Here is a 67,588-nt window from a genome sequence, read left to right on the forward strand (position 1 = left end):
TGTTCTTTTTGGCAGATGGTGTCAGCTCTGTGCACCGTCTGGGGACCACGATGCGACCCCACACGAGAATCCATTCGGATCTTAACTCTGGAAGCTAGTTCCCTTTCCCCACGTGCCCCTGGCCAGAGCTGGTCAGACAGACTCAGGAGCAGGGGGAGCCAGCAGCCCCTCAGCAGCCCAGGAAATTTGGGAGCTCCCCTGAGGTCCTGGACAGAGGACTCCAGGGCTCGCTGCCCCGGGCAGCCAGGACGGCTCGCCTCCTGTCCGCCTTGTCCAGTAGCCAGCATCCTGCAGAGAGGTGCCTCTGAGCCAGAAGCAGGGCCTGTTCCCCCCGGGGCGGGGGGGCAAGCTGCCACCTCTGCCCCAGCTCAGAGGGATGGGCAGCAGAGATGGTTAGTCCCAGGGGTCCCGGGAGATGGCACCCCACAGTCTGCCCTCTGACGACACTCCAGCACCTCCCCTTGGGCTGTGGATGTCCACCCAGAAAGACCAAGGCGCTCACGGGTCACTCGTTCCATTTCCCTGGCTCTTGTACAACCCCTCGTCCCCAGTCATTGTGTGGACAAGCCACTGCCTCGTGGCGGCACCCACAGCTCCTCTGCCAACCCGAGGAAGGAAGGTTTGGAAGCCCCGAGTCTTGCCAACAAGCCGTGGAAGCGTGGGGAGGCTTGGCGCTCTGTCCCCAGCACTTAGTTTCCAGTGTGATATTTATGAGTAATTTATTTTTTTATTTTCTTACTTTATTTATACCCCCAAATTATATTTATGTACACGAGGTTTTGTTTTTATACATTAAAGCAGAGCTGGTTTGTATGTGTGCACTCTTTTATCTGAATTGAATGCTGGTCCCCTGAGGGGCAAGGGGAGGGGCTGCCCGGGGCAGGAGACCCCACTGGGCTCCCCCACGCCTGAAACTCCCCAGAACCCCTTCTCTGCTGGGGCACTAAAGGGGCCCTAAGTCGGGGCCCTTGGCCTAGTTGGCCTTGGGGCCGAGTGACCCTGGAGGGAGGACGTTCTTGAATGGGACAGGAGGGATCGCAGCATCCCTGTCCTACCGATGAGGTGCCAGCAACAGCCCCCTGGTTATGACAATATCTCCAGGAGTGACGCTCTCCCCTGGGGGCAGAGTCACCCCATGGAGAATCAATGGCCCAAGCAGACAGGACTCCTGCAGGATTTCTCTCTGCCCAGGATCAAGTCCGGAGGAATGGATGTGTGCTGCTGGTGCTCTGTGCCCGGGGGACCTGCCCTCTGGGCTGCTCCTGCCAGCTCTGATGCTGTGGCCCAGTGTGGCTCAGGCCAGGGCGGGGCCATCGTGGATCTGCTCAGGGGAGCCAAAGCCACTGCACCCTGGCAACCCCCCTGCACCCCTGGTGCCAGGATCAGGTCGCACTCCAGCTGCAAGGCAGCCTGGGAAAGCAAGTCCTAAGGGTCCGTTGCCCCGCCCAGGTGCCCTGCGGGCTCTGTTGGCAAGGAGACCGCAGAGGAGGTGGGGAGCCACGGAACAGGCCCACCCCCTGGAGGAGAGTAAGGGGGGCGCTGGACTGAGCTGGGCATGGGAAGCCCCGATTCTGTTAGTGGTAGCCAGAGCTGCCAGGGATTTGGAATAGTGGGGCAGTGAGGGAGGGGTGGCTGAGAGGTCTTAGTGTCCTGGACCTGCCCTGCCCCTGCACCTGACCAACGTGAAAAAATAACAGAACTGTACCTGTGGCTAAGATGTCACCCCTGGGGGGTCAGAGTGAAGGGCACCCAGGACCTCTGTCCTGTCCTACAACTGCCTGAGAATCTGTCATTAATTCAAGGACACAGCGGTACAAACTGCCCTCCAGTAGGTCCTTAAGACAGGCTCAAGGATGGCCTGCGGCGGGACCATGAATGTGGGTGGGGCAGCCTGGGGGCTCCGCAGATCTCAGCTCCCAGCTGCTCCCAGAGCAAATCAGTGACCTCCTCCTTCCTGTCTTCATCTGTAATCAGGAGGCAGACTACAGTCCGGAGTCCCGTGCCACTTGACCACGTGGATTGGAGATTTAGGTCCACAGGCTGGAAAATGCTGACCCAGCGTTCTCCATCCCTGGTTTTGCAGAGGAGAAAGTGCAGGACCAGAGAGGGGAAGGCGCTCAGGCAAAGCTGCACAGCCTGGAGGCAGCGTGCCCGGGTGGGGTGTGCCCAGGCCGAAGCAGAGATGAATCCCAGAGTCTGTTAACTTGCTGTGTTGCCTTGAGTAAGTCATATAACCTCTCTGGGTCCGCACCCTACTTCACACAAGATGCACAAAGTCTGCCTTGCAGGACTTGCGCAAGAGTCGCAAGAGTCTGATGGAACTGTGCCTGCAAGATGCCCAGTCAAAAGGGGGCCACCAACCACCAGCAGCCCTCGCCAGGGACACAGATTACCGTGAGCTCTTAGCTGGCTCACAACTCTGACCGCAGGTGAAGACACCTGGGAGAAGTTTCCACGGTGGATCCTGCTCTGGAGACTCTGGTGTAAGTGGACGGGGTGTGCCCTGACACAGGGGCCATTCAGAGCCCCTCACAGTTCCAATGTGCGGTCCAGGGCGAGGACCATGAAGGACCCGTGTGAAGCTCTCCCTTTGTGCTGGAGACACCACCGGCTTCAGGGAGAAATGGAGGAGGAGGCGCTGGGTGCTGGGCTCTGTGTGGAGTCTCCTCCTTTCCACACGTTCACAAGAAGACACGGTGGCTTTGTGCACTAACTTGTGCCAGAGTGTTGATGGCTGATACATTGTTGCCTGTCCTGGCAGCCAGGTCGCAGGGACTCTGTGGATGATGCTAGCGGGGTGCATCTCAGCACCCTCCCCGCCCCCGCATCTCTCCCGTGCAGGTGCCTCACCCTCAGCTGCTCACCCTGCTTCGTGCAGTGCTGCCACAAGCCTGTAAGCAAGAACGCCGCGTGCCCCGCGTGCCCCGCGTGCCCCTCAGTCTGGATTGCAGATAAACGATGCCTTTTTTGCCCCGTGTAAGTGGACTTGTTAGCACAATTGGCACATATTTATACTAAAAAATTGTTCGTTGTTGATCTAAAATTCAGACTTATCCAGATGCCGTGGGTGTTTTGTCTGACCCTAGCTTTGGATCCCCTAGATCCCCACCATTGGTGTGGGGTTGAATCACGACACAGGACCAGGGACAGACAGTGGTTGGACTGGACCAGTCTGTCCAGTGGCGAGGACGGGAACAGAGCAGAGCACCCAAGCGCCAGGCTCCGCTGGTGGCGGTGGGGGGGTGGGCGAGCGGAGGAGCCTCCCCATCTCGGGCCGGGGACGCACCCTGTCATCCCAGAGGCTCGGGAGGCTGAGGCAGGAGGATCCAGAGTTAAAGCCAGCCTCAGCAACAGCAACTATGCAACTCAGTGAGACCCTGTCTCTAAATAAATAGAAAACAGGGCAGGGATACGGCTCAGTGGTCGAGTGCCCCTGAGTTCAATCCCCAGTACCAAAGTGCTCCCGAGCCAGCAGGGACCTATCCTGTGATACAGACCCCGAGAGCCTGGACGAGGGCTCCCGCAATTGCCAGGGACAGAAAACCTGCTCCAAGTAGGAATGGAACTGGGACTAATGGCTCACATTGGCCAGGGGCTGCCCGGCTTTGAACGTGTTGTGTCCCTCTGGGGACACAGAGGACCTCAGGTGTCTTGCCCTCATGACAGGGGCTCCCACAGCGTGGGCTTATCTGCTGTCCACCAGTGGTCTCAGCAGAGATGACAGACCTTCTCCTTACGAGGTCCCAGAGCAGAGCTTCACAGCCCCTTGCTCATCCCAGCCCGGGGACAGGACGCTCTGTCCCTCCTCCAGCCTCCAGGGACTCTGGGACTTTGAAAGGAGGAGGTAAGGGGCACCCAGGGACAGAGAGTCCCTCTGGGATCCTGCTTTCCCTCCTCACCAGCGCCTGGAGAGACGTCCCTCTTTTGATTAGGAGAGGAAAGCTGGGAATTCTTTAAAAGACCAGAAAGAAGGAGGAGCGGTCAGGATAGGCCCGCGGCCCAGAAGGCACTGTCCCTCGATGGAGGGCGGGAGAGGAGAGCGTGCTGCTGGCTGGGGCTCTGGCACTCGGAGCATGTATTTGGTCTTCACCCCCATTTCCCCGGCACACACTCCTGGAATCCTGGAATCCCGGAGTAAGCCTGTCTTCTGGGTGCTAACAAGTCCACTCTGCCGAAGCCCCTGGTGGCTTCAGGATGGGGCCTGTCACCCTGTCACCGAAAAGACCAGGGCAGGATTAGCCCACCCCACTCCCCAACTCCCTCTGGGGAGGGCCTGAAGGTCGATTCCATCACCAGGGCCCAGGAGGTGACCAATGACTCCTAAAGTAGCGGAGCCAGCCTTCCACCCGAAAGGACAGGGTCAGACATAAACTTCTGGAATGGGGGGCCGCCCACTCGCCCCATGTCCCTCTCCATCCATAGCCGGGGCAAAGTCTCTGACATAACATCAATGTGAGTGTCCCCCAAGCCCTGTGGCCTCTGGAGCGCAGGAATCAAACCCAAGGCGCTGTGGGACCCCGGCTGCAGGCGTCCAGCAAACCCTGCGGCTCCCACGGGAGAAGACTGGGGGCTGAGCCTACCCCATCTCCGCCACACCACGAGGGCAGGCTGCTGCGCACCTGCTGGCCTTCCTGGTGGGGGGAGTCCCCGCATTTTGGGACCACAGAAGTTGGGAGCGGCATCAGGAGACACAGGCTGAGACGGGGTCCTTACAGACACTCGGACTCCCCGGCCATGATCGAGGCCACCCCAAGGGAAGCCCAGGCTGAGGAGGGTGCTGGACGGAGGTGCCCGGCTCCACGGAGGGAAGGGCGCGCTGGAGCTCCAGATCCCAGTGCCCCACTCAGTGGTCTCAAGAGGACTCCCTGTGGCCTGCTGAGGCACCTTCACCACCGCTGCCTTAAAGTCCTTGTCAGATAAATCGGTCGCCCGTCTGATTCACTCGGGTGGCCTACCTGGATGGCATAGACCTGCGTTCTCTTCTCTTCTCTCTTCTCTTTCCCCTTCTTCCCTCAATTTCTCTATCTCTCTCTCTCTCTCTCCCCGCCACCCCCTTCCCCTCCCCTCCCCCTTCCCCTCCCCTCCCCTCCCTGGAATGGAACCCAGGGGCTCTCAACCATGGAGCCACATTCCCCGCCCTTTTTATTTTTATTTGGAGACAGGGTCTTGTTAAGTTGCTTAGGGCCTCACTAAATTGAGGAGGCCGGCTTTCAACCCCTGGTCCTCACGCGCCAGCCTCCCGAGGCGCTGGGATTACAGATGTGTACCACCATGGACACACGGATTTCTTTTCTTTCTTTTTTTAAAAAAATGATATTCTTCCTGGGGGCTGGGGTCGTGGTTCAGAGGTGGAGCGCTTGCTAGCACGCAGGAGGCCCTGGGTTCGATCCTCAGCACCACGTAAAAATAAAGATTTTGTGTCCAACTACAACTAAAAAACTAAATATTAAACAAAATAATAGTAACATTCTTCCTTCCCTTCTTCCTCCCTGCCTTCCCTCCCTGCCTTCCCCCTCTCCCGTCTCCCTTGCTAACTTGATGCTGGGCCACTTGGCTTTACCTTCTGTCATCGCTGGCTGAAGGGAGAATGTGGCTCCCCCTCCCCTGGTCCTGCAGCCCCTGGTCTGGGTGCCTCGGTCCTGCCCGCCCAAGCTTGGCCTCCGTGTCCCCACAGAGGGGTTGGAAAGCGTGACATCTAAGGGACACCGCAACGAAGCCACGAAGGCGCCGCCTTGGGTGTCTAGCTCAGCAAATCAGCTGTGAAAATGTAAGTGTTTTTAATTATCGCTGGTGCTGGGGAGGGAACCCAGACTTCGGGCATTTGGAAAACTAGCTTTACCGGCTTCACCAGCTTCACCGCTGAGTTACTCCCCAGCCAAAAGATTTTTTTTTTTTTTTAACCATCAAAATAAATGGAGGATGAGAGGGGGATCTGGCGTGGCGCCTGTCACCTGAGACCGTGTCCTGTGTCTCCTAATGCCGCTCACAATGTGACAGGGTCCATCGCCAGGGCTGATTCGGCTGACCTGGCTGGCTAGGTGGGGGTCCCTTTGCTCCCTCACCGCTCCAAGTGTGGCCCTCCCGAAGCTGCGTGCTCCATCCAAGAGGACGACCTTCCCGATAGAGGAGGTCCCAGTGGTTCCAGTGGTCGTGCAGGGCCCAGGCTGGCGGTCCACCAATCAGCACAAAATCACCCCAAATTTCCAGGCACTGGGTGGAGAGCAGGTCCCACTCCGGGATCCTGTTTTCTTCTCCGTATTCGTTACAGACAATTCAACACCGCGGCGCCTCCCGGCATCGCATCGACCGTGCCCTGCTGACGTTCAGTGGCCCTCCGCGGCGGCTGGATCATTTCACCTGTAAATATTTCACCAGGTTCGCGAGCAGATGAAGCTTTGATTTTTAAACATAACGAAACGTGGTTCCTCCCAGCAAACTCACATCAGTACCCGGTGCTCAGCGCCTCCCGTTTATGTTGAGAGCGCGTTTGGAGGTTCTAGCGGAGAACCCGGCTCCTCTGTACCCCTGACCGAAGGACCACTGGGAGTTGGCAACCGGGAGAACCCGGCAGCCAAGAAATATTTTTGCAAATTAATAAACATTCTAAATGGAATAAGTTCTGGATACACTGTCCACGTCAGGTCGTGGAAGGGAAGGAGGCCACGTGCCCAGGTCCAGGCACACAGTGGGGGCTTTGTGAACCGGACTAGTGTGCACTGGGTACTCTTTGCTTCCTGGGGGCTGGTCTGCAGCAGTGGGTGGGTCCGGGTCACCAGCAGACCAGGCTGGTGGATGCGCAGCAGCTGGGTTGGCGCCCGACATTTCCGTGGCTTCCCAGTCCCGACCTCACCCTGTAAGGGGCGCCTTCCTGAAGCTCAGGACCCGCGGGCTCGCGCGCCCGTTCCGTGAGCCTCCACCCGGTGGCGCCTTTGCAGTGTGGACAGGTCCTCTCGGGCCACCCCCCCACAGCGCTTTGGTGCTGGAACCTTCTTCTGAGCCTCCGTTGGCCCCAAGCAGACCCCAGGAATGACCCTCAGGACCTGTGTTGTGTCGGACCCTATTCTTGGATGATAATTCTCAAAACCACTGATTTGGAGATGGACATTGTTGGCATCACTCAGGGGAAGGTACTGAGACTCCAAGGGCCTCCTAAAGGGCACGTGTCCAAGCCAGCCCCATACCTGGCCACTGCACGCTGCTCTGCCAACCTCAGTTACAACCCCCTCCTCTCTACTGGCCCAGCTGGGACAGGCAGCGGGTCCCCACGTGGGCCTCCCGTTTCCCACCTGGTTGGATTTACAGGCACGTTGGCTAGGGCTGTCATGACCAGATGCCACAGGCTGGGCGCTCAGACCTCAGGGGTCACCCCCTCACAGAGGCCAGAAGGCCCAGGTGGAGGCCAGCTCCTCCCAGGTTCTCCTTGCTGCCGGGTGGCTTCTTCTCCGTGTCCTCACACGCCTGGTCTCTGTGTCTCAGAAAGCCGTCAGTCTTGCTGGTTACAGCGCGTGGCCTCCGTGGCCTCCCGTGGCCTCCCGTGGCCTTCATTACCTCCTAAAGTCCGTCTTCTGGCCGTTCTGAGGTGCAGGGGGCGGGGTTTCTGCTCTGCAGGAATGGGGGACATACTTCACTCACGCTGGGGCCGTACCCAGGACCTGGGTGTGCTGAGAACACTCCACACCACTCCTCCCCGAAGGCCCGGCACCCCAGCTCCCAGGTAGGGTTTTTATTTTGGGGGGTGTCGGGGGAGACAGAACCAGGAACTGAATGAAGCAAAGGGTCAGGCAAACGTCCTCTCAGGCCCCTCTGGGGTCCTCCCTCCCTTGTCCCCAGAGGCTCCAGTCACCTGCTTCCTGGACTCCCCTCCAGCCACGTTCCCCGTGTGTGGTCCAGAAGTGCTGGGGCGGGTGTGAGCATGTGTGCACGCGCGTAGCTGTGAATGCAGCTGTGAACTGCGCTGAGAACTGCGCTGGGAACTGCGCCGCAGGGTGGATGTGGGAGGCGGAGGCGCAGTGACAGCCAGCCCCAACCCTCCAGGACTTGAGATGACCTGACATTCTTCCTCGCCCTACGCCCACCCCTGCGTCCCGTGGTCCCAGCGGTCCTGCAGGGCCCAGGCTGGCGGTCCACCAATCAGCACAAAATCACCCGAAATTTCCAGGCACTGGGTGGAGAGCAGGTACCACACCGGGGTCTTGGTTTCTTCTCCGTATTCGTTAGAGACAATTCAACGCGCTGCCGTGGACCATCACCGTGGCGCCTCCGGGCCCGCATCGACCGTGCCCTGCTGACGTTCAGTGGCCCTCCGCGGCGGCTGGATCATTTCACCTGTAAATATTTCATCTGTAAATATTTCACCAGGTTCGCAAGCAGATGAAGCTTTGATTTTCAAACATAACGAAACGTGGTTCCTCCCAGCAAACTCGCATCAGTACCCGGTGCTCAGCGCCTCCCGTGTATCTTTTTTTTTTTAATTTTTTAATATTTATTTTTTAGTATTTGGCGGACACAACATCTTTGTTTGTATGTGGTGCTGAGGATCGAACCTAGGCCACACGCATGCCAGGCGAGCGCGCTACTGCTTGAGCCACATCCCCAGCCCCTCCCGTTTATCTTGAGAGCGCGTTTGGAGGTTTTAGCGGAGAACACGGCTCCTCTGTACCCCTGACCGAAGGACCACTGGGAATTTGCTGGGAGGAACCACGTTTCGTTATGTTTGAAAATCAAAACTTCATCTGCTTGCGAACCTGGTGAAATATTTACAGGTGAAATGATCCAGTCACCGCGGAGGGCCACTGAACGTCAGCAGGGCACGGTCGATGCGGGCCCGGAGGCGCCACGGTGATGGTCCACGGCAGCACGTTGAATTGTCTCTAACGAATACGGAGAAGAAACCAAGACCCCGGTGTGGTACCTGCTCTCCACCCAGTGCCTGGAAATTTCGGGTGATTTTGTGCTGATTGGTGGACCGCCAGCCTGGGCCCTGCAGGACCGCTGGGACCACGGGACGCAGGGGTGGGGCGTAGGGCGAGGAAGAATGTCAGGTCATCTCAAGTCCTGGAGGGTTGGGGCTGGCTGTCACTGCGCCTCCGCCTCCCACATCCACCCTGCGGCGCAGTTCCCAGCTGCATTCACAGCTACGCAAGTGCACACATGCTCACACCCGCCCCAGCACTTCTGGACCACACACGGGGAACGTGGCTGGAGGGGAGTCCAGGAAGCAGGTGACTGGAGCCTCTGGGGACAAGGGAGGGAGGACCCCAGAGGGGCCTGAGAGGACATTTGCCTGACCCTTTGCTTCATTCAGTTCCTGGTTCTGTCTCCCCCGACACCCCCCAAAATAAAAACCCTACCTGGGAGCTGGGGTGCCGGGCCTTGGGGAGGAGTGGTGTGGAGAGTTCTCAGCACACCCAGGTCCTGGGTACGGCCCCAGCGTGAGTGAAGTATGTCCCCCATTCCTGCAGAGCAGAAACCCCGCCCCCTGCACCTCAGAACGGCCAGAAGACGGACTTTAGGAGGTAATGAAGGCCACGGGAGGCCACGGGAGGCCACGGAGGCCACGCGCTGTAACCAGCAAGACTGACGGCTTTCTGAGACACAGAGACCAGGCGTGTGAGGACACGGAGAAGAAGCCACCTGGCAGCAAGGAGAACCTGGGAGGAGCTGGCCTCCACCTGGGCCTTCTGGCCTCTGTGAGGGGGTGACCCCTGAGGTCTGAGGGCCCAGCCTGTGGCATCTGGTCATGACAGCCCTAGCCAACGTGCCTGTAAATCCAACCAGGTGGGAAACGGGAGGCCCACGTGGGGACCCGCTGCCTGTCCCAGCTGGGCCAGTAGAGAGGAGGGGGTTGTAACTGAGGTTGGCAGAGCAGCGTGCAGTGGCCAGGTATGGGGCTGGCTTGGACACGTGCCCTTTAGGAGGCCCTTGGAGTCTCAGTACCTTCCCCTGAGTGATGCCAACAATGTCCATCTCCAAATCAGTGGTTTTGAGAATTATCATCCAAGAATAGGGTCCGACACAACACAGGTCCTGAGGGTCATTCCTGGGGTCTGCTTGGGGCCAACGGAGGCTCAGAAGAAGGTTCCAGCACCAAAGCGCTGTGGGGGGGTGGCCCGAGAGGACCTGTCCACACTGCAAAGGCGCCACCGGGTGGAGGCTCACGGAACGGGCGCGCGAGCCCGCGGGTCCTGAGCTTCAGGAAGGCGCCCCTTACAGGGTGAGGTCGGGACTGGGAAGCCACGGAAATGTCGGGCGCCAACCCAGCTGCTGCGCATCCACCAGCCTGGTCTGCTGGTGACCCGGACCCACCCACTGCTGCAGACCAGCCCCCAGGAAGCAAAGAGTACCCAGTGCACACTAGTCCGGTTCACAAAGCCCCCACTGTGTGCCTGGACCTGGGCACGTGGCCTCCTTCCCTTCCACGACCTGACGTGGACAGTGTATCCAGAACTTATTCCATTTAGAATGTTTATTAATTTGCAAAAATATTTCTTGGCTGCCGGGTTCTCCCGGTTGCCAACTCCCAGTGGTCCTTCGGTCAGGGGTACAGAGGAGCCGGGTTCTCCGCTAGAACCTCCAAACGCGCTCTCAACATAAACGGGAGGCGCTGAGCACCGGGTACTGATGTGAGTTTGCTGGGAGGAACCACGTTTCGTTATGTTTAAAAATCAAAGCTTCATCTGCTCGCGAACCTGGTGAAATATTTACAGGTGAAATGATCCAGCCGCCGCGGAGGGCCACTGAACGTCAGCAGGGCACGGTCGATGCGATGCCGGGAGGCGCCGCGGTGTTGAATTGTCTGTAACGAATACGGAGAAGAAAACAGGATCCCGGAGTGGGACCTGCTCTCCACCCAGTGCCTGGAAATTTGGGGTGATTTTGTGCTGATTGGTGGACCGCCAGCCTGGGCCCTGCACGACCACTGGAACCACTGGGACCTCCTCTATCGGGAAGGTCGTCCTCTTGGATGGAGCACGCAGCTTCGGGAGGGCCACACTTGGAGCGGTGAGGGAGCAAAGGGACCCCCACCTAGCCAGCCAGGTCAGCCGAATCAGCCCTGGCGATGGACCCTGTCACATTGTGAGCGGCATTAGGAGACACAGGACACGGTCTCAGGTGACAGGCGCCACGCCAGATCCCCCTCTCATCCTCCATTTATTTTGATGGTTAAAAAAAAAAAAAAATCTTTTGGCTGGGGAGTAACTCAGCGGTGAAGCTGGTGAAGCCGGTAAAGCTAGTTTTCCAAATGCCCGAAGTCTGGGTTCCCTCCCCAGCACCAGCGATAATTAAAAACACTTACATTTTCACAGCTGATTTGCTGAGCTAGACACCCAAGGCGGCGCCTTCGTGGCTTCGTTGCGGTGTCCCTTAGATGTCACGCTTTCCAACCCCTCTGTGGGGACACGGAGGCCAAGCTTGGGCGGGCAGGACCGAGGCACCCAGACCAGGGGCTGCAGGACCAGGGGAGGGGGAGCCACATTCTCCCTTCAGCCAGCGATGACAGAAGGTAAAGCCAAGTGGCCCAGCATCAAGTTAGCAAGGGAGACGGGAGAGGGGGAAGGCAGGGAGGGGGAAGGCAGGGAGGGGGAAGGCAGGGAGGAAGAATGTTACTATTATTTTGTTTAATATTTAGTTTTTTAGTTGTAGTTGGACACAAAATCTTTATTTTTACATGGTGCTGAGGATCGAACCCAGGGCCTCCGGTGTGCTAGCAAGCGCTCCACCTCTGAACCACGACCCCAGCCCCCAGGAAGAATATCATTTTTTTAAAAAAAGAAAGAAAAGAAATCCGTGTGTCCGCGGTGCTGCACGTCTGTAATCCCAGCGTGTGAGGACTGAGTTGAAAGCCGGCCTCCTCAACCGAGTGAGGATCTAATCAACTTAACAAGACCCTGTCTCCAAATAAAAATAAAAAGGGCGGGGAATGCAGCTCAGTGGTTGAGCGCCCCAGGGTTCCATTCCAGGGAGGGGAGGGGAGGGGAGGGGAAGGGGGAGGGGGACGGGGAGGGGAGGCAGTGCAGACTAGTCTGGTTCACAAAGCCCCCACTGTGTGCCTGGACTTGGGCACGTGGGCTCCTTCCCTTCCACGACCTGACGTGGACAGTGTATGCAGAACTCATTCCATTTAGAATGCTTATTAATTTGCAAAAATATTTCTTGGCTGCCGGGTTCTCCCGGTTGCCAGGGGAAGTGGGTACCAGCAACCTGGGTGGTGAGGCTGCCCTGCTCCCCGTCACCGCCTGGGCCCTGGGGCCTCAGACGCAGGCTGGGTCTGCCGGGGATCATGGGGCCTGGAAGGAGCCACTGCCTGGCTTCTGGAGGGGGACACTGGCGCGCCGGGAGGGGTGGGGAGGGGAGCAGCTCCCGGCTCCTCTCTGCAGGAAATCCTGCTCCACGGGGGTGGGGAGAGCGCAGCTGGCGCAGGTGTGGAGAGCTGTGAGGAGGCCCAGGCAGGGGGAGGCCACAGCCGGGGGAAAGTGGACACCAGAGGCCCAGAGCTGAGAGCCGTCTGCAGAGGGGGTGTCAGTCACGGGTCATGGGTGGGTCCTTGTCATGCCGCCCTCCCCCCATGCAGGATGAGGCCCCGCGGGCAGGATGCGGGCAGGATGAGGCCTCCGGATGGAACAGAGCCGACCCGCCCACTCCCCCCCTGGCTGGATGGCCCCGTCCACTCCGCCCACCATTTCTTCCTTTGTCTCTACTTCAGCTCTGAGTCTGGGGCTGGTTTGGGTAAAGAAAGGAAAGAAAGCAGCTGCTTACCTGGCTAGCCCGATGCTGTGGCCAGCGCTGGCGCTGGGCCTCTGGCCCGCTCACCTCCCAAGGCCCTGAGGTGACCCACACTGCCTTCCTATTTGATCATTCAACGACTGTTTGTCGAGTGCCCACTGCGTGCTAGATCCTGTGCAGAGTAAGTTCTGCTGACATTGAAATTGTTACGTATTATTTAAGTTTTTCAAAATTTAGCAAGTTAAAAAAAAATCGTCTTCCACTGTTTTTGGTAGGATGTGCTTAGGACACCTCTCTTGGGTGGATGGTGTTTTGCTGAGTTGGGCAGGGACAGGTGAGACACATCCCATCACTTTTATTCCAAGGGCAGATAACAACTCCCTCATCTTGTTTCTCTCTAAATTGGAGAAACTGTATGGTCCTAGAATTAAGGAAAATTTCAGATAGTGCAAAAGCACTTGGCCCAGCCAGAGGTGACCCGGAATTATATGGACTCCTCCATTCCCCCTGGGGTCTGGTGAGGGCCAGTGACTAGCCCCAGACCACAGGCAATTAGGAGAGTGTGACCCTTCTTTCTCTCTTTCTTTCCTCAGCCACTGGGGCCTTGCTTCTACAAGGTGAAGGACAGCTGCTCAACCTGTGGCTGATTTTGTGTGTGGGAAATGGCTCTTCCTGGTTCCCACTGGGATGCGAGGGCTCGTTTGTTTCTGCAGCACAACCAGCCTAACCTGACTGATACAAGGATGGACAGTGAACAGTCTGTCTCCCTCAGCCTTCCAGTCCCTCCCAGTGGAAGCTCCATTGACAGATCCTTGGGCCACTTTCCTAAAATCCCCTCTGCTTTTATGTTAGCATGGACACCCTGAGACAGCCCAGATGAGGAATTCTGGTGGAAGTTGCTGGGTTTTCCCCTTCGGCTTTTGGAACCAGGGCTCTATCCCTGTGGATACGGCAGAGAGGAAAACAGACCATGAGGAGCTGAAGGCTGGGGTCACACAGGCTGGCCAAACCTCAGGTCTTGTCCCCCATGGACGGCCAGGCCTATGCCATCCCTGCTGCCTGGGGGTGGGCAGGACCCTCCTGCAGCCAGGCAGGTGCTTATGCTCGCTGGCCACAGCCACAGACCCCCAAGCCCCATTCCCGGCCTCCTGCTCTGTGGCTGCCAGAGGTTCCCCAGTGGGCAGGTAGAAGGTGGCACTTCTGGGTACCTCCTTTTAGGGAAGGAACAGGGAGGAAGTTCAGCCAGAAAGCTCAAGCATGTCTTCTCCCTTGAATCCCCTTCCCACCGCCCCATGGGTCAAACCTGGGCCCCCAAATGGCCTCTTTTCCAGCTGTGTTGTCCTTGTTTATAATGAACATAGGAGATGTATGGCCCTAAGGTGAATTGTCATCTGACGACTTCCTTTTAAGAATTTAAACAGGCCTGGCGCACGCCTGTCATCCCAGTGGCTTGGGAGGCTGAGGCAGGAGGATCATGAGTTTAAACTAGCCTCAGCAACTTAGCCAGGCCCTAAGCAACTCAGTGAAACCCTGTCTCTAAATAAAACATAAAAAGGGCTGAGGACACGGCTCAGCTCAGTGGTTAAGTGCCCCTGAGTTCAATCCCCCATACCCCCCCCCAAAAAAAAGAGAGAATTTAAAATGGCTTCCCCCTTGAAGAAAGGTCTGCGAGCTTCATGCAAAAGTAACAGACAAAAAGAGCCGGGGCAGAAACAGGTAAGGGAAAAACAGACCCCTGCCCAGGCCACCTCCCACACAGGCTGCTGTGGCTCAGGACCCCTCCTTGAAGGTTGCTTCTCTACATCTGTGAACACCTGTGGGCGTGCCCAGGTCCCTCTGGAAGCAGATCAGGAGTGGATGCATTTAGTTCAGCGCTTGCTCCTCCGCCCCCATCCAGGGCACTGCTGCTGCAGTCTGCCTCTGGGTCAGCTGACTCACTCTTGCAAGCCTCTGCTGTTTTGCTCCAGAGCTCGGCTTCTAACAAGTCAGTACCTGTTCCTGGACCCTTTTCAAGATTGAACTTGGGATGGATTTGGTTTTTTCACTTCAGGTATGTTGACCTGGTTTGTCTCTTGAATTTTTTCCCTTTGGAAAAAAAAAATGTGTTTTATCTTAGTGTGGTGGGTTTCTGGGAATCCATTACGCCATCCCCTTTATACCTTTGGTTAAAAAACTAAATATTTTATGATGGTGTTCCTTTTCTGCGGTGCCGGGGATTGAACCCAGCACCTCGTGCATACCAGGCAAAATGCTCTGCCACTGAGCCACAGCCCAGACTGCTGCCAGGCAGACACAGAATCAGTGTAACTTCCAGGGAAATGAAAACCAGCCTAGAAAAGTCCACGCTCTCAGAAGCTCTCCAGAGTTTTCCCTGCACCAATACTAGATCATTGATACCACAAATCTATCACATTCTCAGGTGAAAATCCAGCTTGTAAGATACACACAGGCAAACATCGCGTGTGTTTCCCAAAACCTGTCAAAGCAAGGGAGGTGTTCTGATTTTTCCTGCCTACTTTTAATGTGATCAGTTGCTAAACAAACATCAAATTTGGAATCATTTAAGACTTCTGAAACCAATAATATTGGCACTTTTAGTCTTTTTCCAACGTCAGGGCCATTTTTAAGGTGTGGTTCTTATTTGAAAGCAAAGCAGTTTTTAAACATAACAGTGAAATGCCCAAGATAACACAATCAGGCTGGGCACAGTGGCACACGCTGATGTGAAGGCAGTCTGGGTTTGAACTTGCGATCCTCCTGCCTCAGCCTCCCAAGCCACTTGGGATGACAGGTGTGGGATGACAAGTGAGGGCCACAGGCCAGGCAAGACTTGTTCTTTTTAATTTCAGCTAATAAAGTTCATGCTAAAAAAAATGTATTTTAAATATGCAGTAATAACAGAACAGTCCCCTCCCTTGGGCATTGTTTGAAATATCATGTCAGTGGGCAGGGGAGGGCACAAAGATGTACATGTATTAAGATTCTGGGAAGGGTCAAGAGTAAAGATGTGACATCAATCAGCCGGTGGCCAGAGTGGCCAGGTGGAGGGTGGATTTCCCAGCTTGCTTCCTCCTTGGATTACTAGTGAGGCCTGCTGCTCCATTGTTGGCTCCCTGTGGCTCTTCCCTGTGAAATGTGAGTACACTGGTCCCTTCTGTTAGAATGTGATGTCCTCTCTCCTGTTAGAAAGCAGGTGTGTCTTCCCCACGTCAGTCAGCTCTTTATAAGCCAGAATTACTGTTCCTTTGTGACACAGCTTTTGTTTCTTCCGGCTTTCCCAGGGCCAAGTTTGCAGTTCCTATGTTGAGGAGGCTCCTTTTCCTGCTGTTATTTCACCCGTGACGCTTAGGACCTGAAGGTGCATCTCCTATTTACCCGTTCCCCCTGGATTTCTTAGTGTTTCTTTCTCTTGCAGTTGGACTCTAATTCATCTGGAATGACTCTGAGGAATGGTATCAGATGTGAGTGGAACTTGACTTTTCCCAAGCGGCCGATATTATTTCCATTATAGTTATGGATTGGAATTCCCTCCCCAATCGATTCGGGACGCTCTTTTTACACATGAGAAGGTTTCACATCTTCATGTTTTCGCTCTCTGGGCCATTCTGGGGGAATTCCTTCGTTTGTCTCTTCTTGAACCAACATACTGAGACTTTAGCTCTTCATGTCTGATACAGCAAGTTCTCTGTTATCATCCCCCCCCCCCTTTTTAAGCCTTAGTTATTGTGAACAATTTGTTCAGGCAGACAAAATTCAGAATTTGGACACACTTTTCCCAGATCATATGCAATTCTGCTTGGTACTGATTTGCTCAGTGTCCCCACACAAGTTTGTGGTGTATCTCGAGTTTTCTTCATATAGCTCCTGCCTGAATTGTTAGAAATATTATTTCTAATAAATTTATTGTAAGTACTGCAAAGCATCCCCCTCACCAGGCCTGCAGAGACCACTGTTGATTATGGTTGGTATAACAGAAAGCAGGGGATTCTGTTTGCTACTTTTTGTATATATTGCTACTTGCGAAACCCTATTAAAATTCTGAGAAGGTTTTACAGGAGGGCTTTGGGTTTTCCAGATGGGTCACTTGCAAAAAATGATGCCTCTGCCTCCTACACTTCCAGGTGATCTTCTGCATTGCCCAGGTGTGGCACAGGAACTCCTGGGGGCAGCTCTGGGATAAGGCATTCTTAATTTGAGGGACAAGCTTCTGGGTTCCAGAGGTAGGTTCTCTTGTTGCTGCTCATCTGAAATATTTTTTAAAACGTTGTTCAGAAAATGCCAGAACTAAACCCAACTCCTGTTCTTTCTTTTTTAAAGAAAAGAGTGGATGCCTCGGCTGCAGGGCGGCCTGGACAGGGTGGGTGCTCTTGTGGGCAAACCCTTCTGTACAACTTGATTCTTGACGTTGCATGACTTACTCTGGTTTTGCTTAAAACACCAACAGCAAGAGACAGTGCTCGGGGTTGGGGATTTAGCTCAGTGGCAGAGCGCTTGCCTAGCATGCGCAAGGCCCTGGGTTCGGTCCTCAGCCCTGTAAAAAACAACTAAAAAAGTATAAAAAAAAAAAAAAGGATTAAAAAGACCAAAAAAAAACAAGGTAACAGCACACACACAACCTTTTCTTCCTCATCTCCACATCACTCTTGCATTTCGGGAGGGGCAACGTTTATGACATCCTTTTTTGGGCACCGCAGCACCCATCACCCCTGGCCGGGGCTGTAGCGGTGGCACCTGCCAGCCTCGCCCGCGACCCGAGCCTCCGGCCCGGGCAGCCTGGGGAGTCGGTTCTGTGACAACTCCTCGGGTGTCTCTCCGAGCCACACTGGCCAACTCGGTCCCATCTACTCATTTTTTTTAAAAACAATGCAGACGTGTCCGGTTTCCCCCACGTGCGGCCAAGTGGACGCTTCCGGCGGGAACCGACTGACCCACTGCGGAGCAACGAGGAAGGCGAGGGGGACCTTGGACTGAGCCTCGTCCAGGCTCGCCCCGCCCTCCCGCCGCGCGTGCGTCCTGAACCCTTTTGGGCCCTTTCGCGTGCCGTCCCTACCCAGCCTGCTCCGCGCGGCCGTCCCCGGAAGTGGGCTCGGCGTCCTCGGAAGTGGTGTGTTGCTGCCAGGGCCTCGCGGCGCCGTGAGCAAGGAGCGCCAGTGGCGATGGCCGGGAGGCAGGACATGTTCGACGCCATCGTGATGGCGGATGAGAGGTGAGGGGCACGGCCGGGACCGCGGACGGTGGCTGCCCGCGCCCGAGTGGGCAGCGGTGTCGCGCGAGGGGACCCGGCCGAGCGCCTCGCCGGCCGCCTGCTTCCGGAAGGAGCTGCTGAGCGGCTCCCGAGCGCCCGTCCCGGCGGCGCCGCGGCCCGGTCCGCGTCCCCGAGACGTGGATGCCGGGGTCGGGAAACCGTGGAGCCGGCGGCGTGGCCGGCGAGGGCGGCGGGAGGCTCCGGCCTTGCTGCGGGCCGTCCCTCTCGGGCGGTCCTCTCCCGCGTCCGCCCTGACCGAGGGGGTAGCTTCGCGGGAGAGGGCTGCGGCCGCGGCGGGAACCGGCGGTTGGCCTGGGCTTCGGGCCTCTGCTGCTCGAGCCTGCTCGGCCTGGGCGGGCTGTGGGTGGCACCGAGAGCGAGGGTCCCCCGAAGCACCTCCCTTGGTTTATCGCTGCCTCGCCTCCTCCATCAGATTCCACGGGGAAGGCTATCAGGAAGGCTACGAAGACGGCAGCAGTTTGGGTCGGATTGAAGGAAGACAGCATGGCGCGCTGCGTGGAGCCAAAATTGGGTCTGAGGTCAGTGGGAGCCTCCGCTCACATGGACGCTTTTCCAGTTTGTAATGTACTCGGATGCTCCGTGTGTTGAGTGGGACACCAAGCTCTGAAGGCCCAAGCCTTGCGTGGGCCTTTCCAGGCCGCCCAGGTCCCTGCGGGAAGTGTTCTTGGGACCCATGGCCGGAGCACGTTGCTGTCTGGAGACCATTAAGTTATGTGGCTGGAGGATGAGAAGCCGTTGGTTGCCTCCACTTGCATTGGAGGCAGGACGCTGTGTTCAGCCACCTGGGTCCTCTCCCAGAGACCGAGCGCCTGTGTTTGTATTGGGATGCCACAGAACTGCGTTCTTACCTATAAGAGGTTGGCCCTCTTACAGGTAACTGGCCCTGAGTGCAGAGTCTGAGGCAAGGCAGTGAGGACAGCATTCCCTGCGTACCTCTTGCTGAGGTCAGGATGTCTCTCAGCAGCAGTGGGGTCTCCTGAGGCTATGCCCAGATGTCATCCCCAGCTTCAGTCTCATCTGAAGGCTTGGCTAGGGCTGGAGGATCCACCCTGAAGGTGGCACACTTACATGACAGTGGGCATGGACCTCTCCACAAAACCCCTCAGGTCCTCCTGGCACTGAAGGGCAAGTGGTCCAAGAAAGCAACACAGGAGTCCCCGTCTCTCTATCCTCAGAATCACACCCTCTCTTTGCCTGCATGTTCTGTGATTGTACAGGCCTCCCTGTGGTCAGGGGAACTGCTCAGGGTGTGAACACAGGGGAGGAATGAGGGCTGGCTGCCCCACTGATTAGCTGCCTAGTTGCCACTGCCCATGCTCCGTGGGTCTTTCCAAAACACTAGCAGAAGCACAGCTGCCTCCACCCCTCCTTGTGTCTAGGAATTTGGTAATTAGATTCAGTGTAGCCAGCTCTTATTAATTTTACTCTCCAACGTCTTTAAAATACAGATTGGGTGCTATCAAGGCTTTGCTTTTGCGTGGAAGCATCTCCTACACAGTGATGCCAGCGAGAGAGACAGGTGAGCTCTGAGCGTCCTTTCCTTTTTTCCAGGAGGGGTGCTGAGTTCACTAACAGTGACCTTGGGCATTAGTTTTCCATTTTTCTCATCTGTTAAGTGGAGAAAATAATAATGTCAAACTTAAATGCTGTTAGATTTAAAGGAAATAATAAAGACAAAATGTTGGGCACATTGTAGTCATTTGATGAACACTGGTAGTTTTCAATTCCCTAAAAAGTTCCTTTCCCAGCCATTCCCCTGGAATCACCAGTGCACCAAGTGCTGTGGACACCAAGACAGTAAAGTGATGTTAAAATTTGTACTTCTCACTCCTGAGCTTCTGATAAACAGATCACCGTCGTCTCAGTGTGACTGGGGCTCAGAAGTGCCCACTCCATGGTCCCCAGTTTAGTATGACCTACCCAGGTGCGTTTGGCTGTGGTAAACTCATTTCTGACACCAGGAGGTGCTGCTGTTATTATCTGAATGGGTTCAGCCTCGCTGCGTCTGCCTGCCCGAGCCCCTTGTGAGCCTCTCACCTGTCCTCTTTCTCAGGTTGGAAACAGCCCTCCAGTGAAAGAAAGGCACGTGGCTCTCAGGGGTGAGAGAAAGCAGACTTAAGCTTGAACTCTGCATCGTCTGACACCTCGTGTCCTGGCCCTTGTAGGTGGCATCCCTATTCATGCAGCTTGTCCTTTTATTTGAAATATCTTGAGTTTTTAGAGCCCAGGCCATACCCATATTCAGAAGTCACAACAAAGGTGCTGTGCCTGAGTGGTTCTGGGGTTGCCTGCGTCTGACTTGTCCCAGTCCCTTGCCTGCTCCACTTGTCTGAGCAGGTGATACTTGTGCAGAGGCTTAGGATAGCTGCTTCTCCCAGCCACAGGGCAGCTGTGGCAGCCTGTGTTGCCACCAGGTGGCGCCCAGAGCTATGCTTTCCACTCAGGGGCCCAGAGGATGAGGAGAGGGAGGGCACCAACTTGAGCTCCTTGGCCAGCTCACTCTCCCCACTTCTAAAGTCTGGCTTTCCTAACTCCTCAGAGCAGCCCACCCAGTCTGTCCAAAAGAAGACAACCTGCTGCCGCTGATGCCAGGCTGGTGGGAACCCTGCCAGCCACCACACATGCAGCCTGGGGTCGCTGAACCCAGAGCCTTGTCTTCACAGGTGTTGGGTTTATAAGTCAGTGCAAAGGGCTGGGCATGCAGCTCAGTGTGTAGAGCGTTTGCCCAACCTGCACAAGGCCCTGGGTTCCCTCCCCAGCAACACACACACACACACACGTCAGTGCACATATTTTCTTCTCTTTCTGGTGCTGGGGATGGAACCCAGGGCCTTGTGCACACCAAGCAAGTGCTCTGCCACTGAGCTACGCCTGCAGCCCAGTATGTTTTTTAAAGTGAGAAAGGGCTGCTAGGTGACATTCGACTGCAAGGATGTGAAAGGGCAAAGACTGTTGTCTGCATGGCCCACGTGAAGGAGCGGTAGCTCAGTGCCTGGGAGGTGTGGAGAGGTGGCCCTCAGTCCTGGCATTGGCGCTTGGTCACTCCAAGATGCTGCTGTTCCCTTCTTAATAGCTGGCGACCCCTGCCACAGCGGTGCTGGCAGGACTGCCCACACCTGTAAATGTGTGCCTACCTGAGCTGCCCGCCAGGTGTGTCTGCAGGTGCTCCCTGAGCAGGGAAGAGGTCACCACCTGCAGAGGGGACGTGGGTGGGATTCTCCCACCCAGAATGCCCCCAACCTCATCTTAGCACCTTCCTCCAGTCTCTGGGAAGCCGGGGCTTGACTGCCTTGCATTGGACTTTCATGGTCTGGCATTTTCCAGGCAAGGTGGTCCTTAGGCGCTGGCTTGCCCTTGGTGAGTGTGCTCATCTGCACCTCTGTGAATACCAGCTCTCGGCCAGCGTGTGGGACCTGGGCTGCTCTGAATGCCATTGCGTGTGTATCCGGCATGCTTCTGTCCTCTGGGACAGGTGGCCCCGAGCAGGGTCATCCTAAGAGTCCCTGTCCCTTGGAAAGCCCTGGGCCCCACCTGGATGTGCATTGAGTGATCTTTAAACTGCCCCAGGGGAGCTGTGGTCCCAGGGTCACTGGAATCGAGGACACTCATATGACCGTGCACGTCCTCTGTCCTACAGTCACACGAATGAGCTAACACTTGTAACCCATGAGCTGTTGTCACTCCCCGTTTTGCAGATAGGACAGCAAGGTTGAAAGATGGGGGTGTCTAAGTGTCTTGGATCAGGGCCTCTCTTTTCTGCCGCGTCCTGTCTCCTTCCCTGGAGAGGCGGCTGGGCGCAGGAATGGCCTGCCCAGCTCTGGCAGGGACGCAGGCACGTCCAGAGGTGGCTGGGTGGAGGTGGCCTGCCCAGCTCTGGCAGGGACGCAGGCACATCGACAGTTGGGACCCTGCTGTCAAGGCGCTGGGTGTGAGTGACAGCCACGTTGGTAGGTAAACCAGCGTGATTTGATGTAATGAGGAAATCCATTTTCTGCCCTAAGCCTGAGCCTTCTCAGCAGGCTTGCTTCTGAGCAGGTGACGGTGTGGCCACTGCACATGTTGGCCTTCTGTGTCCCAAGGATCTGAAGGTCTGCTTCTGTGCTTTCAGCAGGAAGATGAAGGTCTTGGAGTCACTGATGGGAATGATTGAGAAGTTCCCCTACGATGACCCTGCTTACGACAAGCTCCACGAAGACCTGGACAGGATCCGAGGGAAGTTTAGGCAGGTCTGTTCCCTGTGTGCCTGTCCTCGGTGAGCTGGCACAGGCCCTGGGGTTCACTCGGTGGTCTTAGGTCTCGTGCACCCCCATGTGTGCTGTGCGAGTCATTGGAGAGGAGCATTGTCTCTGTGTCCCCATTCTAGACAGCTGAGGACAGTCTGGGGCCCGTGTAAGGACACACCTCAGGGTTTCTGGTGGGGACGAGAACAGCTATAGCCAAGGGAGGGCTTTGCTCTCGCTAGCGAGCAGAAATGCACGAGATTTTAAAACACTGCCTTTCTTTTGTGTGTTCAGCTGTGTTCATTACTGAATGTTCAGCCTGACTTCAAAATGAGTGCAGAAGGTTCTGGACTTTCATTTTGAAGATGACAGACGGAAGCAGATAAAACTTCAAGGGACAGATGTCTGCATGTTGAGAATGTGATTAAAGACAAACTGATGGGGTATTGGTTGTTCTGGAAGTGGGGGTCCCAGTTTGGCCTCCTTCCCCCTGAGGTTTTGTGCCCGGGTCATTGTGGTGCCCTGTCCCCTGTGCTGTGTGAGCCAGACTGCCCACCGCTGCTCTGCTGTGGGACGCTCCACTGGCCTCCAGCAGGGCAGGCCTGGCTGGTCCTAGACTGTCCCTGAGAAGGAGGGCTGTGGCTGACTTGAGGCAGGTAATGGGAAGTGGGTGTTTCCCCTTAGAGCTCCATGCCGCAGCCCCAGCAGGTAGGTGGAGGTGATGGTACTCCCCTTTACCCGGGAGGAGACTGAGAGCCGCAGCACTTGTCTGATCTGAGGGCCTCAGCAGCAGAGCCAGGACTTGCACCCGCCAGTCACGCAGCCCGCGAGGTGCTGCCTCCTGGCACTGTGCGGGGTGGCTCCTGAGCACCTGAGAACCCTGCCCTCCATTGCCACTGTGCCGGGCCCCACGGGGCTCCAGTGCTCCACCAGGTTCAGTTTGCCTGGACACTGGCTGAGGAAGAGCGGCCGGCCGATCTTGAGGGGCCTAGGTGTGCCCTTCCCGCTGTCCCCAAGAGGGGGATGGACTTCACAGCATTGAGAAGTGGTTAAGCGGAAGTGTTCTGGATCAGACTCGCCACTGAGCTGCTCTCTACAGAACGCTGTGCTCACCACGGTCTCCCACCAGCGCTGGGCGTGGGTTGCTGGAATGGGTTCCTGCGTCTGGGTGGGTGGGCAGGTGGTGGCACGTGTTGACACATCCCCACTTGGTTGTCCCGAGCTCACCACAGACTGCCTGTCCCACCGCTGTTCTAGAACGTCTGGCAGCAGTGAGGTGAGGGGACATGGTGAGATTTCATTTCTGAGGGTGCTGCTGCCCTCCCGCTAGGGACAGAGATAGCAGGTCACGCCGGGAGCACCAGGTGCAGGCCCTGTCCTGCAGACTGCCCGCAGCCACCCAGCCTCTAGAAGTCCCGCGGCGCTTCGCCTCCTGTCTCCCCCCCGACCTCTGAGGACCAGCGGCGCTTCCCCTCGGGCACAGGGTCTGAGGGCCTCTGGCTGCTACTTCGCGGTGGGTTTCTCTTGTTTCCTAACTTACCCGTTTGATAATGTATTATTTTTCTTATTGGAAAAATAAAAAACATTTTAAAGCAAAATTCTATCTGGGACTGTTTGTAACCCCTCCAGCCACAGTGTTCCCCCTCTGGAGGGTCAGGGTCTGCCTACAGAGGAGGCCTGTGCCCGCCAGCCTCCGGCGGCCGCCTCTCATCCATCCTGCTGCCCTGTCTGTCTGCCTGCCCGCAACCAGTGCGGTGCCCCTGGCATGCCCTCCCTCCCTCCCTCCTCAGCCCCTTGCCCCCCCAAACCCCTGCCGCTGTCCCAGCAGCAGCCACCACTTCTGGAGCCACACCTGCTCACTGGTCATCTTCAAGATTGCTGGACACCGACCTTGACCTGTGCCCTCCTGGCCCTTCCTGGAGTACTGGGCCCAGTGTCCGGGATGCCTGGGTCTCCCAGCCAGACCTAGATTGCTGTGCAGACGGGGCCTCCTTAACAGCCGGGGACCTCCAGGGCTGGGCCAGCGGGGGCTGCGTCTCCTCTCCTGGCTGTGGAGGTTGGGCATCTGTGGGAAGGGTCACCTCACTCTGAGAAGGAAGTGCTGTCTTTGGGATGTGACCCCGGGGCCAGCACAGGCAGTGCAGCCAACTGCAGGTGACGAGGCCCTGGAAGGAGCCTGGGCCTTGGTGCCCAGAGGACTGTTGCAGGAACTGGCCTCTCGCTCAGAGCCACCCCTGTCCACTGGCTGAGGCTGTGGTGTTTCCGTTGCTTGCAGACAAGCATCCTGCCCGCTGTCTCCCATCCTGTCCAGCACCATCCTGTCAGGCTGGTCTCTGGGTGGTGATCCTTGTCCGCGAGGCCTTGGTTTGGACTTCATCCCCTCTGGTGGGTCTCCTAGGGCGTGGCCGCCCCTCCTTCCTGTTGGAGCTTCAGTGTACCAGTCTCCTGGCTGCCATGACAGAGGCACAGGCCCCGTGGCTTGCCTCCTGGGGGCTGGAGGGGCCCACGAGCGTGCCGCAGGGCTGGTCTTCTGGCAGCCTCTTCTGGTCTGCAGACGGTCTTCTCCCTGTCCTCACGTTGGTGTCCTGGGTCTGCATCCTGATGTCGCTTTTGTTGGTTTTGTTCATGCTAGGCGAGTGCTCCACCACAGAGCCTCCTTCCCTGCCTTTTTAAAATAACATTTGGTATGGCCTCACTGAGTTGCTGAAGCTAGCCTTGAACTTGCGATCCTCTTGCTCCAGCCTCCGAGGCTCTGGGGTTACTGGTGTGTCTCCCTGCGCCCAGCCTGATTTCAGGACCCTCAGGTGTATTAGGCCCTGCCTTGAGACTTCATTTTAACTTTATTGCCTTCTCAGAGACCCTCTCTCCAAATACTGTCACACAGGAGGCAGGGGATCAGGGCCTTAGTGCACCGATTCCGTGGGGGCTTGGTCCAGGCTATCCCAGGAGTCCCTCTGGCTACAGCGACAGTTAACTTGGAACTGAGGGCGAGTAAAGCCACCTCTCCAAAGTAGATGTCACATGACTGGGTGCTGCAGGAGCCAGCGGCTGGTGTAGGCAAGGTCAGCCCCCACGGGAGCCGAGTCACGGCGGTGGCTAACTCGCAGCCACTCAGCTGTGCTGAACAAGGCCACCTTTCACTTTCTCTCCGTAACACTGTGGGGAGTGGAGGAGGAGGAGGAGGTGGCAGAAGAGCTGAGAAGCCTAGTTGGCCCTGGCTGCTGGCGGCCGGCCCCTGCCTCAAGTCGCTGAGCTGGCTGCTTCCCTCCCCCTTGCTGGTCACAGTCTGCCCATGGCGGTGGTTAGCGGCTGGCCGCAGGCTGCAGGGGGAGGCACACAGGGCCTGAGCAATCTGCTGGTCACTCGTCCCGAGGCCATTTTCCTGGCAAGGCCTCTCCAGTCCACAGCCTGTCATGCAGCCAGTCTTACATCTCAAAGTCTGAGGAAGGGACGGGCGCGGGACCTGCACTGGCTGCCAGGAGGAGGACAAGCAGTGACCAGTGAGCCCTCAGCTGCCCCAGGCCCTGTGGGCAGCTCTCCCAGGGGTGTGTGTGGCCCCTGGGAGTCCAGAGGCCGGGGTGGCCTTCTGCTATGCCTGGGGACGAGGCCGGGAGGCCCCTGAGACCCTCCCATTAATCTTCCAGTTGCAGAATTCTCTTCACTGCTGCACTGCCCTGGGGACACCCGTGCGACCTGGATAACAGAACCGAGATTGCTCGTGAGCTCATCCCGACTGACCGCCGCAGTGGTCCTCGGTGGATGAAGAGAGTTGCAGCTCAGGAAACTGAAGACACTGAGCTCTGGGGGCTCATCAGAGCAAATGGGCGCCGGGTTCAGTGTGTCAGAGGACACGGGAGTCCAAGGGAGAGGGACTGCCCCCCAGGCTCAGTGACTTGGTTGTGTCGGGACTTTTCCAAGGAAAGTTGCTCTTTGCCCCTAAATGTCCCGTGATTCTGCGGGGCTGATGATTTCTCAGTGGGCATCGGGCTCCACTGGGAGGGTGCCCTGGCAGAGCCTCCCCAGTCCCTTCAACCAACTGGTTGGCCTCTGGTCATGGGGCTTGGGGCCTCTGTGCTGGGTGATCCCTTGCGGGGTCCTCCAAGCATCATGCGCATGGTGGCGGGACCAGCGTGGAGAGGGCTGGCCTCATGCTCTCAGCAGGGGTACCTGGGCATTCCTGTTCCCCTGCTGGGTGCACCCCAGAAACAGCAGGGGCTTGCTGAGCCTGCTGCTTGGCTTTGAGAGCTCAGCCGGGTCCGTTGCCAGTGGAATTGTGTCCTCCAAAAGGAAACACTGAAGTCTCAGCCCTGGCACCTGGGACTGTGACCTTATTTGGAAATAGGATCTTTGCAGCGTCTACAAAGCTGTAAGTTAAGATGAGGTTGCCCCAGGGTGGATGGGCCCTCGGTCCACTGTGGCGGGGTCCTCCTGAAGGGGGACACACCGAGAAGCACAGTGCGCAGACCGCAGCTCCGCCACAGAAAGAGGCAGGGCCTGGGCTGAGGGAGGAGGGAGGCTGCCGCCCAGGGAGCTCAGCCATGCTGTGCAGGCCCGGTGGACCCCCACCCACCCCTCGGCTTCGCCTGCTCACCTGCAAAAGGGTCACCAAATATTCCTCTGCTGCCTTTTTTGTAAATAAAACTTTATTGGCACATAGCCCCACGCATCCTTCACTCAACCGTCTGGCTGACCAGGCACAACACGGTGCCTTGACCGTCCCCTGCTGACCTGCAGTCGCGCACTGTCAGAGTGCAACTACAGGAGAGCAGGCCAGGGCCAGGGCCACACAGCTTACTAGTGTGTCCCCTGCCTGTCACCAGCTCATAGGGCATTCTGGGAACTGGGGCAGAACTGCTCAGTGGTGTTCAGCACCTCGCCTGGCACGCAGTAGGCGCACTATGAACTTGAGCTGCCCCGGCCCCTGCCCATGGTCACACGAGGGTGAGGAAGACGCCCCTGAGGCCCGGCAGGACTGGGGCCTGGGCAGCTGGTCCTGGTTGGGCCACTTAGCTCTGGAGCAGCCGCCACTGGCGGGCCCGCCTCCGCTGTCTCTAGGTGAAAATTAAAGGATTAATGGACGCCGGCTTTGATAGGCTCAAGGCCACCAAAGCCCCTCAGCGGAGAGTTCCACATTCCCTCTTTCCCGTCCTCCTTGTGTGCCCCTGTGAGTGGTGGTGACAATGGCCCCCGGATGTGGGCCCCAAGGCCAGCCGCCCCAGTGCTGCCCGCCCACCCGTCCGCGGGCTATTGTCTGTCCGGGCCCTGCAGTGTGGCGCTGGGCTGGTGGGGCCCCGCGGGCAGGGGGACTGTGGGAACGGATTAGAGGTCCTGGGCTTTCTTCCCCGTCTTGCATAAACTCTTGATCAAAGACATTCCTGGGATGACAGAGCCCTGCGAGAGGCCAGCCCAGCATGCCCAGCGTGGGGGACGCGCACCCCGTGCCCCTGCCGGCCGGTGCAGCCTGCCGCAGCCTGCTGGCCTGGCCCACCGTGCAGGTGCAGCGTGCTCTCAGCACACGGCCTGCGGCCTGCAGACGGTGACGGTGATGGAGGGCGCAGGCAGAGGCCGCCATCCCAACAGATGTGAGGCCAGGCCCTGCTGCAGGGCCTTTTGGGAGGGTCACATCATGAGCGAGGACAGCACTGCTGCAGCGCCCTCGCTCCTCTGGATGCTGAGGGACACTGCCCACCCGGTCTTCCCCCCAGAAACACGCACGTGCCACTCTGCCAGCCTCTCCCCGCGTCTTGATGACCCAGGCTACTGCCTGGGCCCCGGGAGCCCGACCCTCCTCAGTGCCCACAACTCAGTACATTAGCTGAGACTGGCCTGAGGGTGACCCCTGGAGCCTCAGACGTAGGACTGGAGATCCCAAGACCTCCATCCCCTGGAGGGGCTCAGGACCAAAGCGGAAGGTTGCCAGGGCCACCTCTGTGGGTGTGAGGGTGTGGACGCCCTCATGGAGGCCACCTTTGTTTCGAGCATTGAGGAGCAAGCAGAGATGGTCAGGGGTGGAGGGCCAGGCAACGGCACAGGCTCAGAACCTGGAGCCTGGAGCAGTCGGGCGTGCCCAAAGCCCGGGGCAGAACCAAGGTCCAGGGAATGGAGGCTGGGAGGGCAGGGCCTCAGGGACCTCGGGCCAGCTGGAAGCAGAGAGGAGCCCAATGGGTTGTGGACAGAGGGAGGGGGGCTGCCTGGGCACTGGCAGGCTGGTCAGGGGGCAGGAGGGCCCCACCGACTGGGTAGCAGGGAGAGCTGACCAGCAAGGCTTCATCTCCAGAGACCCTCAGAGGGCAGGTCTTGCTGTCCTTCTGTGACTGGAGAGACCAGCACCCAGCAGGGCACCCTGGGGGGCGTCAGCTGAGCTTGAGGGCCAGGATCACAGTCTGGGGTGCCAGCGACATTGTGGGTTTCACTGCCTGGCCAAGGAGTGTGCTTTAATGGTCAGCCATCACTGTGGGCACCGATGCCAACGAGGAGGCCATCAGGGAACCCTGCCCTGGGCCCAAACCCTCCTCCACCCGACAGGGGCGTCCTCCTTGCGGGCCCCTCTGCCCTGCCCCTGGTGTGCTCCTCCCTGCCTGCCCGTCTGGGGGCGCCCTCCCCTGCCTTGCACCTGGGCTGTCCTCGCTGCTCCCCGACTGGACAGCAGGACCTAGGCCATGCTTGCAGTCACATGGGCCTAGGCTGGGGACCTGGCTTCCTGCCCCAACAGGGACCTAGTTCTGGTCAGAGCTGGGCCACTGCCATGGTGAGCCTGGCCGCTTCACTGTAGGTGGCTCTGCCCAAGGAGAAGGCTGGGCTCTCCTAAGTCATCGGAGGAGCCAGGTCGTGGCCTTCCCAGCTCCCTAGAGCTCTTGCTGTGACACTGCCAGGGGCCTCATCTGCCTTCCGGAACCCCCACCTTTAGGAGAGAAGGGCTGGCAGTGACCGTGGAGGCCAGGCGTCTCCTGCACACCCCACCTGCCACAGTCTGGCTGGGCACAAATGCCGCAGTCTGGCTGGGCACACAATCACGAGCCACCACACAGCTTGTAGATTCAAACAGCAACTCTTTATTCCCGAACTCACACCAGCCGTCTACAATCACGTTCTGGGGAAATCCACGTTCTCTGCCCAAATCCACCTCCACTGGGCTTCTATCTCCAAAATATACTATCTGAATCCCGTGAGAACTCACGGGGAACTCAGGCAGCAGGATACGCCCTATTCCCAGCAGGAATAATCTTAAACCTTAAACCTGGAACCTAAACCGGGAACGCCCTAATCCGCCTTGGTCCTTGAACAAGGTCACCTACATTCAATGTCACTGCAACATGGGGTACGCTGGCAAGGAAATTGTCATACCTACTTGGCTAATGGCTCCCAGCACCCACCTTCCTCTCAGAAGCGCGGGAGCCCACCGTGCACCACCCAGGCCACCCCTTTCCCCGGGGCTGGGACATAAGCTAGTCACACTCAGAAGCCAGAGGCAGATGATGCAGGGGTCCAGCAAGGCCTCCCAGGCGCTGTGTGAAAGGCTGCCCTGGTCTGTGGCCCTCATGCTGCGAGCTTTGGCAGCACCCAAGGACCATGATTCACCCAAAGCACACAGCAGTTTGCGCCAGGAGAGGGCCAGTGGACACGCCTCTGTTTACCTTCCCAGATGCAATAACCCAGGGAGGGCACACTGGCCGGTGAGGGCCAGGAGATGCTCCTGATCAATGGCACCGCTAGTATCTGTGGCGCCAGGACTGCTGGCTTGTGTGGTCCAGGTGCCACCTGCAAATTCTTGGGAATCTCCTGGGGTCCAAACTGCCCCTCCCTCCTGGCACCCCAGGGACTCCTCCCAGATGTGCACCTACAAGCTGGGTGGGGTCTGGCCCCCACCCATGAGAAATCATTTGACCACGTCAGCAGACACTGCTGGTGTCAAGGGGCAGGGCTACAGTCATCTAGCAGGTGGAGGTCAGGATGTCACTGCAGAGCACAGGATGACCTGGCCACGCGCCCCCTCCCTGTCTCCAGCCGGCCTGGGAAACACACAGGCAACACACTGGGGTTTGACCAATTTTATTTCTAGACTTTTCACGTTTGTTTGTGTCTCTGCTGGGAATGTGCCAGTTCCCTGTCTGTGCTGGGAAGCACCGTGTGTCCACCAGGCACAGACCCAGGCTGCTCACCACCAGACCCTCACAGGCTCTCGCATCACAGGACACACTGCTGTGCTCTGTGGACCTGCCACCAGCCTTTGGCCTTCGGGCAGTGTTCAAGACATCTGCCCCCACCCGCGACTATGGACACACCACCCACTTGAGAACCCTGCTCCGTTCAGGCAGATGCCGCAGCCAGGATGGTCGCGGTAAGTGGAAACGGGGCTCTGGAGGGCGGGTGGGCGGCCAGTCCTGTACCGGCACCTGCCAGGCCCCCAGCACAGACCCACCCCGCTGGGGCACAAAGGGTACAGATCCTTTGGGTTTGGCAGCTTGCTAGGGGACCGGGCACACGGCACTGTGAGCTGGCTTGGTTGAGATTTGGAGTCTTTAATTTAGCATCATGCTGTAATCAACAAACAAGAACAAACAGAACACTAGCACATGGAACAGAGGAAACGCACCCGAAACTCGAACAATTCCAGAAGCGATTCCAATCATCCCGATGACGAGTCCTACGGCCCAGCACCACAGTGGCACGTAAGACAGACTGGTATCACAATAATAATAACAACATGCAATGTTCGTAACTACACGTCAAGAGCGGCACAGCTGGCGAAGCTATACCACAATGGCACGTCCAGACCGGCCGAGCCCAGCACTACAGGCGCAGGTCTCCTGGACGTGGCCCCGAGGGTCGGGGCCGTCTTGGGATCCGTCTGTGTGTCTGTCCACGAGGCAGACAGAGCCGACTGGTGGGTCTACACATGGCTAAGTGAAGCATGAGGTATCGTGAACAGGGACCTTTTTGGAATAGAGCAGTAATCACATCAAGTCAAAATTGATCACATAAAAAAAACACTACAAAAAAGGGCATCTGTAATACAATTTTCTATGAGAAAATTAAAACGAGCACATGGCAGTATATGACATCGTAAAACAAAAACTGATCCTCCCATAGCAGCAAAACAACGTGAAAGAGATACAGAGAAGCTGTGGACAGTTTCCGACTGCGGGAAGTCACCGGTAGCAGCGCAATAGGAAGTGGAGCCACGGCCTGTCCCTCCTGTGGGCACTGCCCGTCCCCTCGGGAGCCTCCCGCCACACTCCTCCCTCACGTGCTCTCTCCAGCCTCCGCCTCCGCCTCCACACTCTTGCCACCTCCCCTCAACACGTCCTCAATGCAAAGGTACAGGGCCAGGATGGGCAGGGATGAGAAGGTCCTGGACCCCTCTCCTCTCAAGCACCCTTGCGTCCCTGTGCCTTGGGTGCCTCTAGAGCAGGCCACTTTGGGAACCGCCCCACAGGCCGAGTCCAGGTCTGGGCGGTCTCTCTTGAGATCTTCCCTCACCTACCAAAGGCCCCATCTTTTCACCTGCAGCTCAAAGGCAGAAAGGGTTGAGTGTTGAAATCAAGGGAGACTGCATCACGTTATAAATCATACTGGCCTTACAAGCATCCTCTGCAATAAATATTCTTTTTAGCCTTAACTATAAATTATATATTTTAGTGTTTAAAAACCTTCCGCTGTGAAATACCTAAAAGTAACCCTTACACTACTTGTTCTCTAGGTGAACCTTTGAGGTCCCTACTTTCAAACACCAGTTGGCACCAAAGGATTCCCGCGAACTTCGACCTCTCTACAGGACAGGAAGGGGCCTACATCCTGGCACTGTGACACGGACCTTTTTCTTCTTGACTGGTACAAAACCCTCAGGAACACCCTCTCGCTGACACCACGGGGTCACACCCTTGCGGTCCTGTGCACGCAGGAACGTGAATATTCCCCGCCATTCCACTGGGAAACCGCCCCGCACGTGACAGCGAAGTTGCCTCTAACTGCTGGACCAAAGTGCTTTGACATGGAACGGTTTAGAATTATCAAGAAAGAAAACACAAAACCCCAAAATGATAAGAAGAAAGTAGCTGTGGATTGAACCTGATGTGAACAGGCGGCAGGACCGACGGGCGAGAACCCAGCATCTCACGAGCAGGTAACTACAAAAATAGGAAGATTATAAAAATAGAATCTATCATGTCGCTCTTTGCTTCCCTCCACAGCAGCACGTGGTGGTGGACAGCTGGCCTTTCCCGAGCTCCCTGGCTGGCACCTGCAGACTGGTGCCCAGGTGGGGGTCCCCAGGCACAAGAGCCCGGGCCGCGCCCCACACCATGCCGACCCATCAGCAAGCTGCAGAGGTCACACGCCTACCTACCTAGGAGATAAACACACAAACGAGTGACTACGTGACAAGCAAGCGGGGCACAGAGCTAGGGCCTGGCGAAGCCGTGCCTCTCAGGGGAGCGGGGACACACTTCCTACCTAACCCTCTTCTACTTTAAAATGGTTTTTCAAATTTTTCTTTTTTCTTTTTTTTAAGAAGTTTTTATGCTTTTTTCTTTTCTGAACACACACAAAGAATCCGACCTAGCCCTCGGGGACCCTCGTGCGTGTTAATGCTATCCTTACAAGAGACACGAGCGCATTCACATACAGCTACTTGATTACGGAGTAAAATCCTCTATTTTGTAGCACAACGCCCCTCCCCCCACTCAAGGTCATGCAAATTCTATCTTTTCTTTCTTTTTTAAAGACAGTTTTCAGGATTTTTTTTCCTTTTCTTTTGCTTAAGTCAGAGACGGAAGGGAGAAAGAGGAAAGGAGAAGGAGACTTTCCCTTCTGTTAGCAAAATGTCCCCGAAAAGAGGGACTTTGCCTGGAGCACTGCGGGCGGCCCCTCCCAGGCTGCGGGGCTGCGGCCGCTGCTGGGTGCTCCGTGGTGCCGCCGGCGGGGCGCCTCAGACGTCCACGTCCCGCACATCGGTGGGCGTGCAGGCCAGGTCGGCCCCCGCCGCCTCCTCCACCTCCTCCTCGGAGGCCTTGGGGTCCAGGTTCTGCTGGGCCTGGCGCAGGCTGGACTCCAGCAGGGCTTCGATCTGCTCCTGGCAGGCGCGGAGGCAGTCCTGGGAGAGACGGTGGGAGGGAGGGTCCTAAGGAGGAGGCCCACACAGGACCTCAGCCCCAACGCCAGCCCAGGAACTAGTCACAGGTGCCACCTCTGGTCCCCGGCAACCCCTGGCCTGCTGACGTCACCTGGGAATAAATGCTTCCGCTTCTGCCTCTGCCACGAGACCGTGGCCGTCTTGTGGGAACGAACACACACCAGGTGTCCTCTGCCTAGCCCACCTCCCAGCAGACACCGGCTTCTTGGAATCCTCCAGAACCCTCACCCCCAGAGGCCCTCCCGGCCTCCAGAGGAGGCGTCTCCCAGCAGCGCCCTTTAGCTGTGCTTGGTGCTGGGTGGCTTCTGAGTGAATGAGCTGGCTGCAGTGTCAGGCTGTGTGTCCCCAGTGCTGGGATGTCACAGAGGTGGGCTTCTGAGACCCAGCAGTCTCTAGCCTAGGAAAGTCCTTCCCACAAGGAACAGGGCCCAGGGGTCACCTGGTGCAGCCTAACATCTCAAGCAGGGTGGCACTGCCAACCGCCCCAGGCCAGCAGGGCTTGAGGCCCCAGGGCCAAGTGCAGGGCTTGTGCCCCCCCCCCACCGTTAGCCGCTCATCACGGTGGACAGGGCGGCAGGGTGTGGTGCAGTCCCATCTTACAGATGGGAACACCAAGTCCACAGGCCTGGGGCAGGAGCCCTGGCAACCCCGTGTTGGAGGGGGCAACTGAGAGGTGCAAGAGTGGTCCCCGGGCTGCCACACCCTACCCTGGCTGTGCTCCCTCCCAGCAGCCCCACGCTGAGGTCAGAGTGGGGCTGGACTAGGCCTTCTGGGCACTTTCTGCCTTGTCCCTGTCCCCGCACTGTCCTGCCAGGCCTCCCCAGTGGATGGTGCCCTTTACTGGTGGCCAGAAGCCCCAGGCAGGGCTGTCTGCTCCCTGGTCAAGGGGCACATGGACGTTTCTGGAACACACCCTCTGCCACACTGGAGTCCTTTGTGGACTTGTCTGCCAAAGGTGGCTGCCCCCAGGAGGCCCGTGGTCTGGCAGGGGACTTGGGGAAGGCAGTTTGGGCCCAGGCCCCGGGAGGAGAGGAAGAGCCCGTGTGGGAGTGAAGCCCAGCTCGCCAGGGAGGAGTCCAGGGCCTTGCTGCCTGGGCGCTTTCTGAGTCCAGCTCAGTATGTCTGGCTGGGAAAGCCGACAGTCATTTCAGCCTCAACTGCTCTTCTGGTGCGCGTCATTAACATCTGATTAAAACAGTCTCTATTCACATGAGGGCAGCTGAGGCCCTTCCTGCACCGGCCAGGAGGCACCCACTGTCGGTCAGCGATGTACCCGGGAAGCCCTCCCCGAGCGGCCGCCGGGTGAGCAGCCTCACCCACGTGTTGGGGGTGGAACCAGGGCCCCTCGTGCTGGACAGGCACCCTGCCCAGAGCTGGCCCAGCCCAGCACTTTGTTTCTGTGGAGAGATTTCCTCTCCAGCTCTGTCCTTGCAGCTGGGGGACACTGCTGCTCCCCGCAGCGGCCAGGAGAGGACGACGCTCACCCCAAGCAGGTGAGGCCAGGCGGTGGGTGGGAGGGAGGTGTCTCACCCTCTCAGGGGTCATGCATAGGCTGGGCTGCCAGCTGTCCAGCAGGAACCCCGGGCTGGGGACAAGCAGGCAGAGTGTCTGGCTGGGACCCCCAGGAGCCCTCTAGACGCTCCCCGGCCAAGGGCACCCTCGGCAAGCCCACCTGGACCAAGCCAGGGTTACGGCCCAGGGCCACTCCCTCAAGCACACCGGGCAGAGCTGACCCCCAGCCTCGCTGGTCTAATTCACCTGGGCCAGGGGCCGGGGCTTCACAAGAGCCCTTTAAGGCGCTGCTTACTGGCCACGCACACTGTGGTCCAGACACAGCCTGGTGGCGCTGCCCCAGCCCCATGACCACACAGTTCATCACCAGGTGTGCGGAGCCTGCCTGCTGGTGGCTGTTTCTTCTCCTGCCTAATCCTGGAACTCCTAGTGGGGTGACAGCAGCCTGTGAGGACCCTCTGTCTAGTTGACAAGCCTCAGGCCCCCTGGGAGGGATGGGAGAAGCTGGCACTGTCAGCTGTGACCATCACAGTCCCTTAGACACAAATAAGTCCTGAGATCAGGGAGCGGTTGGGGGCCCAGGTCCTGCTCAGCACCCTAGACGGTCCTGAGCTGAGCAGGCCCCAGCCCGGTCATTCCCTGGGTCGCCCTAGCACCTCCCCGGCTTTAGACATCCCTCGCTCCCATCACTCACCGGGTCACACTTGATCACTCTGGAGAGGAAGTGGGTCAGGCGATAGCAGGACAGGAAGGTGTTGGGGCTGCCCAGGTGGAGGCCCTGCACTGCGGCCACCACGCTCCCAGCTGCCACCATGGAGGGTGGGTTAGAAATGAACTTCACGTCTGCAGGAAAGCGGGAGAAGGGGCTGTGAGTGGGGATATGGCAGGACCGCCCAATTCAGGCATGCTGGCCCTATGTTCAGGCCTTCCACACTGCTGGGCACCCGGACAGCAGGAGTCGCCGGGGGATAGCCACCAACGCCAGCATGCATGCCCTCAGAATCTGCTGCTACCTAGGAGCAGGGACTCCAGAGAGTTGGTCCATTCCAGAAGGCCACCGCAAAGCTACAGAGTGTGGACAGCCAGCCGCTTCCAAGTCCCTCAGCGACTGAACCCTGGTCAGCACCCAGCAGGGAGGGTGTGATGGGGCAGTCATGTTCCAGCTGCCCCAGGAGGGCCTGGCCTGGCGCTCAGCAAAGGAAGGAACCCTCTGGCCACCCACCTGGGCAAGGCCCACTCCTGCCCTCTGCTGTCAGCCCTGGTCAGCCACGGGACAGCTTTCTGCGCCTCCTCCCACACCTGACCATTTCCCCGCCTCCTGATCTCCAAAGTTGGGAGGCACACGGTTCATATCGTGGTTGCCACACGAGATGCCCCAACCAGGCAAGCGGGCAGCTGTGGCCAGCCAAGCAGAGCTTCCCAGGCAGCGTCACTGGGCCACAGCATGCCCGTGGCCCAGCCTCCTGAGGCCGAGTCCCGCCCCTTCCCTCCCTGGGTCCTAGGGACCCCACACTCCTGTGCCCCTGCTGGTGGGAGGTAAGCCCCAGTGCTGAGCCGGGCAGCCCATCTCACCTCCCCGAGTCACAGCAGGACGTCCCCTCAGGACGACACTTGGAGGTCCCCCCAGACCACTGCAGTCATGGGCACCCGCCTTTCTTTCCCGCCTGCCCCCATTCCAGAGCAGCCCGAGGGCCTGAGGGCCACCTTCTTGTTCTACTCCATGAGGACTTTCTGGTGGGGATGGTCACCAACTTCACCCAGGAACCTGGGCCCTGGGCCAGGCCTGGACGAGGGAAGGGACAGTGTGCATCTTGTCCACTCCCAAAGCCTCATCTCGTGCCACTGAGCGCCTGGGAACAGGGGTCTCAAGTGAGCTGAACAGCAGCCGGCTGGCCCCAGGGGAGGCCCCACCAGCTGGGGTGCCACCGCCACCTGAGGCAGACCCCGCTCCTGGGTGGCGTCATAGACTAGAAGAAGAAATCTGCCTCTCCCCTGCAACGGAGCCCTCGGCCAGGCTGGGCAGCGGGGCCCGGAACAGAGACCGCTTCACCGAGGCAAATCAGGGGGCACAGCAAAGCTGCCCCTGAGGGACAGCGGAGAGGTCCAGGCTGGGGGACGGGGGAGGGGCGACCTCCAAGGCCACAGTGAGCACAAAGCCGGTGCCCCACCCCCAGGTGGAGGGGCAGAGGGGTGGCCAGGCAGGCCAGCAAGGGACAGCCAGAATTAAACCCAAAGCTCCGACATTTACTTCCATGGCGGTCTGATGGGTGACGGCACACACGGTCGTGGGAGCTGGGGCAGGGCTGGCCCCTGCCAAGACCCCCGTCACTCAATCATGTGCTCATGGAAAACGTGCTGGTCCTTCACCAAGCTGTGTGCAAACAGGCAGCGCCAGGGCCCGCGAGGAAAGGCACGCCTGCGATCCCAGTCACTCAGGAGGCTGAGGCCCACCACAGAGGCCACCCAGAGGGGACGCCCTGGCCACGGGCAGGTGCAAAGCTGAAGTGGGGGGCTCCTGAGGAGCCCCATGTCAAAGGCCCTGGAGCAGCCAGGAGACCTGGCCATAGCCTGGGTGCTCTGCACTCCCTGCCAGCATGGGGCCTGCAGGGGAGGCCCAGCAAGGGAGGCTGAGGGAGGCCAGGCCCGTCCAGCAGCATCTCCAGGAAACTGCAGTGTCTCCCCAGCCACTTCAGATCCATAAAAGGCTGCCCGGAGCTCCAGAGCCGCTCTGCAGAGGAACTCCAGCCAGAGGAGGCCTCCCTGCTGCCCCAGGGCCAGCCCCAACAGGCTGGTCACACTCTCAGAACCCACCCCCTGCCTGGCTCGAGAGGACCTGGAGGGACATGTGCCCCCAGCAGGGCAGGACAGTGGAGGCCAAGCAGCCCCTGTACCAGCAGTTCCAGAGGACCAGGCAGCAGGGCTCTGCTCCTCCGGGTAGGTGGGAGAAGACATCAACTGCCCCCTTTGATACCACCTTGCCAGTGGCCCTCAAGTGACCCAGGGCGAGCTCCAAACAGAAGTAGCACCTGAGGCCTAACCAGGGCCACAGCCAAGCTGGGGAGGAGCTGGGTCCCCCATCAGGGGTCCAAAAATCCGGGGAGGGGGGCGCAGCGTCAGTGGCAGTGCTGGGGGCAAGAGGCAGCCCGGTTCATCTGTGTGTCTGTCCATGCTGGGTTGGGACAGGCTTCCCATCTAGGGTATAGGGCCAGGAGGAGGAGGGCGGGCTGACCCTCTCTGCTGCCAAACAGCGCCCAAGCCCAGGCTGCTCCAAAGGCCCTCCCAGGACTCAACTGAGTAGAGCTGGCCCGAGGCGCCCCTAGCGGGGCCTCAGGCGCCCAGGCTCCTCCACTGGCCGCCCCCGCACCGGGGCTGCTGCTGGCCGCCTGGAGCACGTGGTGCAGGCACTGCCGGCTGCTCTCCCTGCCCCTGCAGGCGCCCCTGGCAGGTGGCCCAGCCTGGGAGAGGCCAGGAGGGGGCCCCCGCAGCCCAGGCTCCTTGAGGACACAGGGCGGGCTAGAGGTGGGTAGCGGCAGGCAGCCCAGCGGCCAAGGTAAACCCCTTTTAGCACGGCGTGGCCACAGGGTGCCTAGCTCAGGGAGGAGAGGGGGCAGCAGCCATGCAGAGGAAGGCTAGACTGTCCCGTCTCCGGTGCACTGCAGGGTGGCCGTGAAGGGGACAGGCCATGCTTCCACCACCACCTGGCCCCTGACCTCTTCCTAGACAGGAGACCCCCCAGAGAGCAAGCCACTGGCCAGGGTAACTTAAGGAAGCCCACAGCTCCCTACCTGTGGCACAGAGGGCGACAAAGGTCTGCGCATGCTTGCGGATGATCTGTTTGTTCTCCTCGGCCTCTGGCATTTTGGAGAGGAAGTGTTCGATGAAATCGTGGGGGGTCATGGCAGCCAGGTTCCACTTGAGCTTGTTCACCAGGAGCAGCTCCATTTGCTGCGGATAATAGGGGACAGGCATCAGGACAGGCAAGTTACTCCCTGGGGGCCCCGCAGCCCTAGCCACTGGCCTTACATTCTGTTTGCAGACTTGGGGTGGGGCAGGAAGGTTGCAATGTTCGAGGTGCAGAGAGCAGGGCAACGTGTGACCCCAGACCAAAACAGAAAAGGTGAGAGTAAAAAGGCTCTATCCCACACTGAGAAGGAGACTGCTGGGGACAAAAAGACCTCCCACCGCCTGGAACCCAGAACTTGTAATCGGCAGTGCAGGCCGCGAGCCGCTAGAGGGCGCGCGCCGCCCACGTTTCGGCACCTTAGGACGCAAATGTGGTGGGAGTCGGGACTCTGGGTGCCCCGCAGGGGTGGAGGCGGAGGGGTTCAGTGTGCAACAACAGAGGCCCCGCAGTGTGGACGTTCCCTGGTGGCGCGGGAGACCTGTCCGAGGTGGGTTCGGACTCCTGCCACCTGCACTCCCGCCTCCCCACCGCCAGCGCGGGGTACCGCGGTTAACTGGGCGACAGTGCGATGGGGTCCGCGGTTACCAGCAGCTCGTCGGGTCGGATGGAGTTGTCAGTGTAGATGCACAACTTCTCGGCCGTCAGGGGGATAGTCTCCTTCATCTTGGAGGCCACGAACATGCAGGTGGCCCCCAGCAGCTGCAGGCGGCTCTTCTTCAGGGGCTCCAGCGACAGGAAGCGGTCCAGGTAGTTCATGGCCAGAGGGAAGACCTCCTCCTCGCACTTCTGCTCCTCGCAGACCTGCAGGGGAACCTGGACGTGATCGCCAATGCCGGGCCCCCGCAGTGCGACCCCGCGCCTCTATCCGGCCCGCGTGGGAGGGCGCAGAGGGTAGAGCGGGGAGTGGCATACGCTTCGCGCGATGCGCTCCCTGCCGCGTGTCCCCAGTGCCCACCCAACACGAAACTGAAAGTCCGCGCGAGGCAGGCGGGGCGGGTACCGTGGGTTGGCGACGAGGGACCCCGGCCCCTCCCGGGAGCCACGGGACTACGATAGGGGACACCAGGGCGCAGAGGGGCCACGGCTGCCCCGTGCTGGGCGCCGCGCTCGCCGCCCTGCGAGACACAAAGGTGGCGTCTCAGGCCGCCGCGCAGCATTTCCCCAGACGTCATCTTTTCAAAAAATATTTAAAAATATTTAAAAAATAACTAGGTGCCTAAAACCCCCCTGAAAACGCTCCTCGGGCGGCCCCTGGCACACGCTGGGGGTCGGGAGCTGGTTGAGGGCTCCGGGGAGAGCTCCAGGAATTCAAACTCCGGGACCCCCCTGCCCCCGGCGCGGGCGCTGCTTCCCTCTCGCAAGGGCACCACGCTGCACTTTCAGAAATTATTTAAAAATACTTTCGGGCTCCTGAGGCGTTTGCTGAAGGCCTGAAAATGTGCCCTGGGCCCCCAGCTCGTCCCAGAAAAGTCCCTTAAGCAGAGACTCACGCAGACGGGGGGTCAGTCCCGGGCGTCTCGGGAGCCACGCGACCTTTCAGCCCAGCATGCTCTCCAGCCCAGGCTGCCTGCGCGGGGCGTCTCGGGCCCGATCCGTGAACAAAGGGTCCCCTCCCGAGCCGGGTCCCCCCAAAATAGTCACTAAGCATTACCGCGCCCCTCCCGCTGACCGCGCGGCCCCTCACGCCTGTCCCTGCGCCCCGCCGGCCACTCCCCGCCCCCACTCTGCCCCCAATTATTAATAAACACGTTTGCTTTGCAATAAAAGAGCAAAGATGGCGCATAATACTGGCACGAGTGGCCCTTGCATACGTGTCCATGGATATTAATTTAAAAAAATCAAATCTATGCCCCCTCCCCCCGAGCCGGCGGCTCCGGGCAGCCACGGGCAGCCACAGCCAGACAGGCGCAGCGGCACTGGGGCGCAGGCGGGGGGCCACAAAGGGCGCCCCGCCTGCACCCTCGCAACCCACGGGGCACCCTGGCACCGGCTTCCTTCGAAGGCACCTCTTCCCGACCGTCCCCCACCAGGAAAGGGAATTTCTAATGCCCCAACCCCCCACACCTTCCTTGTTCAAAAATACCCGCAATATCTTATTTATTTTGAAAAGACGGGTTCCTAACAACACCCCGACAAACTTCAAAGTTGAAGGGGAAGAGAAGGGAGGGAGATGAGGGGGGACATGTGGGTTTGAGCAACAAGTTGAAGGAAAGTGCTAAGAGAGCAGCGAGAAGCCCCGCACCTCCAGCATCCAGGTGGCCACGATCTTCCGCATGGACGGCAGGATCTCCTTCTGCACACACTTGAAGTAGGACACGGAGGGAGCGCAGGTCTCCTCCGCCTTGAGCATGGCCCTCAGCACTCGGTCGTTGAGGAGGTTGGTGTCTGGGTACGCGCGGCGGATGGACTCCACTTCGCAGCACAGGAGCTGGTGAGCCATGGCGGGAGCTCTGCCTGGATCGCTCCGGAAGGGCTGCGCGTCTGGGTTCGGTCCGCGCTCGGCGCTCGCTCCTGCTGCCCCACGCTCCCTCGCGCTCTTCTGCCCCTAGCCGAGCGCGCTGACTTTGCTGCTCACTGCTACTGCGCCGACAGCCTTCTGGAGGCTCCAGGACTTTGCAACTTCAACAAAACTCCCCTGTAGTCCGTGTGACGTTACTGTTGTTAAGCAGAGATCAAAGCCGGGCAGAGAATGGGACGGGGGGGGGGGGGGCCGGGGGGGGGAGGGACTGGGGCGGGCGCAGGGGGAGGGGGCGCGGGCGCAGCGCGCCGGGAGCAGCGAGGGGCAGAACCCAAAAGCCTGTCCCGCCGCGGAGTTGCCCCTGAAGTTCGGTTTTCATAGAAATGCAAATCGCCCCGCGGCGGCCTTTCTCCCCGCGGGGAAAGAGAGGTGCAGGGGGGCCGTCCTCCCCGAGTGGGTCACCCGGGATTGGGGGGTGGGAGTGGAGGTGGCTCTGTGAAGGAGTACAACTAAGAGAGCGAGCAGGCCACACGCAGCTGGGGGACACCGCGTAGAAGGGGGGCTCTGGGGCGCAGCGACACTCTGTATCCGAGCCGGGAGAATGGGCGCATTTCCGAGAACGCCACGAGGGCACCCACGCGCGGAGAGAGGGCCAAGGAACCCCAGCCTCTACGTCTTCTTTCATTTTCATTAACACGTGTAAATTTCAGGAACCATCTAGCATGCGGGGACGGGGGCAGAGCACACAACGCCGGTGGCGGCTTCATCCCAGAGCACGGGGGTCGTTGCAAGTACCCAAGAGGGCAGCTCTGAGCATTAAAGACTTCAGCCTAGAACGCGCTCGCTCAAAAAATAAAATAAAATAAATGCCCGAAAATTCCAGTAACAAGATGGTGGCCAGCATTTCCTTCATCCTGTCCCCGTCTGGGGGATCTGTGGATTGTCTTGCCTACCATGACCAGTCAGATCTTGCCTGGGTCCCCAGATACCTACCCCCCACAGTGCCTGCAATTTATCCGGGAGAAACACACCTTTGAATGGAAAGCTGAGAAATAGTGGTCTTTGTCCTAACTCATTTTTAATTAATAAAAAATAAAATGCTTGGGAATATTAGTCTCCTCTGCCTGGGAAGAGACCACCGGAAGCTTCCCAACTGTTTTTGCCAGGTGTGGAAGTTCCTTTCCCTTTAGAATTTGCCTTAGGGCTGCATTTGTGAGCGCGAGGGGGCTGGCAATAGCTAGAACAATTAGAATTTAAAAGTTTAGAATGAGTGTAGGGATCTGATGATTTTCAACAAAATCTATACGTGTTCCAGGATGCAGGAAAGGGTCCCTAATATTCCCTGCAAATTTAGAGTATTTATAAGTTCTGCCTCTTTTGGTACTTTCAAAAATTTAATAAAAGGACATCTTACACATTTTTTTTTTAAGTTTTACAACATCTACCCCACCCCCAAATTAAAACTGTTCATTTACTTCTGAATGTAGTTTCGTGAATCCGACCGCAGTATACCCCGACAGTAAAAGGATCAAAAGAATACTGATGCAAAACCCCCTCTCCCTCGAAAGGGTGCCTAGCAAGAGGCGACCCCCACCCCCTTTCAGGGTCCGTTTCTCTAGCCACCCCTCCCCCGCCGAGAATTAGTGTTACTAATATTCCGGGTCCTAGAGGGCACTGACCCCCGCTCCAGCCCGGGAGGTGGTGGGTGGCCCGGGCAGGGCGCGCCATCCGTGTGTCCCCTCCCCGGGCGCCCACGCTCGCGCTTGGCGCCAGCACCGCGGAGCCTCGGAGCACCAGCCTGCGCACGAGGGCGGCCCGGCAGCTTTTTCATTCATAAAATCCGGACCGGGCGGCTGCCCGGGTGATTTATGGGGCCGAGCGCTATCACCGGCGGCGCCCGTCCCTGGGGGCGAGGGGTCCGAGCCCCGCGTGCGCTCTGGCGCGGCCAGGCCGGGACCAAGGCTCGCGGGCGAGGGGCATCGGGGCATAAAGGGGCTCGCCCACTCCGGCGACACGGGCTCCGGGTCCCGAAGGGAGCGTCCCCCACCGCGGGAAAGACGAGGAAACTGGAATTAGCATGAGCCAATGGGGGCGCCGCGTTGTTACTAGGCGGACCGGGCAGATCTCGACGAGGAACTTCGTTGATTTCCAGGCTCAGGGACAGGCGCAAAAGTGCAAGCCTCACCGGCGAGCGAAAACTGCCGTCCAGGAACCCGCGGGGGAGGCGCTGGAATTTGGGGCACGGCAGGGAGCGCCAGCAGCCCAGCCCCCTACACGGGGCACTCTGCTAGGCCAGCTCTGAGACCCGCGAGGGGTCCACCAGCTCCTGGTCCCTGAAGGCCATTACATCAAGAAGTGCAGAGGAAGCACTTTGATTTTGATTTTTTTTTTTTTAAGGAGAAAAACCAACTTTAAAAAACTTTTCTGTAGCAATTTAATTTGGCACTGTCTTTTTAAAACCCACCTCGAAGCAGGAACTACGAATTCTGGGCTCATTTAAAGTGCTCTGCGCTAATTTCTTGGTGACCATTTGGAGACAAAGGGCAAGTGACCCAGTCGGAAGGGAACCACGTTGGTTGGAAAGAAAACCCAAAAGTAACTTAAATCACCTTCCTGCTTTCCTCTCTGCCCCCCCCCCCCCTTCGGTAGCCGAGGCCCGGAGGAGGGTCGCCGGGAGAGGGCGAATTCCGCCGCAGGCGCGTGTTTGCCACCGTCCCTGGCTGTGGGAACCTTCATTCAAGCGGGGGAAGGGAGCGCGCTCATTCAGGAACCCGCGCGGCCCAGACCCCAGGACGTTACGCGGCTGCGCGCCGCCGGGATGGGGGCTTTGGGGAGGGGTGTCCGCCCAGCGCGGAGCTTCCGCCGGGATAGAGCTCCCGCCCCCGCCCCTGGGGAGAGGCCGGGAGGTGAGCGGGCGCACCCAGGTGGGGTCACCTGGAGCCGCATACCTGGCGGCAACTTGAAAGGCCTTGGCTCCTGCCCTGCGAGTTTGCCATTGTTAAGCCCTTAAGTCTCCCAGGAAGACGCTTCCGAAGGCCTGCCCAGGTTCCGGGGGCGCTGGGGCTCCCCTTCCCCCACACTGCCTGCTTTGGGGGCGGGCAGGGCGGCCCACGTGTTGTGGCAGCTCCTCCGGGACTGGGAGGCGCTGCTCCTGGGTGCCCCAAAGCCGTGGGCGGGCGGGGGCTAACTCCAGCCTGGATGCCCACCCGGGACAGCCACGTGTGGGAACCCTGGGGACTGCATCCCCGCCGCCTCTGGCGCAGACTCGCATTTCCGCCTCTGATCAATTAATTTGAGCCGCACACAGACTGTCCCCAGCGCCCCAGCGCGGGCCCCGCAGGCTGCAGGGAGACACCCCTCCCCCTGCTGCGGGCCGCGGGCGAGGTGTGCGCGGTACAAAGCAAGCCCCTCGGGCAGGGTGGGCCTCGGCTCTAGTGGCAGCTGGGATCCCCGTTTGGGGGTGAACAAAGATTCCAACTGCTCGACCCCACCGCGTTCAATAGAAACCCCAAAGTCCCTAAGAGTCGCCTTCCGCGTCTGGCCCCGGGCCCGCCTCGGACCAGCAGTGGGGAGGGGGCGCGCAGATGGAGAAGAAAGTCACCGCCACCCCAGGCCAAAAAGTAAAAAAGTCTGGCGGGATGGGGTAATGGCCTCTGAGGCCACGTCCGGGCCTGGCTTCTCGTGGTCAAGCAGGGCCGCCGCCCACCCGAAGCTCAGCAGACTCTCGCACCAAACGAAGGTGCGGGCCGCCGCTGCGGGGCTTCCGGGGGGCGTCCTGGGCGCTCCCACCCGCCCCTCCCGGAAGACGGTCTGCGCGGAGGCCCGGCCTCGGCGCCTCTGCCTGCTGGCGCGAAGCCCGGGGGGGGGGGGGTCTCGGTCCTTCCGCAGACCTGGGGGTGGGAGGAGGGCGCGGGGTTTTTGTGCGGAGCCTGCGAATTCTGGGCCTCCGCACACCGGCCGAGGAAGGAACGGGAGGGGAAACGGTCCCCAGGTTTGGGAACGAGGTCGCCTGCCCAGCGCCCGCCCCCTGCCCGAGATCCCTCGGGCCCCTCCACGTGGGCTGACGGCGGAGGCGCGTTCAGACCCCAGGCCGAGTCCGGGGCCGCGGGCCGCGCTGGGCCTGGCTCCCCGCTGGGGTGTTGGTGCGGGGCTCTTTCGCCGGGGGAGGGGAGGAGGCGCGAGCGCGAGCGCGCGCTGTGGGACCCGCGGTCGAGCGCCGCGCGAGGCCGCGCCGTGCATTCCGCGCATTCCCGCCGGGCCTGGGTTCCGCCGCCACGTGGTGGCCCTGCGCTCCGCGCTTACCGTAAAGCCTGGAGACGGTGCGCACCTCGGTTCCCCAGCTTGAGAGGAGGACCGCCCCTGTACCCACCTGGCTGCGCCGTCCCGCCCCAGTGCAGAACCCGCGCAGGCTCCGGCGTGTAGTAGGGATCGCTGGTTTAGGTAACTAGAAGAGCTGAACTGCCGTGAAGTCCAGCAGGAAGGAGGGTGGCCAGCGCCCCTCCCGCCCCCCGTGTGTGCAATGGTGGGGGGCTGCCCAACTCTGAAACCCCACAGAACCGAACAGGGAACCATCATGCCTCGCCAGCAGCCTTAGAGGCTGGAAAGGAGTCGCAGCCTTCCGGTTGGTCTTCTTCCTTTTCCCTGATTATTCACAATCAGTGGTTCAGTGCAAGGGGAAGGGGGTCTGGGACGTGCTTACAAACAGTCCATAACATGGTTATAACTGATTTTAAAAAAATAGAGTCTGGGGCTGGGGATGTGGCCCAAGCGGTAGCGCGCTCGCCTGGCATCCGTGCAGCCCGGGTTCGATCCTCAGCACCACAAACAAAGATGTTGTGTCTGCCGAAAACTAAAAAATAAATATTAAAAAAAAAATAGAGTCTGAAGGGTCTCTTTTCTGAGGGTCAGTTTAGTCAAGATTCGGCGCCCCCAGGAGTCCTGAGCTGTTACCTGGAACAAGATTGTTGTCTGCCTCGGGGAACTCTGGGGTAGGGGGCCACCAGGGTCCTCCCTGGGTTGTGACACCCCCTGCAAGCTTGGATGGGTCTGGAGGAATTTTGAGAACCCTCCTGGGCCCTCTCTCCAAATCCATGCTTGAACAGAGGGCTCCCTCATACTCACAGGAGCCAGGAACGGGCCTCTATCCCTGAGGGCCTCCAGTGTCCCCAGTCTAAGGGAAGCACAGCAGGCCCGTCTCTTGGGGGGGTTCCACCCAGCTCCATGTCCTCTCCCAGGGGGTTGACCAAGGGTCCACTGTTTTTATGCAGTTGACGGTGAAACTGAGGCACAGAGGAGCCAGGTACCCTGTCCAGGTTGGCAATGACGGTGGCCGGTCGGAGCCCACAGTCCTGAGCAGGAAGCCACAGCCCTCCACCTCATGGGTCCTGTCGGAGCAAATCAGGCTCCTCAGAGACGCTCGGGGGGGGGGGGGTAACTTGGGCTTGCAAGAATCCCTGCCAAGCCAAGCCACTTCTTTTGCAGGATGTCAGGAAGTTGGCGACCATATGTAGGAAACAGAACAAGAGTGTGACCCAGGCCCCCACCTGCCAGGGGCTGAGAGGCAAGTGTCCATCCCACCTTGAAGTGGATGGGGGCTTTCCCTGGCGAGGCCACAGGGAGGGGGATCAAGGTACCATGCAGGAGGCTGGGCAGAGCCACTGGCCGGGCCTCATTCATGCCTGTGTTCTCATGCAGAGCCAAGGCCCGGTGCTGTGTGGAATTAATTAAAGGTTTCAATTTATATTCAGACAGAGAATTTTTCAGATGACTTTGTGCTGAATCAGCTGGCTTCTCCTCGGCCTCCGGAGCCGTTCACGACCGTGAGACTTAAACTACAGAGAAACTGAGGTTGAAATAAGCCCCCCCATAAACCGCCCTCGGGCTTCCTCCTCGACTCTCCCTCTGCTTGCCCTGCAAAAGGGGGACCGGATTTGATTTTTAAAAGACAGACAGACGGGCACCAATGAGGGCCCAGAAGTCAGCGCAGGGGTGAGGGGCAGAGGTCTGAGGGAGCCTTCTGCTGGGCCATTGGTGGGATCTCTGCCCAGGGCAGTCACCCCATTGCCCAGCCATTCTGCTCAGGCAAAGGGGGACAGTCACAAGTGAAGTGGGCCATAGGTGGGGTCAGCAAGACACGGGGTGGGGGGGTGGGGGGGGCAAAGAGCCGCCTGGCCCAGCCAGCTGACGGCTCATGTCAGCCAGGGCTGGGACCCCTCCCTCCAGGCGCCTCGCCCTCTGTGTTCCTACAGCAAGGCGGGGAGTCGCCGTGGGACCCCTGGGAGTGAGGCTGCTAGACCCACCAGCCTGGTGGGGGCCCCTGTCCCCCGACTCCCTGGTCCACCTTCGTTGCCCCTTTGGACTCCGGCCACCTGCTAGCCCACAGACAGAGCTGGATGGCCGTCCAGGAGGCCTTGAGGCAGGACGGCCTGCCGTCTGTCCGTCAGCTCCGGGGGACAGGGCCCTGTCTGTTCTGTGCTCGGCTCTCAGGAGCCCCTCAGCAGAGCGAGATGTCATTGCGTCCCACCTGCAGGCAGCGGGGTTGGGGGTGGAGATCTGACTGAGGCCTGTCAGGAGGAGACCTGGGTCAGCGGGCCTGTCCTGTGGGCATGTCCAGCGGGTGTCAGGACACAGAGCTGAGCGCCCCAAGGAGACTGGGACCTGAAGTGCGTCCCTGTGGTGTCTCCCTTAGCACGTGGCCTGAGGGGGACTCGCCCACACCACAGAGGAGCCGGGTGGGGGTGACCCCAGGTTGTCCTTCTTGGTCACAGGACGGGGGGGAGTGTCCTGTGTCTGCTGTAGCAATGCCCAAGGCGGGGGCTGAGGATGGCAGACGTCTCTTCTCCTGGTTGCGGAGCAGATTCCAAACAGGGCTCAGCTGGGCCTCTCCCTCCGGGGTCCAGGAAGGCAGGCTCCAGCCTCTGCTGGCCCCAGTGTCCCTTCCTGTGGCGGCCTCATCCAGGCTCTGCCTCCATCGTCACTGTGGCTCCTCTTCAGTCTCTCAGAGGGACATGAGGTCACCATCGCGGGCTGGGGTCCACCCTCAACCCCACAGCTGGAGAAAGGGATGCGCTTCGTCACAGCCAGGAACGGGCCACCAGATCCTGTACGTACCGAGGCCTTGCTCCGTGTCCCCCCAGTTAGGGCTTCGCGGCAGGGGACAGGGTCCCGGACACACTGAGGTCTGCCTGTCCTCCAGGGGCTTCTGTTGGGGCCTGAGAGACGCGATTGGCAAGGCTTCTGCAGAGGAAAGCTCGTGACAAGGTGACCTGTGCCAGTCCTCTCTGCTGCCTCCCAGGGGCAGTTGGGCAGAAGTGAGGGGTGGCACGGCTGCTGCCCCTTGTGGGCCTCTGCTTCTCTGTCCTCAGCCTCCTCACCTGTGCAATGGGGTGATGACGGCGTTGGCCTCCCACGTCTCTCCGAGTCGGAGGCAGTGGGCAGGTGGTGTGCCCGGTGCCCGTGAACCCGGCTCTCTGGGACTTGCGCTTCCTCCCAGTCCCGCACTCTGAACCTGCGCGGGCGGGCGGAATGGAGGCCCAGTGGGGAGTCCTGCCAACTGTCTCCTCAGTGGGATCAATCAGAGGCCAGCAGACCAGCGGCCGCCTGCGGTCAGCGTGAAATCCTGCCACGCTAGTTCAACGCGCTGCTGCCAGACGTCCCTGCGTCTTCCCAGGTGCCCCGTTCCTTCTCTCCTTCCCAGGGTCTCCTGGGTAGGCAGGGGCTTGCAGCTGCAAGAGGGAAGCCGCTGAAGGTCAGCGTGGGTGGGGTGCCAAGCTTGGCATCGGCCTGCCACCCAGTTCCCACGCATGGCTCAAGGTCAGAGCAGCCCCTGGGACAGAAAGACAAAGGTGAGGTTGGGGGGGGGGGTCAGACCGCCAGGAGGAAGGCAGGGGAGGAAGGAGGCAGTTAGGAGGAATGCGGGTGCTACTGACCACCCGGGCCACAGACCACCTGGCCAGCTCTCTCCCAGACTCAACATCACTCCCCACAGCATCTCATCTAACTGTGGGAGCAGCCTCCACCGGGAGTCACAGTCCTGCTTTACAGAGGAGGAAATCAAGGCCCAAGGGCATTTAGATACAGAGGAGCAGGACAGCGTCTAGCTCTGCTGCACACACACAGGAGGGAGAGCGAGTGGCCAGGCACCTTCCGGAAAGCCCCAAGATGCCGTTCACAGAAGAGTTGCAGTCCAGTGGCTTTTGGCACGTGACAGCATTCCCACCATCGCCGCCCCTGTCTCATTTGTGAACACTGTCCTCTTCCCCAGAGAACTCCCCTGACCATTACCAGGTACTCGCCTGGTCCTTACAGCCCCGGCCACCGCTGGTCTGCTTCTGGTCCTGTGTCCTGGACACTTGGCATAAACGGAGTCAGAAAGCCTGTGGTCTCTTGCCTGATTTCTTTCCCTTAGTAAAAGGTTTTCAAGATTCATCCACATTGTGGCGTTTATTGGTACCTTTTCATGGCTGAATAGTGCTCCACTGTATGGGCAGACCACCTTTAGTTTATCTGTTCACTCCCCCCCTGGAGGGCACTCGGGCTGTGTGTGGCCGTAGGACGCGGGTGTGCAAGTTCTTCTGTGGACGCCTGTTTTCCTTCCCTGTGTGCACAGGGTCCACATTAGCGTGGATCACTCGAGAGTGGGTTCTGGGGGCTTGAGCTCCCTGGGCTTGGACCCCAGAGAGACCCTGGTCTTTCCGAGAGGACTTCCTCGCTTTCTCTCCCTCCAGCCGGGCCCTCCCCGGCTGTGGTCCTTCCTCTCCCTCTTGCTCACGCTGCTGAAGTCTGCAGACAGACAGCTCTGCAGGAGAAACCGGGTCAGAGCCGGGGATGCTCAGGGGTTGGCACGGCCCTGGCACCTGTGAGGCCCTGGACTCCATCCCCCGCACCATAAAGCGAGCGAGAGAGAAGGGACTTGATTATTGCTGTGACGTTAGCTGTGACAGGGTGGCGCTGTCCTACCTAGCGGACGGGTTGGTGCACCCAGCTGTGAGTCGATGGTGCGGATCTGCGAGGTGTCATGTCCAATGGTCACTGGACAACCTGCACCTCTGTCCCCCAGAAGAGACCTCCGCAGGCAGCCTCCTCCGCCTGCAGCCTCCTCACCCCGGGGCTGCTTGTGTGATTTCTCTCCCTACCTCCTGCTGCTCCCCGAGCAGGCACTAATAATCTGGTCCCGTGGGCACCAGGAAAATAAAGAAATTCTTAACCTCCTCTCTTCTGTTGCGTTCCCAGTGGCAGGGACCTCAGCCTCCTCTTTCACCAAGGGGCCAAACTGCCATCTGCCCCATCTAGCCAGCTCCTGGGGTTTCCTCTCAGCACAGGTGTGCCAGGCAGCTCTCCGTCACTGTAACAAAATACCCAAAGGTTTATTTTGACTCAGTTTTGGAGGGTTCCGTCCAGCTGGCTGGTCCTGTGGTGGCGAACCATGGCAGAAGGTGAGAGACCAGGAGGGGGGTCACACCCCCATTTGCTGAAGGACCTCCGGCCTCTCTTAAAGCTGCACCACCTCTGGTGACACTGAGCTGGGGAGCAGGCCTTAACATGGGGGCGTTGGGGACATCACATTGTACCCTGTGGTGCAGCGTGACCCCTGCTCACTGAGGCTTCACTCTGGAGGACTGACGGGTGAGCCCCTGGAGCAGCCCGCCCCGTGACGTGACAGGGTGTGCCAGTGCGCGGGAGCAGGAGGGGCGACCTCTGACCTCTGCCTGCCGGACACCTCTGGGAGGAGGGTGACGTGTGGCAGAGCCTGCCAGGGTGTGTGCGTGTGTGTCAGGCACGGCTGGTGACAGACCACTCCACACAGCACAGGGGCTGCTGTCCTCGGGAGCCCCAGGAGGAGGCCAGGCAACACGCGCACACACACACAAACAACCTCTGTCTATACACCTCACACACTTGCACACCTGCACACAAGCATGCCTAAACACACACACCACACACCGAAGCACGTGTACACAGAATATACACGTGTGAACACGTGCATGCCTGTACACACGTGACGCACACTCATACACCCCCTAACACAACGTGCTACACTCACATGCATGTCTAGACACACAAACACACCCAAACACACCAGCACACACACACTCAAACTCATACACACAGCACACCATGTAAACACACGGGAGCTGGCCTTGTGGCCGGGTGGCACTGACCCTTGGATCAGTGGGAGCTGACATCTGTGCAGGCGGGTCATTCTTGGTCCACTGGGGGCTTGAGATGGGTCCACTGCAGCTTAGAGCTCCAGGTCTCCCCCAGGCCCCTGGGTCACAGGCTGGGGCCCCAGGGGGTGCACCCTGGGGGTCCTCAGGTGTGGGTTGAGCCCCTGAAGGCAGCTGTGGGGCTCTGGGCTCCTCCTCTTTTGCTTCCTCGCCTTGAAGGTCCACAGTTGGTGGTGCCATGTGCCACCTGCCTTGGCCACCCACACCCCACCCAAGTGCAAAGCAGTGAGGTCACTGAACTGAACAGAAACCTCCAAGACTGTGAGTCTCAATAACCCTTTCTCTTTATAAGTTAATTATCTCAGGTGTTTTGTTACAGTGATGGAGAACTGTCTTCTTCACTCTCGTGGCAGGTGTATGTGTGTGTGCTGTGCATCTTTTGTTGGGTTTCTTCCTAAGTATTTGATATTCTTGAAGCCAGAACTAGAAAGGCAGGCGGTATAGACAGGTAAGTCGAGTCTGGTCAGATCAAGGAGGCCAATTTTGAGTGAGTCCGGAAAGATGAAAACTCCCCTGAGGGATTGAAATGTTAATTCCTGGGAGCCCTTCCTCCACCCTGATCCAGACCCTGCCCCTGCCCGTTGCCAAGGTCACCTGTCCCCAGAGGGCCCCTCCCTACAGGGAGTCCTGAAGCTGTGGGTTACTGTGTCCAGGGCTGTCCACCCTGCCCTTCCCCCTACCTTTAGGCCACCCCACCAGCACTTCCTAGGCCTCGTCACACCCGCAGGAAGGAGGAGAGAAGAGGAGGAGAGCAGGAGGACAAAGGACCCTGGGACAGATAAAGAGGGCAGCCTCCCTTCTTGGCACACCAGGGTACAGCTATGGCCCCTTCTGCCTCCAGGCAGGAGTCTGTGTTACCCCAATTAAATAAACCCTGCTTTATGTCCTTGGCTCTCAGGTTCAGACGTCAACACGGGGGTGGGGGGGAGCACGGCGCATCACCAGTAACCCGCGATGTCATTCTGATGTCAATAGTTCAGCTTTTTTGAACAAGATTCTGAATTGGGAGCTGGTGGTGGCAGAAACCCAAGGGGGCAGCGAGTCCCGTCCGGTGTGGGGCAGGGAGGGCCGGGCCGGGCGGCAGGACTGCGGTGCTGCTGTGGGGTCCACGGTGTGGTGGGCCCAGCCACGGCGGGGGGGGGGCTGCAGGGTCTGCTCGTGTGGGGGAGCAGGCGGCCCCCTCGCGGAGGGACGTGTGCTCGGCCTGGCTGTGACTTGGGCCTCACCGCGTCCCTGTTCCTGTACCCGTTTCCGTCTCTGCGCACACTGCCACGTGTATGCTATCAAGAGTCACCCTGCAGCGAGCGACCCCAGGTCCCCGCAGAGGGAAGTGGCACGCGAGGGGACGTCCATAGGATGCAGAAAGATTAAGCCAGAAGGCCAGGTGCGAAGTGCCCGCCCACCATGAGCCCTGAGCCCCGCCGGAGGAGTGAGCGTTGGTGGAAGGGCCAGGGCACGGCGTGAGGAGTGGGGCCCCGGGGGCGAAGGAGGGGACCCTGCTTCTGTGCCCTGTGCTCCCTCCCGAGTGAATGTTACCTATGACTAGAAAAGCCAGCCGGGAACCCCGCCAACAGGGACAGTCCCCCAGCTCCCCGGCCTGCTGCCCTTGAGTGGAACCCTGTGGTTTAGCAGGCAGTAGCCACACCGGGGTCCCCTGTCATGGGGGAGCACTGACAGGTCCCCATTGGCAGGGACCCTGCGTCCTCACGGGACCTTGCTTCCAGCCAACTGGGATGGGATGGGCGGCTGGAGTCCAGGGAGAGGGGATTGGTTCTCGGCCCAGATGCTCTCCCCCACCCAGGCAGGTGGGGACGTGAGGTCACCAGTGGTGAGCACAGGAGGCGGGTGCTGCTTCCCAAGATGCCGCGTGGGCTGCGGCCTCTGACTACGAGGACTGCAGAGGCCAGAGCTCAACCCGGGCAGCGCGACAGTGGCCAGGGTGGGGCGAGGTGCGCAGAGCCGTGGGCCAGGCTGGGGAGGGACTCGGAGAGGGACCTGGGGCAGGGAGGTGCTAGTCTTCTCTTCAGCGGCTCAAGTGGCGGGAAAATGCAGGAGGAAAATGCCGACTGGGGGGGGGGGGCGGGGACCGGCCCCTGGGGGCCTGGGCCTGGGCCCCAAGCACCAGCAGCGGCGGGCCCTGTCGGGCAGGAGGGTTCGTCCACGTTAATGGACGATTTGGGAGAGTCTGCGGCCATCGGGGCTGGACAGGGAGCTTGCAGGAGGCCGAGGACCCACTTGAGGAAAGGGCTGAAGTAGGACCCGTCACAGCAACAGGGACAGCAGGGAACAAAGGAGGCCCAACCCACGTCCATGAGAAAGGGGAAATGAGTCCTGATCTTAGAAGGTGGCAGACGGTCTCTAACGTGGCCGTGGGGATCCTGACGTCCGCCCCTCTGTGGGCCTCCCCTTCCGTGTGGCCTTGCTCAGGGGAAGTGGCGGGAGGCCCTTCTGGGGTCAGGCTGGCCCTGCTGGCCCGCCTGGTGCCGCTGCGATGTTGCAGGGACCCTGTGGACGGTTCACGTGGCGAGGACCTGACGTCCCTGGCCAGCAGCCAGTGAGGTGGCTGCAGCCCCCAGGGCCCTGTGTCTGTGAGACACCCAGACCCTGAGGGCCAGCCGGCCCCTCGTCCAGTGCCACGTGGACCATGCCATCCCAGAAGGTGCTGTTTTCGGCCACTGGACGTTGGGCAGCTTTGTGACCCAGCGACAGGGAGCCGACACAAAGGGAGGTGACCTTCTGCCCCTTTCTAAGCCCACTTTGGGGCCCGCCCTCCCCTGGCCCATTCTGCAGCGGGACCCCCGTCCCCGGTCTGCCTCTGGCCTACCACCCCTGCTGCCCCACCTGGACACTGCCCTCCGCCTGCTCCTCTGGGCTGTCCTCTGGGGGCTGCAAGTCACTGCCTGTACCTCTGCCCGTGAGCAGCAGGCTCTGGGGGTGGGGCTGGTCCCGCTGTGTCCCCTTCCCCCATGCCTGGGGACCTGTCCTACAATTAGGTGTCAGTGCCCCCACCCCAGGTTCCCTGAGGACATTCTGAAACCACTACCTCGCCCCCCGAGACCCTCTTCACCCAGTCCCCCCTCCGTCGAGCTCCCTTCCTTCTGTCCAAGGCGCTGGGTCCCCAGGTGCGTCATGCTTTGGCCATCGATGCCCTCGGGGCTCTGGGGAGGAGGGAGCCCAGGGCTGGCAGCTCGGCTCAGGCCTCCCTGTGGACAGGCCGGCGGCTGAGTTTGGAAGCCAGGCAGGAGCACAGAGCCCGGGCGTCATGAGATCCAGGGGCTGGCGGCCGTCCACCCCTTGCGAGACGACGGGCCAGGACCAGGGTTCGGGAAGGCAGCCCGTCGGCCCCATCGCCCGGAGGCCAGGGCCCTCCCCTTGCCCTCTGCCTTCGCCCTCTGCCTTCGCCCTTTGGTTGCTCTGGGTCTTTGCCCTGGAGCCCAGCTGGCAGTGCCCAGAGCCCCTCCAGAGAGCATGCAGGGAGATCAGGGGGAGACTGCCGCCCCCTGTGCCAAACTGGGAGGTTGGCACAGTCTGCAGGAGCTGCCGCAGGCCCACGCGGCCGGTCAGGGAGCTGGCCTTGGGGTCTTCAGAAAGAGGCCTCTGATTGGAAGACGGTTTTGTGGCTTTGGCCTGTAGTTTGTGTGCACGGGATTGGGCGCAGGTAAGGTGACCAGCCGGCCAGCCTCTGCTGGTGACCGGACGTGGGGAGGGCCAGCTGCCCCGCAGTAGCCGTCGCAGTGGCTCTGCAAACACTCTGCCCACCTGCAGGGCCCGGAGGGCTGAGCCTTCAGAGCCAGGGAGAGGAGCCCTTTAGGGCCAGATTCGGAAGTTTGGAAACAGAAGCCTTGGCCTTGCTGACCAGCCGCGGCCAAGCGCCCTGCGGTGGAGTCCCCTCGCCGGCCTGGGTACATGCGCCAGAGGCTTGGAGGCAGGAGGGAGGGCGCCGACTTACCTGGGGTCCCGCAGGCCCCGGGCTCTGCTGGGGACAGGCGTGGGTGGGGAAGGGACAGAGGCCTGATCCGCCTCGCTCAGCAAGGCCTTTTCCTGTTCTTATTGACTGTCCTGAGTCACCTTTCGTCCGTGGCTGGTGAAGCTGCCTCTTCCCGCGTGCGGATGCGCTTCCTGGATCTGCTGGCACTTGCCCCGCACCAGCTTCTTCTCTAGTCATCTATGGACTTGAACCTGGAAGTGGAGCTTGTAGCGATTCTCCTGTGGCTGGAGAGTTGCTTCTCTGAGGGGCGCTGGGGATTGAGCCCGGGGCTTCACCACTGAGCCACGTCCCAGCCCTTTTGTTTTTCATTTTGAGGCAGGGTCTTGCTAAGTTGCTGAGGCGGGCCTCAACTTGCCATCCTCCTGCCTCAGCCTCCGGGGTCACTGGGACTTCAGGCGTGCGCCACTGTGCCCACAGGAGTCACCTTTTTATCGATGTTCGTCGCCCTGTTTTCTCTCTCGTTTTGCTCTCTGAGTGACGATGTAAGAGTTTAAGATTGTCTTTATAACACCCCCCCATTGTCTCCAGTGCTTCTATTCATTTAGCCCACCCGTTTCCGTCCCACGGACGGGGAGAAGCCACTGTATTTCCTCCTAGCCTGTTGAAATACACCTGAAAATAAAGGAGTAAAGCAACAGAGAATAAAGAGGAGAAAGCCCGTGCAGATGGGAGCTCAGTAGGTCTTTCCAGACGCGTTCTTACGGTACGGCACGTTTCCACAGGACGCTCGGGCCCGGAGCAGGGGAGTGCGGCGGGCGGTCATGGTCAACAGCCGCGAGTCCTGCACGAAGATCGCGAGAGTGTCAAGCGTTCTCACCACAAGGGAAAACATCGTGGCTCTGCGAGGTGGCGGGGCGCTCGCCGGCTCCTGTGGGCGGTTGTTTCGCCACGCGTGTGGGTGTTGAGCCTCCGCTGTCCTCCGTAAACGCACACAGATCGCAGGTGTCAGAGCTCAGTGGAGCCCGGCGCGTTTTCCAGTGAACCTTTGTGAGTCGCGTCGATTCCGTTATGGTCATAGTGGGTTGTAAATCTGTTCGATTATTTATTCAATGAGTATTCATCGAGTGCCCGCTGCCCGGCAGGCTCTGCTCTGATCAAAGGCCGTGGACAGCACTTGAGTGTTTCATACGCTTGACTTTTAATGGATCTAGGACTTCCTGGCACCCGTGGTTCCGGGTCACCCAGCAGCCCAGGGGATGGCCAGCGGCACCTCTGCTCAGAGGCCCGGCGTCTGGAGGAAAGAGGTCCTGCTGCGACCCTGGCTGGGGACTGGCCCCCGGTTTGCCGGGGCTCAGGTCACTCTGAGAGCTGAGTCTGTTTTCAGGTGGTTTTTCTATTTCAAAACCCTGAACCACCGTGAATCTGCTGTGAATCATCCAAGGAGACGAGCCCAGTGTCACTGTGGACGCAGGCGGCCAGCGGGCAGGGACAGGTGCTCCCCACCTGCACCCTTCCCCCCACAGTCCTTCTTCTAACTTCCTCATGAGGAATTTGGGGGCTTCCCAATCGATTCATCACATTCCCACCAAAAACACCAACTGGAAAGAAAAAGGGCCGACCTTTGCTCCCCGTGAGGGTGCGCAGACATCAGCCCTGGAGGAGGCCGGCCCTGGGGAGGCCAGCCCTGGGGGAGGCCGGCCTGGGCACTTGCTGGTTCCTGTGCTGCTGTTCTCACTGTGCGGGTTCAAGCCGTGCGGGATTCAACAGATCAATTGCAAATATCACAAATGCTCAGCGATTTCTTTTTTTAGATATGTGTCTTTAGTTGTAGATGGACACACTGTCTTTATTTATCTTTATGGGGTGCTGAGGGTCGAGCTCAGGGCAGCTTGAGCAGGTCATGGAGAGGATGCCCCCAGCAGCCCTCGGCGATTCCTTAGGCGCCGTCTTCCTCAGGGTTAGGGCAGAATTCTGGATTTTTCCCTGTGTCAACCTTTACTTCTCCATTATTTGGTTTTGAGCATTACTAAGTCTTATTTTCCCAAGGTTCCTGCTCCTCAGCTGCTCCTCCCTCTGCTGTCGCACAAGCTCCTGCCCCCGGGCCTTTGCACTGGCTGTCTCCTTGCCTGGAAGGAAGGCCCTGTCCCTAGCTAGCTGCCTCAGAGACTTCAACTCTCCCAGGATCATGTGGTCCCGCACTGCAGTGCACAGGCTGCCGGCTCCCCCTGCCAGCTCCCTTTTTTTTAAAAAAATTTTTTAAAAATAATTCCCATTTCATTTGCCTTAAACATATGAATATAAACATATAAATATATGGTTGTCCCCACTTTCTTCTGTCCAGTTTTCAGTTACTGGTGGTCAACCATGATCTGAAAATATGAAATGGAAGTTTCCAGATATAAATAACCCATCGGCTGTACGCTGTGCCCATCTTGAGAAGTGTGGTGGAGGGCCTCCGGCTGTTCTGCTCCAACCTGACAACGTGTCCAGTGTTTCCATACTGTATACACTACTCCCCCGGTGGCCACTTAGCACCCGACTCCTTGTCAGGTCCACAGCAGATGAGCCAGGTATCAAGGTGGAGCGAGGGAGAGAGCACATCCTCACGTAGCTCTGTTACAGTCCTCGTCACTGTCCTGTATTATCATTCGTTCATCTGTCACGGTGCCTAGTTAGAGTTAGGCCTTCTCACAGGTGGGTGGGAAGAGGAAAAGACAGCAGCGTCTTTGGCTCAGTGCCACCCACAGTTTCCAGTGCCAACCACTGTGGGTCTTGGGATGTGTCCCTGTGGAGAAGAGGGGACTGTGCCGTCTCTTTGTCCCCTGGGTGTCCAAGTTCTCGTCTCCAGGACTTCCTCTCTCCCTCTCCGTGTGTGGGGTCAGGGCTGGGAAGGGCTGGGGGATGACCGCGCAGCCTTGGCCAGGGCCCGCAGAGTGGCTCCTCCATCGGAGACCTCGGGCCCATTAGTTGGCAGACGTGAGGAGGAAACCTGGGGTCCAGTTGCAGAAGCAGCCAGTGGGAGAGCTGGCCGGTGGGCGGTACAGGCCTGAGGGCGCCGGCAGTTGAGAGACGAGGCTCCCCGAGCACAGGGACAAGCCGTGGTGCAGGGATCGAAACCCATGTGGTTAGTAGGGATTTAGGAGAATTTTCACCCAGCGAGATTAAAAAATAAAATAAAAAAATGCTCATAAAAACCTGTTTGAAAACCTCAGTGTAAGTGGTGGCCTGAAACACCACCAGGGCTTCCAGCTTAATTCAGTGAAATTTTTATTAACTTAGTTATTCCCCCCCCCCCTTGTTTTTTGCTTTCCCAAGTCAAGGCTTTGTCCTGGAAGGAGGAGTCTCACCTGCCCCTCTGTAGACGGCCTTGCTGGGCGCTGACCGCAGGGTTCCCTCCTGGCCCGTCCATAGTGGAGGGGCTGGGCTGGTGTCCTCAGGAGGCACAGTCAGAGTGGGGTGTGTGTGTATGTGTGTGTGTGTGTGTGTGTTGAGCTGTAGGTGGCACGACACCTTCATTTTATTTATCGATGTGGTGCTGAACCCAGGGCTCACACATGCCAGAGAAGCGCTCTGCCACTGAGCCCCAGCCCCACACCTCAAAGTGGTTCTTTTAAAGAAAAAAACCCGTTGAGTTCTGGGAGCCGCTGGGGCTGCCGCCGTGCAGGGCCGGTCTACACCGCGGGTGTCTTTGTTAAGAACACTTGGTAACTAATTGCAGTGCGATTGGTTTCCTCTGTGGTCCTATATATTTTATATTTCACATTTATAAGCTTTCTTCTGAGAAGGGGGTCTACAGAATTTTAAAGTCTGCCCAAAAGGCCCAGAGCCGGGGGCTTCATGTCCCCGCTGGAGGGGTGTGTCAGCCTGAGCTTCCAACTCAGAGGCACCTGATGACTCAGAGGGGCCCATGTTGGTGTGGTGGGGGGGGGACGAGGTCACTGGGACAGAGTTGAAGACCTCGTGGGGAACTGTAGTGGCCCACCCGCTCACTCCTGGCTCACAGAGGTCCCCTGGACCACCCTTCCAGACCCCTCCCCACCTGTCCAAATGCCCTGCTCAGCCTGGATCCCCCAGGAAGCCCACGGGGATCCCCAGAGGCCACGGCCGGCCCACACTGTCACGGTGGGAAGACACCAAGAGCCTGGTCTCTGCAGCGGGGGCCCCGGCCTTCATCTCTGGCTCTGAGACACACGGCCTTCCTGAGGGCTTGGGACCCCCCCACGAGGCTCCTGAAGGCTGGAGAAGGGCCCAGCTCAGTCTCTGCACCCACCCCTCAGGGGACACAGTGCACACACTGAACGAGGGCCCCGGTTGGCACCCTGGGCTGCAGCTGTTGCTCCCTAACAGTGGGAGTGGGCTGAGGCCGATGACCGCCGGCCAGGAGCCTTGAGGACGTGCTCGGGATGAGTGCCCAGTCTCTCCCTGTGGCCCGTCGCGGTGAGGGGTCCTCAGCTGAGTTTGAGCCCGAGGGCGCAGGAGCCTGTCCTGGGGAAAGAGCTGGGCCGGCTGGCGTCCTCAGGAAGACCTGACCCAGAGAAGCAGAGCCCCTGTGCTCCAGGGCACAGCCACCCAGCCAGTTCCTCCCCCTCCCCTTCCCTCCTGGGGCAGTGGGTGGGGGCTCTGCGACTCCCCTGCCCAGACATCCAAATATCTTTCTTATTAAAATGCACATTTTTCAGCAAACTGTTCTGTCAAAGATGAAAATCCCCAGGATACAGAAGAGGAGGAGGAAGAGGAGGCAGAAGAAGAGGAAGGGGAGGAAGAGAGGAGGGGGGAGGGAGGGGGAGGAGGAGGGGGGGAGGGGAGGGGGAGGAGAGGGAGGGGGAGAGGGGGGAGAGGAGGAGGGCGGGGAGGAGGAGGAGGGGGAGACGGAGCACTTGCCAAGGCTCTTGCTCCTGGTTGCTGGGGAGAGGTGTTGGAGGAAGAGGAGGCTCTGGGTACTCAGGGCCGTGACACTTAAGCGGCGTGGTCTGGGATGCCTTTTGTTAAATGGCTCCAGGAGCCTTGGAGAAAAACCCAAACCGGGCTCCAGAGAGCCTCCGCCGCATCTAAAGCTTCCGCGTCCTGTAGGGCAGACGGGGCGGAGAATGGCGCCCAGGCTCTGATGGGAAGAGTGGCGGGGCAGACGGAGCGTGCAGACCTGAGTCAGCTCGTGGGGATCCTGAGAGGAAAAGAGGGACTCTGGGATCCAGAATGGGAACGCTCAGGTGGAGGAGCCTGAGAGCCTGCAGCCTCGATTCCCCTCCACATCCCCAGGAGCAACCTCCTGCCCCGACAGGAGAGACGCCTCCTCCGGCTCGAGATTCCACGGAGCCTCTCCTGAGGCAGGTGCCACATGACGCGGGTCCTCCTCGGTATGCGTCCCCACCACCTCCACATCTGCAGACTGATAAAGCCGCTTAGCTGAGGTCAGCTCCCACGTGACTTGAGTGGGAAACACGTTTTCTGCTCTGAGAGGAAACGGCTCGCCCCGTGGAGGAAGCGGGAGCTGGTCAGTGTGCCTGATGGGAACCGGGCAGGTGGCCACGACAGGGTGTAGCCCAGGCCACAGACGCAGGCGTCTACCAGCCAACTAATCAGGTACGAGGGAAGCTGGGTCCTCTTAGAAGGGACCTCCCAGTGCACCTGCAGTTTGTGGACTTCCTGTCTCCCCAGTCTTCCACCAAAGTGACACATGGCTATTTACCAAGAGACTGTGCCCGGAGGGAAGGGGACGACCTCCTCTTTTCAGGACTGTTGGATGTGAGGTCTGATGGCAAAGACTGATCCCCACCCTCCTCCCCTGGGGCTGGTGGAGGCCGGTCCTGCCCAAGGCCATCTCATAATGGAGCCAGCCCTTATTGTCCAGCTGGGGTAACTAGACTTTCATTGCATTCCCTGGAAGAGCCAAGTGGAAGTCCCTAAATCTGTCCCGTCCTGCATAGGACAGTAAATCAGAAGTGACAGCAAAAGCCAAGGGGGACTGGGGGTGTAGGACCACCGAGAATGACTTCAGGGTGTGCACGCTGCCCCGTTGTCCCCCCATGCGCCCGTCTGGCCCTGTGAAAACCAGACAGACAGTGGTCAGCTGCACCCTGCTGAGGCGGAGGGCTCCCCGCCAGGACAGGTCAGGTGGCTGTCCCCTTCCTCACTCGCCCAGGCTCTCTTCATCTCCTTGAGGTCCTCCTGTCCACCTGGTGGAATGTCCCTTTGGTCTGAAGGACATCCCATGCTATAGGTCTACTCGTGACGGATTCTGTCAGGTCTTCTTGGTCTGAATGTGACCTTCTGTCACCCTTTCTCCCACTGTGATTTCTGAAGGGCTCTGTCACTGGCCGTACAATTCCCAGAAGGCGGTTCTCGGGGTGTCCCCTTCCTCTGTCTTCTGTCCTGTCTGATGAGACCTCAGCTGTGGGCTCTGCTCCGTTTCTCTCTATGGAACGGGCCTTTCTGCTTCGAGACTCTCTTGGCCTCCGTGTCCAGCGGCCTTGCCACGACTCGCCAAAGTGTGGGGGGTTCTGTGAGGGTTCATCAAGCTGCTTGGACCCGTCAGCTGATGACGTCAATCAACTTGGGGGCATTTTTTTTTGCCTTGTTCCTTCAACCTCTTTTCTGTCTTGTCATTGCTCTTTTCCGGCTGGAACTACAGTCACCACGTGGAGCCCGCGTGGTTTTACTCCAGGCCTTGAGCATCTGATAATCTTCCTTTAAAAACTGAAGTCTCTGTTTGCAGACTGGACAGGTTCAGTTGACGTGTCTTCAGGTCTTCTTCCTCCGCCATCTCGAATCTTCTCGGGAGTCTATCCAGTGACTTTTCCATTTATTCTGGGCTTTTGAGTTCTAGAATTTCCATTTGATTCTCTTTTCACATTTGATTCATTTTCTCTGTGGATTCCCTATCAGTTCATTCCTTGGGACCATATTTTCCTTGAAGTCCTTGAACGTACATGTAATAATCGCAGTTTAGACTATGGACGCTGAGCACCTCAGGGTCATCTCAGGGTCTGCTTCAGTCGGCTACATTTTCATGTTACCTTTGTATCTAGAACTTTCCTGTTATATTCTGGACATTGCGCGGGACACATTGTAAAGCCTTGAGATTCTGCTGTTGGCCCCTGAATACTGTTGAATTTCTTTCTAGTAGCTAGTGCGGTTCTGGCCGAGAGCTTGCACTTGGATCTGGTGCTTCCGAGCCCCTCTCGTTGAGTTAACTCATTTTCCAGCTTCTGCCTTCCAGCCCCGTGAAAAACTCTGTTGGGACCTGGTTATGGAGAGAGTCAGCCTGTCTCTAGTCACGGCCCTCGCTCCCAAGGCCAGGCTCTCCTGACGTCTCTTGAGTCTGGGACATGGGTGAAGCGCCGCCCCTGGGTGTGCTGGGCTGCCGGTTCTGCGCTGCTCTCCCTCTCGGGGTCCTAGCAGCAGGGCTGGTCATTCTCATGCATGCTTTCCCTCTGATGCGAGTCGAGGACTTCAGGTAACCTCTGCCCAAGTTCCCGAGGTGCCATCTTGGCACAGTGCCTTCCTCTCTGGTGCCCTGACCCACGGATTCCAGTCGCGGGGGAAGCCTCTCACCTTGCACTGCCCCCCTCGGCCCCGCAGCCAGGAACGCCCTCTGGGCAGATGAGCTGGCTTACCTGGTGAGTCCCCTTCTCCCAGGGACCCCACTCTTCGCCGCCTGCTGTCCAGTGCCTGGACACGGTTGCTTCACGTTTGTACTCCGACTTCATGGTAGTGCACGGCAGAGAGTCACTCCGTGCATTTATCCCTGCATGTTGGTCAGAAGTGGAAGTGGATGGGGCGGGGCCACCAACATAGCAGCTGCGTTCTGCACCCTCACCAGTCAGGGTGGTGGAAGCAGTTTCTCCCCAGTGGGGAGGACGGCAGCCCCTGGACACAGTCTGTGAGCTCATCACTAACTCTCCAGTTCTCCAGTCACGGGACCTGTGAGCCCCACCCTGACATCTACAGTCATGCTGTCCCCCAAAGCTTTCCGCAGCAGAGACAGATGGTCAGCCTCCAGGAGGGCTCGCTCCTCAGGGGCACCAGCAAGTTCTCAGTGGCAAATGGGAGCCCTTGTAGCTTGGAGGGGAGAGCAATCGTCTTTCATAGAAATGATGTTTCTGTCTGTATGAGGCTGCCTTCCCCTCTCACAGTGCTCAGCCAGAGTCAAAGGGGGCAGAATCGATTGCCACCTTGTATGAGTCCCCCTTATTTGCATTTCCCTTCCTGTGGTTTCAGCTGCCTGTGGCCAGCCACAGTGTTAAGTTACATGCTGTTCCAACTGGCATGATGAACCTTGTACCGCCCCACTCTGTCCTACCTGGGAGGCCAACCATCCCTCGGTCAGTGTATCCACACTGTATAGGCTGCCTGCTCGACATGGTCATGGCTCAATGACCAGGATCACCCAAAGCAGATGATCCTCCTTCTGACGTACTGTCTGAAGAACACCAGCAGCCCCACGCTCCGTCACAATGCCTGCATCTTTCACTTCACCTATCTATCCCACAGGTATGTTCTCATCTCACCTCATCACAAGAAGAATAAAGGCAGTATCATAGGTATTTTGGGAGAGAGGGGGGAGGGAGAACACATTCACTTTACTTTCCTTGCAGTGTCATGTGACAAATGTTCCGTTTTATCGCTAACATCTTATGGTGCCTAATCTATGCATTTAATTTTTCATAGGTATCATGCATAGGAGAAAGTATAGTATAGATACCCTCCAGCACTCTCTGTGGCTTCAGGGCTCTGCTGGGGGACTTGGAGCGCATCCCCTGTGGTTGGGGTGGGGGGCGACTACACTGCCACACACACCCTGGTCCAGAGACCCACTTTACAGCGAAGGAGAGAGACGGGGGGCATGTGCTCATGGGATCTACTGGTCTGGCACATCGGCCGGAAGCAGTCAGACCCGGGGAAGGCTAGAGTGTCTGGTTTAAGACCCCACCGTGGGGTCAACTCAGGGAAAACTGGGACCCCATCCTGCAGCACATGGAGAACGCACGGAACTCACGGCTGTTGCATGGGGCCCTGTCCCCAGTGGCTGAGATGTGTGGGCTCAGGTGCAAGGTTTCCCCGTCACACCAGTGACCCATATGTGCACCTCACTGAGTTTGTGGGACGATTCTGTCCAGGGGATGAAGGGAGGCAGCAGGCAGAGCTGGGGGTCCTGTTCTCCTTGCCCCAGTGGATGCCCCCTGGCTAGGGGCACCTGCTCCTCAAGGGACCCTTGGGGAACTGCTGGCAACTGTGGTGCCTTGGTCTGGGGTCTTGCCTCGTGGCCCCACCCACCTGCCCTTGGACATACCCAGGTTGGACCTGCATCAGGCCCCCCTCTGGGGCCACGAGGCTGCAGCCGTCCATCCTGCAGTGTGACCGTTCAGGTGGTATTTCAGGGGGGGGAAGACAGCGATGAATCAAACAGGACCCCACCCCCACGGACCCTGCGTTCCAGAGCCAGAGACACATGAATGTGTGGCCACAGGAGATAAAACAAAGGACATGTGTAAGAAGTCGAGGGGGACAGAAGGCTAGAGGGATGGGGGCCAGCTATGTAACCAGGGGGCCGAGGACTGCTGGGGGTCCATCCTAGGGTACAGCGTCCTGGGCAGAGGGGACAGGAAGGTGAGGGTTACCTTCATTCCAGCCCATTCAGTGTGCAGGAGTAAAAAATGTTCAACTTCACACAATACTCCTGGGAAAGTGGCTTAGCAGGATTACACAAAAGCTTCACAGAGAAACCAGCTCGAGAAAGGAGACTGCACGGGGTCCCGCAGCCCACTCTCACCCCCTGTGCCTGATCCGGCACAGCTGCATTCGAAAGGTGGCCCATCAGAAGGCAAAGCCACGTGAACCCCGAATCCCTTCCTTAGACACCAAACCCAGTCGATGTCAGTGAAGTTTCCACTTGGTTACGATATACAAAGGAATATGCTCCTGAGCCCTCTCCCTCCTGGTCACTAGAGACCATCTTGATCCTGAGCGTCTAGGCCAGCTGTGGGAGGGCCCTGGTCATCCCACAGCGGATGACCGAGAATGGACAGGAATGGCGGGAGAGACCAGGGGACGGTTTTCTTCAAGGACACCCCTGTGGAGCACCCTGAGGCCCCGTGAGCATCATCTTGGAGCATGTTGAATGTAAGTGGCCCATTTCCAATTGTTAGAAAGCAGGTGTACGGGACAGAGGGGCATCACAGAAATTGCCACTGCGGGAGGGGACAAAGTTCAGATAATGCCCACGGCCCTTGATGGCAGAAACGAAGTCATCGGATCCGAGTCTCTAATAACAAACACTCTGGTCTACTTTGAGGTCCATTTTCATCCAACGATCTCAAAACCTTTTCAAACATTCATTAAACTGTAGGACGGCTCCGTGCAGCAGGGATAATTAGACCCATTTCTTGACTGGGTCATTTGAGACCCATTAAGGTAAGTGACTTGCCGAGGGCCAGGGGTTCTGGCTCCCCTGGATTCTTTTAATGTCTCCAGATCAGAGGGAGAGAGATGTGAGCATTAAACAAATCTGCTCTGAAACCAGTTCCTCAAGGATTTCCCCGGGCGAACCCCGCGTTATCATGGTCTTTCATCACAACAAATCAACCAAAGTGTTTTTTGCATGTCTTTATGAAAAGTCGTATGGAAACATTGAAGAGCAGGCAGTGGGTCCCCGAAGGCAGCACAAAGTGCCCCTTTCCCAAGGCCTGAAACCGACTCCGTCCCGAGCCCAGCGGAGCCACAGGTCCGCCGTGGCTCCTCATCCTTCTGCCGTTCCCCACAGTGGTCACAAGTCAGAAGGTGTTATTACCAGGGCCACGTGCTGGGGGCGGGGATGAGGTACCTCCATTCCGAATATCTGCACAAAACACTTTTGATGTCCTCCAGGGGGACTCTGAGTCCCGGGAGAGAGGTAGGCACAGGAGTCTTCTGCCCATGGCCACCTGGCTGTGGCTCCTGCTGGGTCTGTGGGCTGCTACCGTCCGTGCTCCTCATCCAGCTCTGACCTGGGCATGTGCCCGCCGGGCCTCACCTCACGGGCAGCCAGCACACGCCAACAGCCCTGGCTTCTCAGGAGAGTCTTGCCAGTTTGCTTAGACAACGTGCTCCAGACGCTGAGCCCGGGTGCAGCCCATGTGCCTGGTCCTGGCCCTCCTCCTCCTCCTCCTCCCCTCTGCTGACCAACATATGGGTCCCTCCTCTGCCACCAAGGCTTCCTGGGAGCCGGAGGAGGAGCGGGCTGAGTGGGGCTTTTCAACGCCCGTGCCAGCGCCCAGGCACCCATCCTCCTGGGTTCCTTGCTCCTCGCTGACTCTCAAAAGGTCCGCTGCAAGGCGGGAGGGCCCCGGCGTCCTAGGTGATGCTCACCGATGCGGCCACCGGTGAACAGGTGGCTTGGGCAGGCAGGGTTGGGGGGCCCGGGGGAACGGAGCCTGGTGCCTGGTTTCATCTGGAGTCTTTCCAGTGAGGTGTGGACGGTCAGCACTTCCCCAGGAAGTGTGGAAGAAATTCAAGTTCCTTTTCTCTGTCCCCAGAGTCACTTAATTGGGGCCAGTGTCGAGTCCAAGCGTGAGCCCGCCCTGCACAGTACCTCTGTGCGATACCATCTGAGTCACCACCGCTCTGCTGGGCGGGAGTGAGGTGGCCTCCCTGGGCTGCCAAGGAATGCGATCGGGGTCCCCTGGCAGCTCTCAGGCATTGGGTGACAATGTGGGATGGCAACCATGCATAAATGGAGAGACTGGGCTGGGACGGCAGGAACGCACTCGGCTACAGCGCAAGTGGAGACGGTGTGTGTCCCCGAGAAAGGCATAAGAGACTTCTGGAAAGATGGTCGCTTCTGTCTGGGGGCACCCGGGAAGTCTGCGGCACAGACAGTGGTCTGGCGGACCCCGCAGGAGGAACGCGAGGCCCTTGGGTGGAGGCTGTGTGAGCTCATGGGCACTTGATGAAATATCACCCATGGGGCCTCAGCCGCACACAGCCACTGTTCCCTGTCCCCGAGGCTGGAAGACGGGATCAAGGTGTCGCAGGCTGGCTCCTCCCGGGGGCTCTCTTTGGCCTGCTGGTGGCATCACATGGTTGTCCCCTGTGTCTGTGACCTCATCTCCTGATGAATCACATGGATCAGGGCTCGCCTGTGACCTTATTTAAGCTAACTTCCTCTTTACAGATCCTGCTCCAAACACCGTCCCTGCTGAGGTACCGGGGCTCCGACCTGAGAATATTTGGGGGTACAGTTCGG

The 67,588-nt window shown here is 58.9% G+C and overlaps 2 protein-coding genes and 3 long non-coding RNA genes across 10 annotated transcripts; 3 read left to right on the forward strand and 2 right to left on the reverse strand.

Annotated features, from left to right (window-relative positions):
• Positions 1-5,208: 5,208 nt before the first annotated feature.
• Positions 5,209-8,135, reverse strand: LOC124092975 (uncharacterized). Of its 4 annotated transcripts, none has more exons than XR_009226894.1 (4): positions 7,844-8,134; positions 5,952-7,602; positions 5,561-5,757; positions 5,209-5,439 (listed from the first exon to the last, which is right to left on the reverse strand). It is a non-coding gene; the product is annotated as an uncharacterized LOC124092975 (long non-coding RNA). The 4 variants fall into 4 exon arrangements; XR_006851796.2 differs by having other exon boundaries at positions 5,561-6,357; positions 7,287-7,602; positions 7,844-8,124; XR_009226893.1 differs by having other exon boundaries at positions 5,209-5,431; positions 5,561-7,602; positions 7,844-8,135.
• Positions 8,136-9,720: 1,585 nt separating this feature from the next.
• On the forward strand, positions 9,721-17,331 carry LOC124092973 (uncharacterized). 2 transcript variants are annotated; one of them, XR_009226890.1, is made up of 7 exons: positions 9,721-11,503; positions 11,680-11,860; positions 12,704-12,904; positions 13,317-14,773; positions 16,139-16,292; positions 16,845-16,943; positions 17,041-17,331. It is a non-coding gene; the product is annotated as an uncharacterized LOC124092973 (long non-coding RNA). The 2 variants fall into 2 exon arrangements; XR_006851792.2 differs by having other exon boundaries at positions 9,722-11,503; positions 16,845-17,331.
• Positions 17,332-17,566: 235 nt separating this feature from the next.
• On the forward strand, positions 17,567-23,807 carry Lto1 (LTO1 maturation factor of ABCE1). 2 transcript variants are annotated; one of them, XM_046445012.2, is made up of 5 exons: positions 17,567-17,929; positions 18,402-18,507; positions 19,438-19,508; positions 22,098-22,215; positions 22,504-23,807. In XM_046445012.2, the coding sequence occupies exons 1-5, from the start codon at positions 17,880-17,882 to the stop codon at positions 22,570-22,572; spliced, it is 414 nt and encodes a 137-aa protein (XP_046300968.1). In that variant the 5' UTR covers positions 17,567-17,879; the 3' UTR covers positions 22,573-23,807. The 2 variants fall into 2 exon arrangements, with proteins under 2 accessions (XP_046300968.1, XP_046300967.1); XM_046445011.2 differs by having other exon boundaries at positions 17,593-17,929; positions 22,101-22,215.
• Positions 23,808-30,712: 6,905 nt separating this feature from the next.
• Positions 30,713-41,408, reverse strand: Ccnd1 (cyclin D1). The gene is made up of 5 exons (XM_046445010.2): positions 40,999-41,408; positions 39,342-39,557; positions 38,638-38,797; positions 35,547-35,695; positions 30,713-33,301 (listed from the first exon to the last, which is right to left on the reverse strand). The coding sequence occupies exons 1-5, from the start codon at positions 41,194-41,196 to the stop codon at positions 33,137-33,139; spliced, it is 888 nt and encodes a 295-aa protein (XP_046300966.1). The 5' UTR covers positions 41,197-41,408; the 3' UTR covers positions 30,713-33,136.
• Positions 41,409-45,453: 4,045 nt separating this feature from the next.
• On the forward strand, positions 45,454-47,306 carry LOC131424216 (uncharacterized). Its single transcript, XR_009226896.1, has 3 exons — positions 45,454-45,835; positions 46,696-46,778; positions 46,966-47,306. It is a non-coding gene; the product is annotated as an uncharacterized LOC131424216 (long non-coding RNA).
• The last annotated feature ends 20,282 nt before the right edge of the window (positions 47,307-67,588 follow it).

Source organism: Marmota monax, unplaced genomic scaffold, assembly GCF_021218885.2.
Source record: "Marmota monax isolate L192 unplaced genomic scaffold, Marmota_monax_Labrador192_F-V1.1 WCK01_AAM20220418_F8-fsc00038, whole genome shotgun sequence".
Classification (NCBI taxonomy): Eukaryota; Metazoa; Chordata; class Mammalia; order Rodentia; family Sciuridae; genus Marmota; species Marmota monax.

What these genes read in the sequence shown, in the direction of transcription:
- Lto1 (XM_046445012.2), top strand. Translation starts at nt 17,880, where the DNA reads ATGGCCGGGAGGCAGGACATGTTCGACGCCATCGTGATGGCGGATGAG. An exon ending in ATCGTGATGGCGGATGAGAG is followed by an intron (nt 17,930 to 18,401) that starts GTGAGGGGCACG and finishes CTCCTCCATCAG; the next exon opens with ATTCCACGGGGAAGGCTATC. An exon ending in GATGCCAGCGAGAGAGACAG is followed by an intron (nt 19,509 to 22,097) that starts GTGAGCTCTGAG and finishes CTGTGCTTTCAG; the next exon opens with CAGGAAGATGAAGGTCTTGG.
- Ccnd1 (XM_046445010.2), bottom strand. Translation starts at nt 41,196, where the DNA reads ATGGCTCACCAGCTCCTGTGCTGCGAAGTGGAGTCCATCCGCCGCGCG. An exon ending in TCCGACCCGACGAGCTGCTG is followed by an intron (nt 38,798 to 39,341) that starts GTAACCGCGGAC and finishes TATTATCCGCAG; the next exon opens with CAAATGGAGCTGCTCCTGGT. An exon ending in GAGTGATCAAGTGTGACCCG is followed by an intron (nt 33,302 to 35,546) that starts GTGAGTGATGGG and finishes CGTCTCTCCCAG; the next exon opens with GACTGCCTCCGCGCCTGCCA.